General features: G+C 42.1%; 2 protein-coding genes and 1 long non-coding RNA gene across 3 annotated transcripts in view; 2 read left to right on the forward strand and 1 right to left on the reverse strand.

The window, feature by feature from the left end:
• Positions 1-5,778: 5,778 nt before the first annotated feature.
• On the reverse strand, positions 5,779-33,757 carry LOC118099656. Its single transcript, XR_004694329.1, has 4 exons — positions 33,634-33,757; positions 32,618-32,734; positions 6,098-6,164; positions 5,779-5,929 (listed from the first exon to the last, which is right to left on the reverse strand). It is a non-coding gene; the product is annotated as an uncharacterized LOC118099656 (long non-coding RNA).
• A 3,794-nt stretch (positions 33,758-37,551) lies between these two features.
• On the forward strand, positions 37,552-45,091 carry snw1 (SNW domain containing 1). The gene is made up of 14 exons (XM_035144386.2): positions 37,552-37,646; positions 38,104-38,257; positions 38,436-38,597; positions 38,949-39,044; positions 39,387-39,493; positions 39,945-40,049; positions 40,399-40,468; positions 40,609-40,674; positions 40,793-40,909; positions 41,026-41,167; positions 41,666-41,768; positions 42,625-42,742; positions 43,018-43,178; positions 44,382-45,091. Exons 1-14 carry the CDS (start codon positions 37,633-37,635, stop codon positions 44,575-44,577), a joined length of 1,611 nt encoding a protein of 536 aa, XP_035000277.1. The 5' UTR covers positions 37,552-37,632; the 3' UTR covers positions 44,578-45,091.
• Positions 45,092-54,796: 9,705 nt separating this feature from the next.
• Positions 54,797-72,089, forward strand: part of sptlc2b (serine palmitoyltransferase, long chain base subunit 2b) — an 18,363-nt gene continuing 1,070 nt past the window's right edge. Inside the window, exons 1-12 of the mRNA XM_035144229.2 lie at positions 54,797-55,067; positions 58,205-58,399; positions 58,585-58,739; positions 59,242-59,390; positions 60,148-60,272; positions 61,726-61,819; positions 62,355-62,460; positions 64,513-64,732; positions 65,594-65,720; positions 69,258-69,393; positions 69,555-69,684; positions 70,986-72,089. The exon at positions 70,986-72,089 is cut by the window's right edge and continues 1,070 nt beyond it. Of these exons, the coding sequence (XP_035000120.1) occupies positions 54,924-55,067; positions 58,205-58,399; positions 58,585-58,739; positions 59,242-59,390; positions 60,148-60,272; positions 61,726-61,819; positions 62,355-62,460; positions 64,513-64,732; positions 65,594-65,720; positions 69,258-69,393; positions 69,555-69,684; positions 70,986-71,099 (1,695 nt within the window). The 5' untranslated portion in view covers positions 54,797-54,923 and the 3' untranslated portion in view covers positions 71,100-72,089. The remainder of the gene's footprint in view (positions 55,068-58,204; positions 58,400-58,584; positions 58,740-59,241; positions 59,391-60,147; positions 60,273-61,725; positions 61,820-62,354; positions 62,461-64,512; positions 64,733-65,593; positions 65,721-69,257; positions 69,394-69,554; positions 69,685-70,985) is intronic.

Below are 72,089 nucleotides of genomic sequence, written 5' to 3' on the forward strand. Positions count from 1 at the left end.
AGCTATTGCGCGACACCAGTTGGTACATTAATGGCAGTGAATCAAGTGGAGCAGCGTCGGTCTCCGAGTGGTCTTCAAACAGAGCGTCGCTTTAATGGGATCCTAGGGGCACCACATATCAGGGCTGGGGTCGTACAGGGAAACGCCTGTTTCTCGATGAAATAATGAGGTCATTCTGTGTATAATGAGGCAACTGATGTGGCTGGCGGGGTGAGGGGCAGCAAGACACGAGGAATTTCAAGCTCTACTCAACACCAATTCGTCAAAATAGGTTTTGGATTGCAATTTTTTTCCCCTGTGTTTTGTCCCTCCTGTTCCTTTCTTCTTCCTCCTCCTCCTCCTCCTCATTTTGCTGTCTTTAACACGCTGTAATTTTGTCCCGTCATCAGTACCAGCAGGGTGTGACAACCCGCTGCTTTTAATCATTCTCAATCAGGAGGGACTGTCTCTCTCTCCCTCTCCCTCTCTCTCTCTCTCCCCGTCTCTCCATCACTCCTTTTCTCTCTCTGCAGGAGACAGACAAAATGGAGAAGAATGAAACATGTGCGTAACCTTTTCAAGGACAGCGGCGAGGATGGGCTGTCCGGCTGGAAAGCACTTTAGGAAAAGAAAACCACTGGTGCGGTTAATACAGAAAAGAAGAGAGGGAAAATAGATGAGGGGGCCTGAAAGCCGACTATGATGACTTCTATATATAGCTGCTGCAGCGCGTGTTGAAGGCCTGCTAAGACGGCATGCTCTTCCAGCTAAAGGGATTTCACAGAAAGAATATGCGTGTGTGTGTGTGTGTGTGTGTGTGTGTGTGTGTGTGTGTGTGTGTGTGTGTGTGTGTGTGTGTGTGTGTGTGTGTGTGTGTGTGTGTGTACGCATGTATCTGCATGTGAGCATGTGTTTATTAGGGCCAGAGATTACGCTGAGCACTGCTGCCGACAAGAGGAAAGGAAGAAGAGCGGAGGAGGAGGAGGAAAGAGCTGTGTAGTGTCCTTAATTACAAAGCAAACAACCTCAGGCCCTCTCCCTTGCAGGATAAATGCTTATGTATTTCTCTGAAGGGATATTATTACAAAACTTCTCCACTCAGCAATTTCTAATAATTAAATGTTACAAGCACCCATTTTTCTTGCCGGGATGGGATGGATTTATTTCAGACTATTATTCAGCAGAGAAGACGGGTTCTTTTTTTATTCCTGTGGGGCTGGTGTGAGGAAAGAAAGCGGCAAATTATCCACATAACAAATGTGAGGTGTGACAGGGAGTGGTGAGTAATGCTGTTATTCTGGACCTATGAAAAGCGTTTGGATAATAAAAACATTTTAATACGTTAGGAGGTTAATATTCACTGACAGGCAGTGTGCGACATGTTTTATTTAGATTTTATTTTTTCAAGTGGATGCAATAATCTATCATTCTCTTAAAAACTGGATTTGAATCACCACATCCAAATACACATTTTTATTAGTCTTATATGTGTGTTAAGATTAATACGTTTAATACGAGTACACTAGGAAGTTTGCATACGACCAGAACAATACTGTTATGGTGAAATAGAAATGTATATTTTGAAAAAGTCTCAGTTAAAGATTAATACAAGCGTATGGGACAGTTTAGGGGGCATTTTTTTCCCACTGTGTGGATTTTCAAAATAAAATGTTCCACTAAGTGGGCACCAGGCATGGGGAGTGCATAAAAACATAAACATAGACAGCACCAGGATCCACAAGGATGAACACAGTTCTCTAAATGCATGCCATTAGACCAACTTGAAATATGCTGTAATGGTTCCATATATAATGACGTGAAGTGAAGCATAACTATGCCAACAAATAAAACAAAGCAGCCAGCAGCCAACAACTTAAAAGTGACAACATAAATCTTACAACTGACAACCTCCACCGTACTGTCAACAGGCTCATAAAAATTAAAGTAATATTATGGGAATGTTTGAAATATTACTACAGTGTTCTCCCATTCATTTTCTATAGTCTGTGGCAGCCTGCCATATTCTTATTTGTACCAACACAGTTTCACAATTAACCCCCCAAATGTTTCACACTTCTCAAAATAACATAAGCGATATCTAACTAGGTGTTTTGCTGTACAGCTGTCAGCAGCATTATTTTCAGCCCTATTTGCCGCGCGTTGCTCGCACTATCCGTCAGAACAAACTTAGACCTCATAGTTTCAGATACAGTTGTGTGCGTACCTGCAAGTTGTAGTACTCTTTGATTTTTTTAGGGCAAGTTCACACATCAGCAAATGTAACACTGGCGAGGGGGTGAATAAAACACTTACTTCCTTTGGTGAACTTTGACCCGCGATATTTGATTACATTTATATTGAATTAATTATGTGGGAAAGACTGTACCAAATAACTTTATAAAGTAACTAAGATAAAAAAAAGAGTAAACATAGCAAGTAAAGAAAAAAGTCCATAGTACCCTTCAGACTGTTCCTGGTCTGCAAGCAATTGTGAGTGTTTTAGTGTATGCGTCAGTGTGTGTGAGTGTGTGTGCATGTGTGTGTGTGTGTGTGTGTGTGTGTGTGTGTGTGTGTGTGTGTATATGTGTGTGGTTGTGTGTGTGTGTCCATTTGTGCGAAAGTGATCATTTTGTGGAGGCCATAGCAATAACCACAATAACAGCATTTACTGAAGGCAATTACCCAGCTTACAAAGAGTTTCTCGAGCTTCCATCCAACTTTTCATTAAGTGAAAGTTGGAATTAATAGTTTTTACACACATTTAACAACAGAAATGAATTTCCACCACGGTGGAAAATGGCTGCTATTATTTATCACGCAACCAATGCAGGATATGTTATTTTCATATGCTTGCCAATGGGCACGAAACTTGGGGAGCTGGAGTATTTGGCTCCTGGGAAGCTCAAACTACTCTTGTCTCATTTTAATAGAAAAACTTCTCCATTAGCTGTGTGTGGCGATGGAGGTAAATAAAAGACTGATTGTGAAATAATGAGTGCGCCAGTTGCTGCCTGGCAGCCGGCTGCTGCTGTCAGCAGGTTTTTCGAATCACTATGAAAAGCAGTGAAACGGGGGAATAATGGGAGCTATTAAAATTGCTATAAAGATTGCCAACATGCCCACCTACCGCACACTGCGCTTGATGAAAGGAGATTGGCAGATAGGGGAGACATCCGCTTGACACATTAGTTCATTATGCTCAGAGATGATATCATTAGAGTATTAACAAGGTTGTGTTCTCCGGGCTCAAATCCACAGAGGTGAGTGGCAGGGAGAGCGCCACAGACTTTAAGAAAAGAAGCGGATTTGTCTTCATTTACATACAAAAGGACTTTGTCAAAGTTTGTATGATTTCAATTAGGCAGACTGAGGGGGAAGACTACTGAATGTGGAGTTGTTGATACAGTGCAAAAACACACACTGACACACACTCTCTCAAATCAATAACGTTCTCCCTGATGACCTGGGTTTATTGGGTTGCCATCAATACAACGTATTTACATTTTTATAGTTCAAGCAGCTTTCCCACCACAGCTCACTGTATAATGCATGACCAGTGAGAGGTTCAGAAAGCTTCAACAGGACACACGATATCAGCACCGACACCACAAGGCTACCTGAGCCTCTGAACGTTTCCGTGTATCCACCGCTGAGGAGCCATTCAACTGTCAATCATAAATGTGTAAGATAAATCAATGGCTTTACAGCAAGGGGGTGGGTCGCGCCTTTTTCCTATCAAGGCCATTTAAATTTTTATAACATCCTTCGAGGACCATACTGAATTATTGAACACGTATATCACACTAACCTCTCTGATGCAATGGCTGGAAGTCCTTGGCTTTGGCCAGGCGTCTGATGTAGATGCTAGTGATGATGATGATGATGATGTTTATGATGATGGTCGTGCTCACAGTAGTAGGTTGTCCTAAAAAGACATGTAAATTTCGTTGTAAACTACAAAAAGGACAAACATACAGATTAAAGGCTGTGTCTCCATTCGGGGACTGCATCCTTTGGAGGCCAAACCAAAATGGCAGTCTGGTCTACAGAGGATTTCCGTGATCGGCGTCACCAGCTCGTCCCACCCTTATTGCTGTCGCCTAGCAACACAGCTGAAATTGGACATGCTATGAAAGTTTTAATGCCCCCTGGTTTTTAACATGTGTACCCTCAGCTGTTAAAGCATGATACTCAAGCGTTGGACATCTCTTCGCTTGCCGGTGCCCTCTTTGAAAAAAACGGTGTGTCACTGAAGAGCAATGAATCCTGGGTAAGGTTGGGCTGGGAAGGATCCACCTGTTAGAGCCTTACTTTCTCAGTTAGTTAGTCTCAGAATTTGTGGATTTGCAGCTAAATCAGTTTGTGTTGCAGGTTGTCAAGCCCATCAATTACTCGCACATTAAACAGCTAAACACATATGTCCAGTTGATTTTGTTTACTTTTCATGTCCTGAATGAGAGAGAGAGACCTCACCAGTATATTTATGTTGCCACCAATAATCTTCAAACCATCCCATGGTCTCAAACCCAGATTCTCCAGTTTATTATTATAAATTTGTGGAATTTGGATAAGACAGCTGTCAATAAGGTTACATTTAGTTAATGTTGTCTCACAGCCTACATTACTTATGTTTATAGCAGAATTCTGTAATGTCCATACATTGACAGTAAGAGGCTCAAGGGTGATAGGAATTCCTAAAATTAGTTGTAAATTTAATGTATTTGTACAATACCACCTGGACAAGATGTTGCTATCTGTAAACTTGATTCTACAGGGATGTTGAAAATCCAAACACACACTTGTTGGCTGTAAACTTCAAAACTATCCAAATGTCACCCAAGGATGTTACTCGCTCCCTTGTGTTTCGGCCGTTTTTCCTCTTCCTGTTTGTCCCCGGTATGTCCTTGTCTTTGTGTGTGTGTGTGTGTGTGTGTGTGTGTGTGTGTGTGTGTGTGTGTGTGCGTGTGTGTTATACATATTTTCACCCTTTGTAAATCTAAGTTTAAAAATATCTGATGTGAAAAGATAAATGAGAAATAATTAAATAAAGATACAGGTCAAAAACAGAACATTATAAGATGTTGTTAAGGGCTAGTTGCAGATGAGAGGATAGAATGTTGGAGTGACTTTGACTTTGTTGGGATGACACAATTGTATAGAAGCAGTTACTTTCTCATATGACCTCAGTTGAACACATTTCTGAAGACGATTCAGCACCGACATTTGTGTGGACGACAGCAGACGGACAAGGTAAGAATACTGCAAACACACACACTCTTACAGAGTCCAGTGGAATTCAGTCAGGACATTGGGATTGAGCCTTAAGGTCAGCTTGAAACAGTAAGTTGTCCTTTTTTCATAAAAACGGTAAATGGTCTGTATTTACTTTCGTCCATTCACACTCACTCAGGAATGTATGTGCAGCACTTTCTCTATAACACCTCACTCACATAGTTCCCAAGGACACAGCACAGAGAATGGGATCAAACCGCCAACCCTCTTGTTAGTGGACATCCCGCCGGGTTCTGTTGCCAAGAGACAGATAAACTGAACGATCATCTGTGTTTCAAATCCAGATTTACCCAGAAATCCAGGATCCCGTGGAGACGATCGATCGCAGAGCCTTTATTAACCTGCTGAAGCTTCTTCTGCAGATGGACCCTGAGCTGAGGATCACTTCTGCTGAGGCTCTGCAGCACCCAAATCCAGCTTGTAGTTAGTGGCTGCGTGTTGGTACCAGCAAAGTTGGATAGATGCACAATTTGATGAATTGATGTTTATTTACTGATAGATTGAATTTTTCTTTTTTCATGTTTTGCTCAGTGTGTACGGCGCATTTAAGAAGATGATCGTCTGCAAGATGGTTGATTCCATCCTGAATGACACAGTCTCTGCCTCTCCTCTCTGCGCTGACGGCATCACTAACGTGCCTGCCTCGCCTGGAGAAATCCTACGGATAAAGAAAGACAGATCTCAGGAGAACACGAAACTTCTCCTCGCGCCTACGAAGGCAGCACAAATCTTGCCTGAGGAGCAGTAGCTGATGAAGCCGAGGGTGCTGAAGCTGTCAATCACTTGCATCAGTCTTGATCCCACTGAGGAGACGACGGTGGCTCACCTGATGTCAGAAGGAGGAAGAGCCTGTTCAATACGTTTGGCTCTTTCTTCAGCAGAACCTTTAGAACCTTGTTCAGACGGAGAAAGTCTCAGACAAGTTGTCTGACACGATGAACTGATACAACTGATGTAAATAAACAGACAATGACGTTGAACAGCTTCCTGTGTGTGTTCTGGCAATGAACAATGATTCTTCATTTACACTTATTGAACCGGTGTTAGACATGTATGTACACAGACTCAATTAATCATATTTGTTTATACTCTGCTTTACATTTGTCCCAGTGGGGTCATCTGGGAATTTTTCCTCTTCTACACAGGAAACCCACATGTTATTCCACAAAGGGTTAAAATATAGCAACCCTGATGTTAAACAGCATAAATAACACAAACATATGTATATGCTTTAAAAAAATAAATATTAATAATAGGGTAATGCAGTTTAGTTGACCAACATGAAAAAGCATATTACACAGCACAAAACAAGAGGCAGAACTAAACTGTAACAAAAACAGTAACAACAACAACAAAGTAAACGTGGTTCATTATGTTTGTATTTTATTATTTTATTCGAGTGTGTGTGTGTGAGTGTGTGTGTGTGTGTGTGTGTGTGTGTGTGTGTGTGTGTGTGTGTGTGTGTGTGTGTGTGTGTGTGTGTGCCAAATCACCGACACACCTATTTCAGATCAGCTCATGGACTCAACTAGATCCTGCAGCTACAGCCAAGCTTTGACTTTTTGTTTTCATGTCATGCTCAATATAAAAAAATCTCTAACAATACTATAGAGGATGCATGGGTAAAACCATGTCAAGTGTATACTGTATAGTTACAGGTTGATATAAGTTATTGTACATATTTCAGTGGTGAGTAAACAAACAGACAGGTAGCACATATGCAGAGGATTGTGGGATGTGAATTAAACTGTGATGCTCCAGGTTCACCTCTATCCTGCCTCAACCCTCGACCCAGACCCGGCTAAACTCCCCGCTCACCTGCCTTTCCCTCTCTGCTCTGATCCCAGCCTCAAGCCACTCTTTGTAAGTTCCACCATTTCGTTATGCTGCTCAGCTGTCTCAGTGTCTGAGTGTAGGATATTTAGTCATGAATGTTTAATGGTAAAGAAAAATACTTAGTCAAGGTCAAAATATAATTTTTAATGAAAATCTGACTACTAATTAATTTATGTGAGAATGAGGTCAACATCAGTATCAGCAGTTAAGACTTTGGCTCCCTATCAAGTGGAGAGGGTTTTAATGATCCCCGGGGTTAATGAATACTTCTGGTCAGTGAAAGTTTCTACATGTGTAGTGTTTGGCTTGTACACACTCGGTTTACATTTGAGAGTAGGCTCCGACTCGATGCTTTCATCTAGAACATGCACTTGAGTGTGTGTCAGGTCTGCGCTGTGAGTTAATGGGCGCCAGACCAGAGATACTGAGAGCGGTTAATGAGAGAGTTGGCAGAGTTATTAGCCGATCGCTGTAAGTCAGTGATCTGTGTGAGCGAGGATTAGGTTCCACACGTCTCGCACAGCCTCGGTGGAGCCAGGAGCCAAGTCTCGGGGAAGCTCATTAGATTTAAATATGGCTGCATAGAGCAAATAGCAGAGGAGATGGATGCAAACCGCTGTCAAGATGGTGGTGCAATTCAGAAGGCCAAGGGTGGATGTGTGTGCCCTGAGTGCTGGTGCGTGGCTCTGCGTGTGCCGCCGTGCATTAAGAAGAAAGAGGTAGATTTACGTTGCACTAATCGCAGCTTCGCATTCAAATTTGATTATGCGCTGCTACAAGATGTTTTTCAATGAGAGAGATAAACACAAGGTGCCAGGAGACTCATTTTGGCTGTTCAGTTCATTCCCATTCACTTTGCGGAATGAGAAATCTTCAACTTGTATCACAGGAATGTTAAAATGTTTTTTTTTTAGCCAGGGCAGCGGATATGTGAGGATGTGAGGCGTGGGGAAGAAAATCAATTCATTTAAGTGTTGAAATATAATTTTTTTGATGATTCTAGAATCCATTTATTTATTGATATAATTCAAATAAAGTCAGTTCATTTACTTGATGCTTTGATGAGGTGGAATGAAGTTAGCGCCATGAGCGAGCAGATGGCAGTGGAGCTGCTATCAAACACTGAAGTACGAACATTTTCCTGAAAATTGTCTGACTCAGTTGCTCCTGACACTTTTCTTGCAAGCCCCGAGTAAAATGTGACAATAACACGAGAAGCTGGAAGCATAAAAACATCTCAGGATGAAAATGAGGTGCCATTCACCTAGTAGACGCCGACAAAGATGTGAAACTTGAAAGACAATGAGTTTCGAGAGTTTTTGGCGATGCAAACAGAAACACTGTGCTTTCCGCAGCGGGATCCCTGCGTTATGTCCGGCCTCCTGCATGTTCTACCCAGCCGCCACCCCTTCAGAATTCGTGTCTGAAAATGGCTCACGTTAATTGGATGTTGCGTGATATCTTACGCCATCGCGCTTCAGGAAAGACAAAGCCGATGCAAGACAGCAGAAAATGGTGGTCCAATGATAAAACATGCATCCTCACATTTTAAATACAAATTTTGGAATCAGATCTTTGGGTGATTATTATTTTCTAATGGCACCAGCTTGATGACCAGGAACACAAATATAAATATAACTCAGGAAACTGAGTGACATGTGATATGCATTTTTGGAAATATAACATTATTGTCTTTAAAAGTGTGTAATTCAACTTATTTCCAATGGCAAAGTGTTAAAAAACTAATCTTAATAAATCATAATATCAAATTCCAATACATATCAGACCAGCATGTATGGTGAGAATATCAAATTAGAGATTAGCTTGTCGTCCAAGCCGATATGCACATAAAGACCAAGTTAAAGCTGCAGCACAGTTGTTGAGAAACTGAGTTTGCAGATGGAAGATGGAGGCTGGAATGTTCCACCTCTTTGAGAACATAGCAAGGACAGAAGTTTTATGACCCGGAGCTACATGCCGATTGTAACAGTTCTTCTTGTTCTGCTCTCACACTGCGGTCTGCTGCTACAATGGTCCGAAAGCAAAGCAACAATACACACAGAGAGGGACATTTCATGCAGTGTGTGGTTATTATATAAAAGCAAGGCCTTCTGCCTGGCATTATGTAACACGGCGGTGAATCAGGGAGATGATGACAAGCACACAATGCATGGGGACATCGGTCCTGCTATTAGCTGCCTCTCTCGTCCTCTTTGTAACTCTTCCTCTCTCGCTCCTTCTTGCCCTCACTTGCTCTTTCTCCCACACAACTTCCCCACTTCTTGATTTTTTTCTTCTTTCTCGCCGCTGCTCATTCTGCCCTTCTCCCTCTTAATGCCCCATTTCGTGTAGATCTCGAAACCTGACAGTGCAGAGCTGCATTTGAAAAACATTGTGCAAGGACACCTTGTCACATTTCTACTATAGGAATAGTTAAATAAAGAAATAGAGCATATTAATGAAATTCATTAATTGGGCCATTATTTTGTCTCCTGTATGGTCACAGTGACGACGCAAGGGAAGTACTTACTACTACTACTTACTATAGATGGATAGATAGATGGATAGATGGATAGATAGATAGATAGATAGATAGATAGATAGATAGATAGATAGATAAAGCAAGAACTAAGCACGTATTAGTTAGAATTACGAAGGCAAAAGTAAAAGGCTGTGGTACCAATAGTCAACAAATTGTACGTAATAAATAAAAGAATACTACTAGTGAAAAGAAAGTCAAAACCAAACATGTGATCAGAGAGACAGCCTCGTGCCCAAACGTCCATTTCACCTCCTGTGTGTGTGTGTGTGTGTGTGTGTGTGTGTGTGTGTGTGTGTGTGTGTGTGTGTGTGTGTGTGTGTGTGTGTGTGCCTGCGTGCGTGCGTGCGTGCGGACGTGCGTGCATTTCAGCAGAGACGGACATGTGACCTTCAACCAAGGACTAGCAAAGATGAGGAAAAGAGACGGGGGGGAAAGACGGCTGGCCTGAGTCTGATGAATGTAAGCTCCTCCCATCTCCATCTATCTTTTCATATTTACAAATATATACTTATACATAAAATCTATATATTGAAAGCAATGACCCATGTGTTTACCATGTGTTAAGTGTGTCATTCCCCCCATCCAAGTGAGCCAATCAAGGCAGAGTAGGATTAATGGATTACATAACTACAAGTTCTGTGTAATCATCTCCCCGTCTGCCTCCGAGCCCCTGTACGGGTACAATTAGAAAAGAGAGAGAGAGAGAGAGAGAGAGAGAGAGAGAGAGAGAGAGAGAGAGAGAGAGAGAGAGAGAGAGAGAGAGAGAGAGAGAGAGAGAGAGAGAGAGACAGAGAGAGAGACAGAGAGAGAGAGAGCAGAAGCAGGAGAGGGAGCACATTAAAATAGAGAAGAGAGCGAGGGTGGGGTGCTGAGGGTGAGGAGAGGGAACGAACAGCAAAAGCGAGCGAGAATGAGAAAATTAGACATTTGACATTTAAAATGTCTTTATTGAGTCATTTGAAGTTCACGAGGCACAGCGGAGCATCTCGACAAAAAAAAATAAAAAGTGGAGCGGAGAGTATCGCACAGCAGCAGACTATGAAACAACATGGTGTCAGTGGGTCTTTGCTTGTGTGCGTGAAGCTCCTGGAACCTGCAGTTGTTGTGATGGGTTTTAGTCAAAAGGTCACCAGCACCTGCTCAGCCTTGCATGTGGTGTGGATCGCCACTTTTGCTGGAACTAGGAGGAAATTGCTCCTTTCCCAGATAGCAGAGGGATGTGGACCACCCAAGGTAATGATGCGACACTTCTGACGTGTGGTAAATGGTGACTATGGCCAAAATGTCACAAAAACAAATTCGGGCACCTTTGGTTGCTGTAGCTTACTTGTGGCCTTAGATCCGGAGCGGACCGCCCTAAGTGCCGTCATTTCACGAGGCATGTGGCCCGGATGTAGAATATACAAAAATAAAAACCACAGGCTGTATCTGAATCTGTGTTTAAGAAAAAACAGACAGACAGGTGGGTTCAGCTCATTGGTTGAAAAGGTGGTTTCGAAAGCACTGACGTGGTCCGCACATCTTTGCTTGGACACAGCTGACTTTATATAAGAGCCTTCAAACAGCATATCCATCCCTGGGAGGCTTGAGGTGACTCTGCCACTTGATCTCAAAGTCTTGGCTGGCTGTGTTAACATTGACTGGTTTGACACAGAGGTCATGCAGAGATTTCCTCCCATTTTTTGGGAAATATTGTGTTGTTCAAGCCCTTGAAAGGGAAAAAAAAATGAGATGCTGTCCCCCGCTCTCTAAACCATAATCTGTGGAGACAGTGAGGTCAGGTAAGGTCACCTCCAGTAGCTTTTTTGGTATTGTGCAGCTGTTTGCAGAGGTCCTGCAGCCAATCAAATTCAAATCATCAAAACAGACGTTATTTATATAGAACCTTTTGTCCAAAGTTGCAAGACAAGGTGCTTCAAATGTCAGTCTAAATACAACAAGAGATTAAAATGCAAAAATACAGCAATAAAATAAAGCAGGTAGATTTAAATAATATGGGTAAAAAAGAATGCTGAGCTAAAATGGTAGGTTTTAAGATGTTAACTGCAGTGCCCTGAGCTCCTCTGTTCCAGAGGCTGGGACTACGGACACTAACAATGCCCTGTCCACACGGATCATTTGCAAAATGATAGGGTTTAAAGTGGGTCACTAAAACTGAGATTTTTACAAACGCCTTACAAAGTGCAATTTAAAAGAAACTCTGTGTACATGCAACCATTAAATGTTGGTACAGATCCATAACTGGGGGCAGATCAAGGATTTTATTTCCACATTGTGTTGAGTTTTTTTGCTACTTTTTCTCAAATAATTCATGGATCTTGATGAAATAAAACAGGCACACTGAGGAGACTCATATCTATGAGTGTGTGGAATTTGGTGAAGCCTGATTTAATTTAAGGTAATGTGCCATTCTAGTTTTTACTGTCATTGTGATAATTGCCGAGTAAACAACAGAAATATTGCATAACCTTCAACTGACAGGCCCCAACAAGTACTTTAATTTAATGTCACTCTTCAGCAGCAGTGGGATCTTTTGTCAAAATGAACCAGAGACGACTTAAAAAGAAGCAAACAATAGCAGCTAATATCATTTCCTGACGATATCCTCTTTTTTGTCTCAGAAGAGTTGCTGTATTTATCACATCAGGAAAGACACATCTAACTGCACTGGCTCACTGAGGCTATGCTCCATGATGTGAACTAGAGTGGTATTGCAAAAAAAAAGATGGAAGGGTGAAAGAAGACAAGCGAATGAAAGCAGGATGGAGTGAAAGAAAGCGTGAGATGAAGTATTAACCTGAGGACTGAAAGCCTCATCAGGCAGCAGAAAGGGGTAAAGTGAGATGGAGAAAAGGAAAGGAAATGAAAATTGTTGCCGTGAAAGGAAGAGGAAGTGTGAACGCAGAACATCATCTGAGAGGCGCAGGCTGGGTGAAGTAGGGGACGCATAAAGACGAAGACGAAGTGAAATGGAGACACATGGAGGCATCGGTCCACAGTCAGCGGAGTGTGGACAGGGTTGAATAAAAGCTGCGGATCCCGGCGGAGGCACTGGGCTGGACGGAGGAACTGGATGGACGCCGACTGGGTGACACTCGACTCTATAAGCTCGTGTGAAGGTGTCTGTGATATTGCCTCGGCTCGGACGGCAAACGCAAGAGGAGATACTCCGAATGGCAATTAACTGCTTGGTGTACAGTTTTATGTGGTGTGAAATTGGGTGTTTTCAGGTGCTATTCCTCCCCGCATTCACTATAATTTACTCAAGGACTTGTCACACAGTGCAAAGCAGCTGCCACTCTCGTAATTGGGAAAATCCAGCGGAGGATGGCGTAATATACTCGAGTGGATATACTGTATGTATTTTTATTTTTTTTATTCTTCTCTCCCCGCTGCAGCGACTCAACCAGTTAGTCAGGCACGTAGGACACAGAGCACAGATGCCATCCAATTTCCTTTTTTTCGAGGGGGAAAAAGGCACCTCGCTATCAAACATCTCTCTGAGCCTGTCAAAACAGATTGCTCTGACACAAGCAAGGGCATCCTCCGCTCCTCAGAGAGGGGTTCGGTAGGAGATACCGAGACGCCGAGTCAGACAGCGCTCATAAAACCTCCGCTCACCGACAAACCTGGTGCCCGCGTAGGAGAGGATGTTGACAAATTGACACCTGACTGAACCGTATCTGTTGGTATTCCTCATTTTTCTGATGCAATAACCCTCATACAGCGGAGATGACGGTGTGCTTTTGACACACGTGGCCTTTCGGGATGGGTAGAAGTCAGTTAGATACTTTAGGCAGACTTGCACATGCGCGCACACACACACACACACACACACACACACACACACAGGGAGACATCCTCACACACACACGCCACATTTTTGCTGATGTCATCAAATGTGGTGCTAAATTTGCACTCGGAGCAAGAATACACTCTACCTGTCACCATGGCAGCTGCGTGGGTTGATTGCAATCACACAATCAGCAGAGGCTCATGGGAAATAAGCCTGCAAGAATGAGCTCTCCGGAGAAACAAAAAGATAGTTGGAGAAAGAGAGAGAGAGGGAGAGAGGGAGGGACGAGGATGGATGGATGGAGGGAGAGGGAAGAGAGCTGGAAAGAGACGATGAAGACAGGAGAATCGTGGTCATACTTTCCATCTGCTGTGTCGTCAATAAACTGTTTGACTTTGCGTGCCTGACACTGGGAAGAGAGCGAACGCCATTTCTCCTGGCGTATAGAAAATGACATTAAAAATGTAAATAACAAGGAGAATAAATAATTTTTGTGTTCACATTTAAAGTATGAGTTTCATTGGATAGAATAAGGATTTTTTTACTGTACATCTGACAGACTCTTGATGGTCTTGGGAAAGCCCCATTCACTGCAGCTTAAAAAACTTTTGTGCCTTTAAATAAATTATTTTACAAGGCCATACCATCATTGTATTGTATTTTATTTTTATTTTATTATTTCAAACATTTCTATCTATCTTATTTGTATCATTCAACTCCTCTTTTATATATATATATGTATACATATTTTACTTATTTTGATCTCTTTATCTCTTTCATTCTTTTTAATGTCTTATTTTGCTTTCAAATATATTCTCTGTGTGTTTTTCAAAGTCCCTGTACAGCACCTTCCTCTGTGTATGAAATGTGAAATACCGGCCTTGAAACAAACCCTTTCTCACCAATATGTCCTGTGGTGTAGTTTTTTAAACAAAGTTTTTTGTATCAACCGATTTTTAGTTTTTGCAGCATTTAATGAACATCTTTTCCTGTAAGCCCTGGACAATTGCAGGTTAAAGGCTGTGGCCCGATTAAAAAAAAAAGGTGGATCGATGGTGCTGCAAAAAGCTCAGACGTGTAATACCAACAGTTTGCAGGCAGCAGAGATTACAAACACAGAGCTCAAAAAATAAGGGATAAAGAAAGTGTTGGTGAAGTTCGTGGATGAACAAATATAATGCAAGTATACCACAGATAGCTAAACGTTGACAGGAGCTACAGTACTATTATCTGTGCTAAAAAGTAATCATTGATTAAATTAAAATCACATCAAAGTCAATTAGAAGCTTGTTTCATGCACCTTGTGTGTGATGTATGTGCGTTATCTCCCACACACTGAAATGATTGTGTCAAACAAATGAGGTGAAGGTTTTAGTTGTTTCCTCATAGTTATTAATGTTTTGCTCTGGCAACTTAACATTGCCTGGTTTTGTATTATCTAGTTTTATTTGTGTGCTTTTAGTTTGAGATACTTGTTGGTGATCGTTTCAATGCACGTTAACCTCCAGCTGCTGGAGATGTGACCATGTTACAGCTAAACACCTGCACCTGGATTTAATAGACATAGTTTTTTACCAAACAGACACAAGGGTAAAGCTATAGAAACCAAATTTTGGCTGTGATGAGGGACCAGACCTCCAGGACATGGATATAAAACAAGACGGTTGATTTTGAGCCCATTATTGAGCCAATTTCTGAGACACGTGACAAATTTTAGAATCCGACCAAACTTCAGCTTAGTTGTTTGCCGTGTGGTGTGAGGAGCGATCAGAGGCTCGTTCGGATGAATGTCAGAAAGTTTGGTTAGCTGTGGTCGGGTCCTTGCACAGATGAAGCATAGTCATCGAGTTGGTTGCATCTGCACGAAATGGAACAACACAACAGTAGGAAATGTAGTTTATGGCTGGACGCAATTGCACAGCAAGACAGACAGAGTCAGAGAAATTAGTTCTTACAGTAATCACTGTGTAGCTGGTGATCAATTTACAATATGGTGGCTTTCTTTCTGCAAAATAGCTCAACCAAAATGCCCACGTCTTCGAAGCTACTTGCTTGTGCACATGCAGACCTTTTCCATTGGGACCTTTTCGGCACGCAGAATGACTCGAGATCAAGGCAGCACGTGTCTCCCTGTTCAGACGAACTTTGACCTCTTCTGGTCCAGAGGGACCCGGCGGTAACAGCGTGAGCACATAAATCACTAGATTCAGCCTCAAATCCCAGATGATTTTCTCTTACAGTGTGAGGTAGGAACATCACGGCCGCTTCAGATGTGTTCTCTCAACAATCAACAATGTTTCTGCAGAATGAGAACTTTAGCTTTTTATGCCGATAATGTCTCTGTCCCTACACCAGAAGCAGCAATAAATGTCAAAGGGATCAGCAGCAGTGAGCAGAGAATCGTTATGTTAAAAGTGCTGCTGCCCGCAGATTCACAGAGCTTTTGTACTGAGTGTGTCCAGCCCACAACTTTCCTGTTTTAGTTCACTCTCACCACTCTGATTGTGTCACCTTTGGACGCAGCAGACGGGTGCTTTTTGTGCATATCCTCTCAAAGCACACTGTGCAGCACCTGCTCAGCAGCATTTAGCAACTAAAGAAACAGATATTTAACTCAGGAGTTGGTAGAGACCAACAACACAGCTAAAAGAGAATGGATATCAGACTTGCATCCACCAGGTGGTCAGAAACATGATTCTAAAGCAGTTTCTCAGACATGAGCTTCGGAAAATGTCCGCACACTGGTGTCCAGACTTTCTCCGGTGTTTGCCTTTCGTACATGAAGAACGCAGCAGGAGATTCTCGGTGCAGGTGTTAAAAATCTCAGGGGGGGTTCAGGTGAGGGATGTCATAGCAGGACGTAATGTATAAATTCCAATGCGGAGATCAGGTATTTTGGTTTGCAGCACATCGACACTGGCAACGGTTCTTAACACCAAAAGCTCTTGAATCCTGTTGTGTTTGAGTTTTTTTTTTACTTATGCATCTTTCGCGTGTTGGAAACATCATCAACACTTCCACTCACTTGCGGTGAATCCCCTGACACGGACATTTTATGTCTGACATACTCCCCTCTGGATCCTTTCAGGAGATTATCCGGACTTCAGTGCATGTCTGAAAGCAGCTTCAATGAATGATAAGCAATTAGTTTGCCATTGACTTGTTTCCGCTGCCCTCCAGTGGGCGTTTAAGCAGGGTTTGGAATGCTTTCGCGTGAATTGTTGGATGTTTTATTTGCACTTTTACTCAAGATCGGAAAACTCCTCTCACCACAAGTAAACAAGTAAACCACAAAAGGAAAGAAAATACACAGCATTTCCAAGAAGTGGCAGGCTACACACTAATGAACGTAAAAATACTCGACTAACAAAGGAAAAGCTCTTGAGGCAGGTTTTTTAAAAGCACCTAACAGCAGCAGAATCCCCTGAGGTGAGGAGCTTCATCCTGGGGGCTCGGAGGTGCAGACTGTTGCTTGACCTGGAGACGCTGGCGGAGGACTGCAGGATAATAACCTCTCTGAGTTATCGGACAGAATGTTTTTGTGGACTGTAAAAGGTTTAAAACTCAGTCCTGGAGGAGACACACTCCCACCTGACCCAATCTTTAAAAGATCCATGATATAACACTCCTACTTCTGCCCTGGGCTTGCATCTGTCTTCTTCTCACCTCCCTCTTTTTCATCTCTCAATATCCCACCCACTCTGTCCCACTCTGCCTTTCTCGTGCACGAGTCCTGGGAATAAACTGAGTGAACCTGACTGTTTAAGTGAATCTACTGTTCAGCTCGTTCCCATTTCATATCGCTCGACATTCGCCTCATTGCAGTTCCTCTTCTCTCGCTTCCCCTCGGGGTGCCAAATTAGCCTTACCCCCTCCCTCCCCCCCTGAGCTGCTGCGAACTACGACAACACAATTCACCCCTTCACCTGCCGGGCCCATCTCCCCCTCATACCCCTCATTCCCCCTGAGCCCCGCGTTTCCCTGTGTGCACCTTTCGCAACCCCGCCCTCCACCTCTCTGTCGCGCTCTCTCTCATCCCCGGCAGCTAACCCTAAGCTGCAAGAGAAATGCCATATATAGAATAAGCCGTGGAAAAAAATGTAAAAGGCTCTGTTGGGCAATGCCATCGCTGTGCGTTAGTGGGTGAAGTTTCACGCCGGGGCCCGGGGTGCGCTTTCTCCCGGCTCCGTGGCTCAAACCGACCAGATGCTCCATAGGGGGATGAAAGAGCGAGCGTAGCAGTTTCGCAGCGCTTCTGTTTGCCTCACGCCTCACGAGAGGAGTATGCAGAGGGGGCAGGGGGGGAGGAAGGAGAGCTTGTGGCTTTAAAAGAAATGGAAAACGACAACAATGCTGTAGATCAGCAGGGCCTGAACGCAGGGAAACCGACCAACAGTACGCCTCCCTGTGGTCATAAGTCTTTATGCATCTATCCTTGTTAGAGCATCCTGGAGATCTGTAGTTGTTTTATCCCATAAAACTTAAGACGGGGGGTTTTATTTGCCAGAGGTCGCTGCTCTCTCTCTCGCTCCCTGAGATCAGCACAGGGTCATGCCTCTCCGCGCCTGACTGTCAAGCCAGGTGCTGTCAGCCGTAGCTCAGTCAATACAAGTGCAAGCAGAGTGGAAACATCATTGCTCCAGGCATGCGTTTCCTAGCCCTGCAGTACACCCAGATTATCGAGACCCAACACAAAAACCCTAAAGATAATCACTCTGAATACTGGGAAAAAACATTGAGGCAAAAAAAAATACCCCAAAAAAAGAGCCAATTCCAGAGAGTTAATTAGGATTGGGATGACTGGCTGCAGAGGGTGTGGATGAGCAATGTGCTGCTCCCAGATAAAGACGATTGGCTGTGTTTATTTTTGTTTCCTCAGCCTTTTTTCTCCCACACACCCAAAAAAAAAAAACCTTGCTCTCAGGCTTGGGCGGTTAATGATTGCTGATTGCTGATTGTTTCATTAATCCGATTACTGACCATCCGTCTGTTATCTCTGTTTGGATACAGGACATAACAAGAAGAGATGCTCGTTATCTTGCAGGGGCAATGGTAATTATACAGTAAATGTGTTGGGAATTAGTTTTCAAACTACAGAATTTTACTAGAACTAAATAATTAGAATAGTGTAACAAGGGTAATTCTTTGGGGATCTTTACAGCTTTGTAGACTCAACCTAAACACAATCAGAGGCTGCAGTGGAGGAGATGCTGTTTACTTTTCTAATACCACAATTTAAAAATACTAAAATTGCTGTATTCAAGATATTTAAAAGAATTATCAGCAAAATACATACATACATACCGAAGTGTCAAAAGTAACTAATGCAGAACTAAAAGCATCGTACTAAAGATATGAAATCTACACCTGCAAAATAACTTGCAATGTTTGAGAGATAGAAATGCAGTACAGTAAATAAAAGAGTGATAAAGAGTCTCATGACTGTATTTACTGTTGTTTTTTACCACTGAATATAAATATCTGCAAACTATGACTGATGTACTTGGTTTTGGTGCTGTCACTAAATCAGAATATTTTAAAAATTATCGGTACATTTAATTTGTTTTTATAAATAAAACCAATCAGGAATACCTTCTTACTTGAATTACTACATTTGCAAAGTTGTTCATTTCAAACTGCACCATGTAGAGTTGAGTTGGTTTCATTTAATTGAACCAGTGTATGACAAAATTTGTTTCACCATTATGGTTGAATTACACTTTTAGCATGTGTGTGGTTGCCAGGTTCTTTCTGCAGCCTAAAATGTATGACCACGACCATTTGTGACTGTACATGCAGACAAGCCTCACCATATTCCACACACCTAGATCAGTTTCCTTAAATATGACTTGTTTTTTTCATCAAGATCCTTGAATTATTACCTTAAAAAATTGGTGAAAATGTGAAAAAAAATCTCACAATGTTAAAGAGAGAAAAAAAAAATAATTCTGTGGTTGCCCCTTTCTTTAGATCCACACCAAAATGTAATGGGTTCTCTCTTGGTCTATGTTCCATCATTCCACCAAGTTTTGTAGAAATTAGGTCAGTAGTTTTTGCGTAATCCTGCTGGAAAATAAATGGACAGACGAATGTATTTCTGCAGTTTCACTTGCAAATGAAACCTACCTGTGGTCACTCCCTATTTAAGATGGCTTCTCAATGTCATAAGTTATTGGCCTGATGATTGTCTAGTACCGACAGGTCGCATAATCATTTTCTGATTGCAAGTTAGACAGTGTGCAGGAGCTCTTTCACATGAAAACACACTTTGATACGACCCCTGCTGCAGTAAAAGTCCATGTTTCCAAACGTTGAACTTCCTTCAGTTTAAGTTTTGTATGAAAATGTGCTGTAAGTGTCTAGAAATATTAGAATACTGGATATTCATAACAGAATTACAAGAGGATGTGTATCTCAGTAATTTTAGATAAACATTGTTTGTACTGCTCTTGCAAACTACGTATAAAGCTGCAGTCAACTCCCACTCACATCACACTTGTTCTTGACATTTAAATCCCCCTGCGGCTGAGAGAGAGGGGGTCCGCAGGTCTTTGTCATTGCAAGTGATGTTTCTATCGACTCTCCATTCATACTGCAACTGGCCCTGTGAGCTCTAATCAATGCACGCTAATGCCTCTATTATAATCCATGGGCTCAAATTAAGGTTGCATTGATCAACAGGCCTTGAGTCGCTACAGTGTGGAGCTGCGTGATGTACTGGAGGGACATGTCTGTGTACAGCATGGAGGAACTCAGACAGGCAGCAGGAGAGGTGACGTGAGAGCAATACAGGAGCCGAGTGTGAGATTGTGTGTTTGTGTTCCTTTTTCAAACTCTAGCTTTAATTTGTAGCCTTTCCCCGAGGTTTTTAAGTATGCATTGTTGCGATTGGTTTAGAGGGGGCAGAGAAAATGCATCATGCGTGTCGATCAAAGGTGTGTTGGATTTTAAATACCGCTGCGCTTTGGGGGGGCTCCGCTGAGAAATTGCTCCGGGTGTTTTGTCGAACAAAACAATATTGCATCGGTAAGCCAACATGCATCGTAGTTTTTGGTCAGGGGGAGATGTGGACGTACGGGTGTTACAGATCAACACGGCAGCTCTGACCTGCGGAGGTGCACTTTGCTCTCTACGTCTCTGCCCTTTAGCAAAAGTGACACGGGATCGCTGCATTACATTTCATTCCTGTCCGTTGGTTTGTTTGTCAGTAGGATTACGCAAAAAACGACAGAATGAAACACAAAAACATGGTAGAAGGATGGAAAATGGGCGAAGGAAAAATCCACTAAAGGGCAGATATAGACAAAGGGTCGGATGTGGGTTTTTTGTTTAGCTCTAATTTGCAGAGAAACGGGGCGTTTTTGACACGTGTCTCTGGAAATAATTCATGGACCTTGATTTAAAAAGTCAGGCATATTTCTGTGATTCTGTGTCATTTGATCTAATCGAATGGGACTGTTGGGCCTTGGTGGAGGTTATGCGCTCCACTAGTCACTAGCCACAGGTGCAGCCACAAAATCAAAATCAAAACCTTGCACACGAGGAGCAGATTTGTGCACAAACTGGTTTCAGTAACAGAGCACTGATGTTTTAAGACTGGAGAGTAGGTGGCTCAGGAGATAGAGCGGGTCGTCCACTAACATGAATGGATTTCTGGAAAAATGGTGGAAGGATGGAACATGGGCCAATGGGGCAGATGTGGAGAAAGGGGTGGATCTAGGATTTTTTTTCAAATCACTTTCATTAGCATTGGAATTTTTGGGACATTGTCACCAATTCCCCAAAAAATTATCCATTGATCTTAATGAAAAAAATCTGGCATATTTAGGGGATTGATAGACCTATCTGTGAGCATGTGCCATTTGGTGTAGCTTGAATTAAAGGGGCTGTCGGGCCTTGGAGCAGGTATGCACTTTCCTGAGTGTCATTTTAGTTACTACTACACTTGTGAAGCGATAAAATCTAAATCCAACTTTTTGTGTTCTCAAACTAGTTTGTGCCAGAGTTCATTAATGGACATATTGGGACATTTTTTTACATGGCTGTGTGCCATTTCTTACACATTCAACAATCCATGTATGCTTGGATGATAAATCAGACAAACAAACAGATCACTGATGTAGAGAGTATGTGCTTGAGGACGTAGAGTGGGTCTTCCACTTGCCAGGGGGTTGATGGGACAATCCCAGTCTCCCCACGCTGAAGTGTCCTTGGTCAAGATACTGAATTGCCCCTCACGGCACCGGCATTGTATGAGTGATGTGTGATAGAGAAAGTGCTGCATGTAGATGTGTTCGAAAATGCGTGTGAATAGCAAAACTGGACTGTAAAGCACTTTGAGTGGGAGGAAAAAAAACTATACAAATACAGACCATTGACCATATCTATAATTGTAGATATATAAAGCAGGAAACACAGGTAACATGGTTTTTTAAAGTAGAGATTCTAATTTGTTAGACAGAGCAGTAACTCCCACGTGTCAATATTCATCATTAGAGTTCCAGGTACCAGATAAACACAGGATCCTGTTCTCTGCTTCTTATCATGCTCTGTCAGACAGCCAGCTTGTGTCTGCTCCCCGTCTCTCTCTCTCTCTCTCTCTCTCTCCCCCCTGTCTATACTCCCAGTTCTCTCGTTCCCACTCTTTCACCTGGAGCCCGGTAATTTATACAGCCACTCTGCTTCCTCTGCATTACCAAGGCTGACCAGAGCCAACACACAGAGAAAATGAGAGCAAAAAACATGATGGGGTAGACAGAAATACGCAGCGAGATACACAGGGAGATGTCAGGAATACATTTGTGAATATTTCACTAGCAGAGAATAGAAGCCTCTGCTTCTGATGTATGTAACTGTAGAGCCTCCTTGTCGTTTTTAATGCTGCACAACTGCATATCTTATGACAAGGTGTAATGCAATGCATAAGACAGTGAAATATAATGGAATCATATGATACTTCACCGTCACAGGACATAAAATATTTGTATCCGACTCAAGCATTATTAGACCTTACATCAACATGACTCATTAAACTAAACATTGTGTAATAATCTTATCTTTTACAGTTTTTTTTAATGGAAAACATGAAACAAGCCTCACTAGATGAATTATGGATGCAGTGTTTGATGCTCTCAGCCATGGACTGTGAAAAAAGGACAATGTGTTTCCATTTCCACCCACTATCCAAATATGAAGCCAAAATATCCTGGATACAAACGTCGCTATATTGTGCTTTTAGAGCCAGAATCTGTGCAGTAGCGATCGGGGGATGGAGCTGCACAATCATTGTGATAAGAACAACAGAAAATTACAGAAACACACCTTGAAATAAATTTATTTGACGTGAATTTTTGTTGACTTTTTAAGTTTGGCACATAATCCATTATGACCTATACTCCAGGCCGCCATCAGGTGGCGATAGAGGCGCTTGGCTTCACTTTTGGGCAGCCATCATGAGCCCTCTGTCCGTACTCCGGTCTTCTGAAAGCTTTCGGAGACAGACAAAACAGATCGCAACACAGGAAGCCACGGCGATGCAATTTAGCCAATAGTTCTAGCGAGACGACCATAGCACACGAGGAAGAAATGTCAACAATGGCAGAACTTTTAAGAGTTGGTGAGAAACTACTCGTCTATATGAGGGTGTTTCACTCAGACACAGGGACAAACAGGATGTGTTTACCCCTTAAGAGGTAGATCATTACAAGAAACTGTCAGAAACTCTCAACCCTAGGCTGCCCTCTAGTGGATGTATTGTTTTGCAACCATCCCAACGTAAAGGTCGCATTGGAAGTATGTGGACACTTAGGGTTACATTGTTTTTGTACATAAAAGCCGTGTAAATAAGCCTGTAGACTGTGCTGTAGCCGTTAGTCTCAGTGTTTCTAACATGGGAAGCACAGCAGACATCTTGGCTCGTCTCAGTAGGAGGAGCGCAGGTGGAAATAATAAAATGAATAATGGTCCATTTAGCGGCTGCAGTTTCTGTTCATGCTGGCTCACTCTCGCTGTGTCGTGGCTACTGGGACACTTGTAGTGAAATAAAACAGAGCCATCTTTAATGTTATCAGTAACAGCTGCTCTCTGACTGCTATGACAAGTCAGAATACCGTCTCGTTTGTAACAGGCCTGTTAACACAAGAAACTGCCAAAGTAAGACATTTTACACAGAAGACAATTGAAAACTTAAAGGCCCCTCAGAGGCTTTGTACTTCCCACACAGGTGTGCTCACATAGCGTGCCTGGTTAAAGCTCTTCTCTGGAATAGGTGGGATCCGTCCCTCCAGGATCTCCCTGGCTTTTGGGGGGGGATTGTTGCTGCTTAAAATGCCTGATTTCATGACAGCTGATGGGCTGTGTTCAATGCACATTGCAAAGTTTTAGGCATTTCTTTTTTGCCATAAAATTTGACTCTTTTGTATAAAGCATTCACTCCATATTTAAATGTTTTATTTGAGACATTTTTCTATTCCTATACACATTCCTCACGTACACCCACACACACACACACACAGAGTGGACAGAGGAAAGCATGCCGACCATTTGAGAGCGGTCAAAATGATGCCCTGTCCACACTAATGCGGATGTTTTGCAATTTGAACTTTCTCCTCTGAGCTTGGGCCTCTTGTCCACACGCAAACATCATTTTTAGTCACTGAAACTGAGATTTTTACTTTTTCAAAGTGCAGATTTGTGCACATGCCCTTTGTTACTTTGTGTAATGAACATGCTCCGGTTTCTCTCTATGTTTGGTTAGCACATTTAAAAAGTGACCTGTTGTGTTTTCAGCGTCCACTTCTAAAACATAAAGGATAGTAAATGTCTTTCCAGTTAGGTTCTGATGTGCTAGTTATAGTAATGTGCGCTGAAATGTAGATAAAGAAATGTGTAGTCGGAAAGCTGCAGCCTCAAACTTCAAACCAGTCCCACTATCATTTACCACAGACCTTTGTTAGCGGAACAAATTGAGTGACCTTCACTCTACCTTTAACCATCTTTGGACTTTCAGCTACCTTTGTGTTCGCCACAGCTCATTTGGATATCTTTGCTGAAACTACCTCCAATTACAGGAATTTTCTCTTTAGCTACTTTAAAAAGACAGCCCCAATTCTTGTATTACCTCTATTATCTCACGGTCAAGGCACTTAGTCCAACACTAAATTACATCTTCCTCTCAGGCTTGCCAGCCACTCATTGCCGCCAGTGTCTTTCCAATTCTTTTTCTCCTTTCTGCCTCTATCTTACTCTTGCACGCTGCCTTTTCTTCACAACATTAATTACCATGAGGAGATGGCACTCATTGCTTCGGCATTACAGCAGGCATATTCAACAAATGCGCGGCCTGATGAAGTGTCCGCATCGCGCTGCACCGTGATTTATCACTCATTTCTGCCACAGTGCTCGGGCCGATAACTCTTTTTCTACACCATTAGCCGCCACGACGCAGGTCCCACACACAGACAGGGGACATGTCATTTGTATTGATGCAGGCTCAGTGTGTGACGAGTGACCTCAAATGTGATGGGAGGACCCGACCTCAGAGAAACATTATACAATCGTTTGAATTGTGAAATATTATATAGTCGGGTTATATGAGAAGCTACATTAAACGCACATGAGTGGGTACTGTATGTGCATGTGCCAGTGGGCAATAAGCATGTGCACACTGTCCAGCTGAGTTGCTCCTTAAGTTCTACACCAATGCTTTTCTCATACTTCCACCTACACTGACTCAAGGGTTTAATGCCAGCGGATCCCTTCATACAGAGTCATGACAAGGTTTCATCTGCACATGACATGTAAATCACAGGAGTAGTCAAGTGAACGTCCTTTATAGAGTGAGCGTAAAATCTCTAACAAGATATAACAGATATCACAGTCGCTGTCGTTTTTTTCCAGAGGCAGTGAAGGAAAGATTTTGGAGGAAAGCAAGACAGCTGAAATCTGAAATAGAGGCAGACAGACAACAGAAAAGGAATGTGTGAGACATATACCTGGGCTAGGACGGAGTTACATGACTCTCTACCTAATTATGTCCTGTCTAGAACACTGAGATCATCTGCAGCAAGTCTGTTAGAGGTTCACAAGTTGAGGAACAGACTGCGAGAGAAGCCTTCAGCCTTTAACTAGATCTTGCACTTGACAGCACTCCTGCGCTCTTATATTTTTTATCGTCTTCTTTCTTTTTATGCTTTTTAATTCAATTTAAATTCATGTCATTTTAACATGTTACGTTTCTTAAAATCTGTTCTCTTATTTATTTTAATGTTTTTATTTTAATCTGTATGTAAAGCACTCTGAGTGCATATATTGTATGAAAGATGCTATTCAAATTAATTTTATTATTATTATTATTATTATTATTATTATTATATATACCTCTTTTACACCAAAGTTAGCAGGAGTACCTAGATTAAATCTTTTTTAAAAAGGCGATTGACTCCTTTCGATCGGAGCTGGAGCAAATTTAAAACCTGTGGCTGACATGGGTATGAATGCCGATTGTATCCATTCCCACTGCACACAAAATCCAGATGTTAGTGTTTTTTTTCACCAGTAAGGGACCATAGATTTGAGTGAAATGAATCAAAAGGGGGTATCATGCACAAACAGGTTGAGAATGAGGTTAAAAAAAGATATTAAATGTGTCCTTTATCGGTTTAAATTAGTCTGAAGTCAGAGATGGCAGGAGTCTCTAATCCTCTCTCCCTCCGGCCCTGAATCACCTGCCATCCACAAAGTCACCGTCCATCCCACAGGAAAACACTCATTACAGGCTGCCACTACGTTTGACTGCATCTCTCTCCATAACCTTGAAACACTGTTCACTCAGCCAAAAACACTTCAATCCAGCAGGAGCGCCGGGTCAATTGAGTCAATGTCGAATGACTCCTTTCTCCCAAAGGCACCGAAATTGACATTTTCTTTTTTTCGTTTTTGGGAGAATGTTCCAAGGACAAATGTAGGTAGATCACATGGAAACATAAAGCAGCGAAGGTGTGACTATGTGTGCCTTGATCCCAGGGGAGCGAGCTGAGAGAATAAAAAACCTCAAACAAAAGCGTTGCCCGGAGAAACATCCCGCTGAGTCTGTGTCCTTGAAGACTTGCGTAAAGATGTCCTGGATACATGGATTGTACAATATGAGTATCTGTCACATACTCGCTGAAAGACACAACCAAAGATGTCAGCGCTCCAAGACACGAAAGTTTGCCGTTTCATCCCGTCTTTCCTTTCAAGTTCAATGATATTTCACTGATTTTATTTTGTTTGAAGTAGTTGTTTGAATAAGGACTTTTCAAGGCATCATTGCGCTGTTTTTTTCTCCAAATATAAACAATTTAATACTTGAAACAGACTTTTCTTTAAATTATTAATTAAAAAAACAACCTCTTGGCTACTCAAAATATATTCACCTCATGTAGCCCCGCTTACTTTACCCTTTTCAGGTTCGAACTAGATTTTGTGAAGACTTCCGCTAAAAAGCCGGTAGAACAAGGACGTGTAAACAGAGGCATATAATAAAAAATTTTACACGTTAGTTTGTGGGAAGTTCGCAGACATGGATCACGCTGTCAGTACATGGGAGCATACTTTTTCAAACCTGCGACGAACAGATCCTGTAAAAGTATCGCACCCTTCAAGGATCGTCAATAGCGACTGGGAGGGTGACATGAGAAAGTGTTCAGAAGTAACAGGGATATACTTGATTATTTTGTGCTGCACTGAAGTCTCCCATTATCTTCACAGAGGTAAGGTAAGGTGGAAGTTGGGGTGCTGAGGGGACTGCAGCACTCCCCCACTGGCAAGGGGGTGTAACTGCAAGTTAAAAAAACCAAAACCACTATTTTTCTTTTAAATATTTGGTTTCATTTTTCGAACATTCAGTACATTTTCAGTGTAGCCAATGCACAAATGTGTAGGTGTGACTTCTGATAAAGAAAAGTGTGAATTGTGGATAGCTGAAAATGGTCCTACTCTGCTTTTACATACGAGTTGGTGTTCTTGTCTCCTTTCTGTTATTGTGTAAAATGTTCGAATGTTGTTGCCCATTCAAATGAATACTAAAATCATTACTGTTGCGCTGCTGCTCTGCATTTAATATATCATGATTATACAGCTCCGACCAACTTTGAGCGTCTCTGAGAATATGTGAACTAATTTGAAATGCATCACACATTACTTTTTCTAATCTCATGCATTGGATGTGACTTTCACACTACTCCGCAGTGCTGACCCTTAATAATAAATCTGATCTGAATTTTTCTGCTGGTTCATTTGTAATGGGAAGTATAGCCAAAGAAAACACAGCACAGACCAAATTATGTCTAGGGAGACAACTCACAGAGGAGGGGAGCTGTAGCTAATTTCATGCCTTGTATTTTTCTGTCATGCATGGCTAATTCACGGTTCAGGCGGGCGCGATGAAGCACACGCCCTGTGGTCTTCCACAGCCAACCCCCTATTCGCCAAGGGCCTGGAGTGGTGGAGCCTGAGCTATCTTAATGTGAGGGAGGGTGGGGGGGCATTTGCAAATCCATACTGCAGTTTGCTTTTATACAGCACTAATTCGGAGAGAGGCCGATAAAACCAGGGGTGAGACAGTGGTGGCAGTTCCATTTGGGTTCGCTACCCTTGACTGGCTCTGAGATGTAAATGACTATCCACCCCCACCGTCCAGTGTGCCTGCTCTGGTTGCTCACCATTTGTAATTTAATACCTTTTGACAGAGTAGACTTTTTGGCTGGGAAAATATTTTCGAAAAATCCACTTCATCATGCTCTAAAATTAGATGTCTGTTTTAAGGAAATGGTTTATTTATGCACGTGTAATGTGGGAAAACCTTTTATTTACTTCCCTGGAACGTGAGAAGATTGATACCACTAGTAACTCAAGGAAAAAAATTTAATAATTTAAATACCAAATCTTTAAAAAATACTTCATCTTTATTTTCCTGTAATCATTCATCGCAGATTATCAACTGTCAGCCTACAGTTTAGAGGAATTTACTTACCATCCTCCCATCCATACTGTTGAGCTATGGGATTCACACGCCATCTAAATCTGAACCCAGGTTACTCATAATCACTCAGACCCTTCCTGGGGTCGGTTCCGCAGCAGCCTGTACCTGTTGTAGACATCTTCAAGAATCGGACAGGACCCCTTCATGTAGGAATGGAATGGCTCTCGCTCTGAAGCTATACTTACTGACATAAGAAAATATGAATGCTTTACTTTCAGGATCTCTGACTGGTCTCTGAATCTTAGACTTTCAAACAAATACAGACAGACCAAATTCATATCAAATCCTGTTTAAACAACAGGCAGGCAGACCCCATAATGTCAAAGTAAGACTATTACTTAGATAAGTGATGGTAATGCAGGCTAATTGGTGACATTTTATTTGCGTTGTTCAGAGCCAGGCTAGCTTTCCCACTTATTCCAGTCTTTATGCAGAGATACTAAGGTAACCAGCTGCTGGCAATAGCTGATTTTCTCAAAATACAGTGGAGGAAATCTCATGTTGAAGTGAACCGATTATTTTGGTTATTATATATTTCTCTTAATAATGTATCAGTTTTGGACTGATATTCCAAAGGGTTTTAGTTGCATACACAAACATTATCATTAAATACCAACTCACAAGGTGGAACAAAGCCTGAATTTCGCAGCTGTGTCTCTCTACCTCGGGAGACGTTGCCAGCTGATCTGCTACCAGGTACGTGTAGAGCACAGCTGCACATCCTACCTCCCGTCTCCTTCACCTGTCGAAAGCAGTTAGGGCGGAGTGGCCCCGTCGCACCGCACACCAACATGGAAACATGTTGTCTGGTTGCTGTGGAGAGGGCGGCTGTCTCTAGGTGAACCTCCGGGGGCACTTATTATGATAATGAGGCCCATTTTAGAACACTGGCCGCCTGTGGTGGGGTAGTTAATGCAAGAGTTGAGGGAGCACGGGTGGAGAGGGTGAACGGAAGAAGTGGAGATGGAGGGGATGTACGGAAAATTGGGGGGGTGGACCACCTCGGGGGACCTCCATGCATAAAGATGGAAGCACAGGGGCCAAAGTTGCCCCAACAAATCAATCAGACAGTGGTTGGAGGGCGCAGCTGGCCGGGCAGTTCCCCAACTGTGACAGGAATATGTCCCTCTTACAGCTGTGTGTGCTCTTGTACAGCTATCTTTGTGAGGACCAGTTTGAGTCTACAACCTACGGAGTGAGGACATTTTGGGAAAGTGAGGACCTTTTAGGCGGGCTTCACTTTGTGACCCCCCCTTTAATGGACTGGTTAAGGGTTAGGGTTAGGGATTTAGTTTGGATGGTTAGGATCAGGGGATAGGAAATGCATTATGCCAATGAGTGTCCTCACTAAGAGAGCTGTACAACGTGTGTGTGTGTGTGTGTGTGTGTGTGTGTGTGTGTGTGTGTGTGTGTGTGTGTGTGTGTGTGTGTGACCATGATATCCACTGATGCCCACAAACGAGTCATCCACCTCAACATACACACTTTAATTTACACACTAGAGTGTTATAATTTTATGATTCTTGGTTGATCGACAACCCTCAACAACAGATGTTTTGGCATAACTTATGCTTAAGCTGTTATGGGTGATGCGGGTTGGATTCCTGGATTTATAAGACGAAAATGTGACATGATGAGACTGTTGAATCGTTTGATTATGTCTGAAGACCGGGTCAATGAGAAAATGTTTCTTTGGAGTAAATTGCCCAATTCTCTCTGGGCTACAAGCTGTTTTGGAGGAAACTAAATCTCCATATATGTAGAAGGAGTTCAATATTCAACTTGAACACAATTAAAAGAAATTCACTTGCTACATTTGAAGAAAATGGTTCAGAGATATTGATTTAAAACCAAAGTTACAAACATATATTTAAATCAAGCACAGTTATGGCACTGAATCTTATGTTACAGCAAATTTATCGAGGGGTCAAAGGTGTTTAGTTGTACAGCTGAGAGCAGGAGTCCTTCCTCTGGCCCTCGACGTTGGTGGATTTAAAAACATCCCTGAGGACAACAGGCTGTCTCACACTTTCTTCTCCCTTGCCTGTATTATAAGTTGAGATTGGCTATATTAGAAGAAATGTGTGTTCAAAATCAAGAAATGTGCTGGTGCACTGATGATGACAGAATGGAACGGTTGTTTGGTTTCTTGCTTAAGTTGAGCTGAGCACATATAGTGTGCATGACACAATAATGAAAATCAATCAATCAATCTATCCATCTATCTACAGCTATTTTTGCTGTTCCAAGAGATACAATATCTATAAAAGCTTCTACAAGTTCCCAATGAGTTCGATTTAGAATATCCTCCGATTTTAAGCTCTTCATTCTGGAGCTGAATTGTATTGCCTTTGCTGAGCGTTAACCGGAGCAGGAAATGAGGCTGAACTGCAGATGCTCGTACTTGCCTTTCAAATCCTTCGAGGGATCTGTCTCAAATCTGGAGCGATACATATCTACACCACCGGAGACACTGCCGTTACTCACTATCAGCACCCTTCATCGAGCGACATGCTCCGGAGATTAACCCATATGTGCTGCGGCTCCTACCAGCGCCATCTGTATCTCGCCTTCCCCTTCTCAAGGTCAGATCGGCGTGGAGGCACAGGAGCAACCAGCGACTGGGGTTGATCACAGAGCTCTGCACGCCTGTTTATTTGAACACATGCGGCAGTGTGACTAATCGTGTAAAAAAGAGCTGAGAGCATTTTAATTAGCTGCCGTTCACCCTCTCACAAACAAGCTCTTTGCAAGTGACAAAGCAAGTTTGACTCGATTAGTAAATTATTGACTTCCTCTCCAAATTGGGAGGCCAATGATGGGACTGCTGGTGCTGATGGGAGTTCACCTCCCTCCGAGCATCCTGAATGAGATGTGTGCACATTGCAAGTTGGAGAATGTCCAAATACAGAAGGGAGAGAGGAGGGTGCAGTATCTCAGACAGCCTGCCTGCTGATGTAAAGAGGCACTGACTGGCCGATGCTGACTCTCTCTCTTTCTCTCTCTCTCTGGTAATGCTTTCTCTGGCACTCACGCAGAACTGCGCACAAGCACACGCTGAAAAAAAAAAAAAAAAGCTACAAAGATACAGCATCATCTCCCCTTTTCAACGTCTGCCTCTTTCTCATGCAAAACAGATGCAGTGTAGTAGAGCCCAGAGTCATCGAAACACCTGCAGGCGTCTCTGTTGTCACTTGTGAAAGTGTGTGTGTGTGTGTGTGTGTGTGTGTGTGTGTGTGTGTGTGTGTGTGTGTGTGTGTGTGTGTGTGTGTGTGTGTGTGTGTCCGAGGCTGACAACCCAGGTTTGAGTGGTGCTGCCATCTAGTGGTAAATATATAAACTGAAGCACACTCGCATGACATGGCTCAACATGGGTGAATATATCACATGCTCCTTCCTTCCTTCATTTGTGAATAAGGGGAACATGCTCTTATGTAATCAGGAGAAGCTTCTTACATTACAGGCTGCTGGGAAGTAGTATTTGAAGTGTAAATGTGTTCATGGCGTGTGTATCACTAAATGCACACACACTGGATCATCCATTCTGCTGCAGATTTAATCATCCAAGTGTGACCTCAGAAGGAAAATAGTTGTAATGTTGCTGCAATGCTTCATATTGAGCTGAATTACATAGCTCTTATTTTGAAAAGAACTAGTGTCTACAGATTGTGTCAATTGCTTCACTGAAATAGTTGACATGCGATGTATGAGAAATAACTGTAAAGTAGTTCATTCAAACTTATAAATCACACACGCGAGCAGTTTCATTTTATTAAAGACAATGAATATGAAATCTATACCAGGTAGGATGAACACAAAGTTCACTCTGCACCATAGACTGTTTATAAAAAAGCTCTGCACACAAGCTCCAGCACACAATCAATAAAAAGGGACAGTGTTTGAGAAGGATTCACTAATGAAAGGGAATCATTCTGAAGTCAATAGCAAACAGGTATGTTTAGAACAGGCACTGCTCTATAGTATTTTCAATAAAACAGAAGAAATATTGGTTTAAATTTCTACCTCAAAGTTCATCATGCAAATCCCCTCCTCTTCCTGCTCAGTGCTCCCCTCCCTTTAGATTTCAGGCTCCCCTGGCAGTGCCTGCAGTTTGTTTAGCCCTCATAAGCTGTGTGAGCCCTCCACTGACCTTGTTTGGCCCCATCGTTCTCTGGACTCCATCCCGGTGCCAGTGAAGAGCGACTCCAATCTGGGAGGGCCACATATAGCGCTGCCCCGCAGCTTCAACATCACTGGGTTGAGGTCACTGTTAAAGGTTAAGGAGAATTTAGCAGCCATTAAAACAACTTGCATTTTGTCTTTTAACCATTCTGTAATTCCGCACTTTCACCTCCTCTATATAGAAGATACTCCAAAATAACCAGGAAAATTGATTGTAGAGAAAGACAGTCTGTGAACAGTATGCATAAACCAGTGAGCACACACACAGCAGCTCTCCATATCTTTCTCCTGGATTTAAGGTGATAAATTGGCTTGAAATACAGGAACACACATCTATGTAATCCAAACTGATCCCTTCATCCGAACAGCTGCAGAGGGTAAGAGTATGACAAAATTCACAGTGTAACCACGTTTGACGGTTGAATGGAAATAGACGTCTCCCTGCCATCTATGATCGGGGTTGACACGCAGTAAAGAAGCCTTATGAGATTCAGGTGGAGGACTGCGGTGTAACAATGAATAAGCAAAGTGCCACGATAGCACCGCTTCACTTTGTCAAATGTGATGCGGCTCTGGCACCAAACGTCCTCTCGAGTAGCTCAGATTTTGTGTGCGGGCACGCATATTATGCATGCAGTGTGTGTGGTCCACGTATTACTCATGTTGTGGGGACCTAAATATGTTTACACAGTCACATGAAAAGGACTTGTCTTCCTTATGGGGACAAAAAGCCCCCATGATGTAAATCATTACATTTTAAGGTGAAGACATGTTTTAAGTTTATTAGGTTTAGGGTTAGGTTAAGGTAAGATTCAGGATTATAGGCAAGCCGTATTTATGCTTAAGGACAATGTGAGAAATGAATGCAAGTCATTATTATGTCCTCCTAAGGGGGGTGTGTGTGTGTGTGTGCGTGTGCGTGTGCGTGTGTGTGTGTCTACGCGTGTGTACACTAGACTGGTAACTGGCAGGCTGCTGACCCACTTTGATGATGTTTTCATTTTTCATTCACTTCCCGCGAGGAGCCACAAGGTTTTAGCTTTCTCTTCACTTCTCTCTCGTCTTCTTCTTCCCGTTCTCCACCCAGTATTTACCTGATGATAATTGTGACATGAATCATTTCCGACAGGGTGGAGCTCAGCTTTGAGAACAAACTCCCGCGACAGAAGCCTGGAAGAGGAAGGGAAACTTTCTTTTGATTCCCGCAGCTCAGGAAACTGATGAATTTCCAAGTGCTCCATGCATCTCTGTGTTTATTTTTTGAATGGGAGCATGAAATATTGCATGTGGGGAGAAGACACTCAAATAAAGATTGTGACACAAAAATGTAGGTTAATATTTCTTTCATTGTAAATGAAAACTATAGATGTGTACAAAATATATACATGGATAAACATGTATAATTAAAAGATCACAAGAAAAATAACCCACAGTACGGTAAATGCTAAATTGACTGTATTTATATGGAGCTTTTCCAGTCTTTATCGACCACTCAGAGCACTTTAAACTACAACTCGCATCCCCCCATTCACACACATTCATACGCTTTCTCTATCACAAACCATTCACACACCCAGGGGCAATTTGGGGTTCAGTATCTTGCCCAAGGACACTTCTGCACGCAGACTGGAAGAGCTGCGGATCGAACTACCAACCTTCCAGTTAATGGACTACCCACTCCACCTACTGAGCCATTTAGAGAAAAAAATATCAATATCTTGCATTTCTGACCCATTTTCACTATCACATTAGAATCTATGCTGAGGGCAATGCTTCACCTGCACTATAATATCACCATGACCAACATACATTAACGTGATGCTCCCTGTCTCTCTGGATATGTCTTTCAGGACCTCTATCTCTGAAGCTATGCAGCAATTTCACTGCTGAACGAAGATCAAGTCTCTTGATGACATTATCCTTCTTTAGTGGCCAAGGTTCCCTATTGCTCCATCCGACACAGTGAAGGCACAGGACTCAATCTTTTCAAAACGGTCAGAACTTTTTATGATTCTGTCCTCAGCTCACTGGTTTGTAGATTTGTGCCCATTGAAGGTCTTAGTGGAGTTGGTTTCAACCTTCTCCTGCAACTAACTGCCCAATTCAACTAACTTCCCAATTCTAACAAGATTATATTCAGCGTGTCTGTCGGTCCCATTTGAGAAATACTTGCAAATTGATGCAAAGTTCAGGCATTTACATTTACCTCCGCCAAGGAGATTATGTTTTCATCATTTTGTTTGTTGTTTGTCTATCTGTTAGTCAGGAGGATAATGCAAGAACTTCCAAATGGATTACGACGAAACTTGCTGGAAGGATGTGGTATGTGTCAATTTCGGGGATGATCTGGATCAGGGGGCGGAACCAGGATCTTACTCTGTGTGCCGTTAAATGTTTCATAACGTGACGGTCGGACCTTGGCAGCGGTACGTGCCCTCTGAGTGCCCTTCGATGAGTTTTTTTTTTTTTTTATGTTTTTCCACTGCATTATGTATCTATGGCTCGGGTTCTCTTTCAGCTTTACCTCCATTTGCCCTGCTCCCTCTGTGCCCTGCAGTGACATTGGAGGTGGACCGTGTTGCGGTATCACACAGCATGTGCTGCTTCCCTGTGCCTCGTGCCCTGCTACTGCTGGGAGCACTGACATAGCCTCGAGCATCATGGCTCTCTGACACAACCCCATCTCATGCAGCCCTGCTTGCAGCACGTGGATGCCCCCTCCCGAACGCCTCATGACAGAGACAATGTAAACCATTTCCATAGCGGACATTTAATCGGATCAGTTTATTGCAGTAAATGCTGATTCTCAGAGAGGACAGAGGCAGACTCTGCCTTACAGCCCTGGTCTTTGGTTTGTAAACCACACTCAAGTGACTTAAGCCACATGTTATATATTTAATTCAATTTAGCGGAGAAACAATGGCTGCTCCATCATCCGCAGCAGTACCAGGGGGGGGCAGCCAGAAGGGTCTAGAGCTCCTCAATGCCAGACATAAATGAACAGAGAGGCAACCAGATGATTAGGGTTATTAAAAAATGTCTTGTCCCGTGCCACAGCTCGGTGATTGATCTCCTTTGACGTGTCCTTTTACCCTGTGTCACATCAATAAACAACGTCTCTGCTGAGAGACTGACAGACTGCCTCCATGTCGGGGAGAAATGGAGAGGATAGGAAGAGAGCAGAGACAGAGGAGACGGAGAGATGGAAATGATGCTGACAACCAGACAAAAGCATTAGCACTGGAAGGAAGGGGGAAAGGAAGGAAGGAAGGGGGAGAGAGAGAGAGAGAGAGAGAGAGAGAGAGAGAGAGAGAGAGAGAGAGAGAGAGAGAGAGAGAGAGAGAGAGAGTCCAAATTCCGAGCAGGGCTGTGACTTTTATTGCTGATCATTACAGCAGGAGAGCCTGAGTCAAGATATTTATCAAATTCATCACAACAGAAGGGTCCGTTACATAATTCTCCTTCTCCACGAGTCGTTCTGTGATCTTTTATGTTCCTCCTCTGTTCAGTGGACTCTACTGAAACCTTAATGGTGACTGACACAAGAACAGCTTGAGGGCCTCCTCATCTATTTTACACAGAATAATATCAGCTACCCTTCCTGCTCACACTGCGTCATTGCTCTGTAGAACCAGGTAGAATCAGTTGCTGCTAAAAACAACAACAACAAACAAAAAATAGAAGAATGTGAGCCATATTCACACTGCAGGAGTAGCTCTGGTGTGGAGTTATATCAACCAAGTGCTTACATGACCTTGTCTGCAGTGTCAAAACCATCAATAGGCAGCAGTGGTGGGATAAAAGTAGATCTAAGCCTGGGTGTAAATAATATACTTCTTCTTCTTCTTCTTCTTCTTTGTTCGGTTTATTGATGGGTGGCAACCGATGTCAAGGTGCATTACCGCCATCCACTTCTACCCACTCTATTCTCCCCTTATTGCCGGGTATCTTCTGCCTAACAATAAAATTGTCCGTGGCTGGATTTAATTTAACCACGTTGCCTGCCTGAACCACTACACTTTCAGGGTCCTGGTGTTGTGAACGCTGGACCACTGCCACACAGTCATGGTGTACTGGGGCACTTGAACAGAACCGAGCCATTGTTAATGTTGTTTGTAAAACCTCTGCTTTCCCTTAAGACAAGTCAAAACGCTGTGGGGAAAAAAGGCCTGTTTGTTACTCGCTGATTTCACCCGACTGCTGTATTAACGACTCAGGGGCTATTTCACACTCTCTAAATTAAAAAAACTAAATTAAACTAAAGAGCTTTATAAGTATCTTCTTCCAGTGTTGATATGATAAGCTGAACCAATACCTCTTTTTTATTTATGTATCTATTAATTTAGGGGGTTGTTTAAAGGTTCAGTGTGTAGAATTTAGTGACATCTAGCGGTTAAGCTGCATGTTGCAGCTGAACACCCCTAACCCCTGATTGTTACTTTACACTGTATATACCGGTATAATTACATTTATATTTTCTGTATATCTGTTCTATATTTATATATACTTCTTTATATTCCTTCACCCAAGTACAGCATGCTACTTATTTGATGCCTTTCTGCTGCTGTAACATTGCAATTTCTCCATTGCGGGACTAATAAAGGACTTCTTATTCTTATTCTTATAATTTTACCTCTGAGACAGTGATCACAGATGAACACCATGCTGTCATTTCTATTCTACCACACTGAGAAAGCCCACAGTGGCCCAAGTGTTGAAGTAGGATATTGTTTGATATGATATGTATGTATTTAAACTAATATGATGCATTGTAATTGTTTGATCTCGTTAAGATAATAATAACATTTCATTAGAAAACATAGTAGATGATGGCGGCTGGTCAACGAAAACCGTAAACCTTGCGATCGTGTAAAAATAAACTAACAGGAAAAAAAAGCGAAGCAGATTCTGATTCTATCTCAAACATTAACGGTCCGTCCTGGCATCGCGCATGCGCAGGTCTCCACTGAGGAAGAAAGGAAAATGTCTCTGACGAGGTGGGTGCTGCGTCGAGGCTTTTTGTGTTTTTATTGAAGCAAATTGTGGTTGTATGCAATTTCCAGTCCGTGTTTAATGGTGTTTATACTGTGTTTAATGTTTTGATTTGATGTTACTGGTCTGCTGGTCCGTTTTCTGCTTTTAATCGATGCCAATAGCATCCGCTAACGTATAGCATACGTATCGCATACGTCTGAAGCTAAGTGTTTAGCATTAGCCAGCTAGCTTAACAGCGCATGGATATTCCCAAGTTTATCCATTGTATGTTAGCGAAGTGTCAGCCCTTCTCTTAGTTTGACTAAACTGGTGTGTAGTGACGGCAGTTAGTTAGCTAACACTTTTAACGCTTCTGAATAAAGCACCGTGTTATGTCGGCTAATGCTAGCTAGGCCTCACAGCAGCTGCGCGACTACGTGGGAAACAAAGTGACTGATATACCTGTTATTGTGTGTGCAGCTTCCTACCTTCGCCGACCCAGCTGTCCCAGGACCAGCTGGAGGCAGAGGAGAGGATCCAGGCCCAGAAGTCCTTCTCCAACGCCCTGGTTTCGTCCCTCCGAGAGCCCCCTCAATACGGACAGAGGAAGAGCTGGGTGCCGCGTGCACTCGAGGTAAATAAGTTAATCGCGGGTTACACATCTCGCTTTAAGAGCACCGTTCAAGATTGGAGGTGGTTTCTCATTTCTTTGGAGGTGGTTCTGGGGGATTTCGTATGATGTCATGACACTGAATGTAGAAATGAATGTTAACATTAATCACCTTGGCTGTAAAAAATCTGTGCTTCTGCAGGACTTTGGAGATGGAGGAGCTTTCCCAGAGATCCATGTGGCCCAGTTTCCCCAGGAGATGGGCCGGAAGAAGAAGACGTCCAATGCCCTGGCGGTGCAGGTGGATGCAGAGGGAAAGGTCAAATATGACTCCATCGCCAGACAAGGACAGAGCAAGGATAAGGTAGACCACCGGTTACTGCTTCAGCTGTCGCCTCAGTGCACATATAGAATGTATCCGTGCGTAACTTGACTTTTGAAATTATTGGACTGATCAAACTTGGTCTGAAGATGGTAGTACACAAACATTAATTGTAGAGACACTTTTCTTTCTATGAAGTTTGTATGAGTGACCTTTTAATATAATACATGCTTCGCGATGGTGTATTCCCCCTGTCATTTACAGACTACACACTTCATTATGATGCACACTGTCAAAACAATCCATGGTTATGGTGCATATCATGTTTTGATATCATTATGAAAACGATGACTTCCTCAGTCTGCTATAATTTCTTATCTTTCCTTGTTGCAGGTGATCTTCAGTAAATACACAGACCTTCTGCCAAAGGAAGTGCTAAATGAAGACACCCCAGAGCTACAGAAGCCTGACGAGGAGGCGGTGAAAGAAGTAAGACATATTGGAATTTGTTTGTATGGAAAAACTGTGACACATGCTGTTTACTTACAGAACCAGTTGATCGTGAGATTTTAAATTTGACTGCTCAAAGATCATTAACCCAGGCCAACTAATTGTATCCATTGTTTACTGGAAAGTTAAAGCTGATGATGGTGTGTGATCATATCTGTCTTCTGCTCTGTAGAGTTGAGTAAATTATGTAAATGTGACAAGTGGAATTACAATCAGAAACATAATGCTTTTGGTAGTGTTTTATTCATTTTTACCTTTACTGAGTTATGAGGCTAATGTGAAAATGTGTTAACATCTTTACATGTTCATTGTTGTGTGTAGCTTACAGATAAGACTCGGGCTGCCTTGGACAAGCAGGTGTCTCAGAAGATTGCTGCAGCTATGCCTGTAAGAGCTGCAGACAAACAGGCTCCTGCACAGTACATCAGGTATGTAGTGGAAGAATGAATCATCATAATAATAATCATACATTTTATGTATTTAGCACTTTTAACACTGCTCAAAGACATTTGACATACCATTAAAAAAGAAAACTAAAAATGTTGAATACACAACATAATCACACATTGAAATATAAAATACATGTCACATCACACATTAGAATAAAAAACGCATGTCATATTCACATTAAAAGTAATTCTAACAATTTCAACACAATTTAGAACAAAGATTTAGAAGGGACAGATGGATTGTTTTACAACTACGTTCATATATTAATGGGGGATTGAATAGTGTGATGACAAAGGTTCACAGTTATGACATCAATTGTTATGAAACACATAAGTTGGTACTATTAATTCATTTGTATTTTTGTATGTGAGGGAAGATAAAAGTTGTATCCATGTTGACCCACTTCTTCTGCTTTGTTCTCTCTTCAAGATACACCCCATCCCAGCAGGGGGTAGCTTTTAACTCTGGGGCCAAACAGAGAGTGATCCGCATGGTGGAGATGCAGAAAGACCCCATGGAGCCTCCACGTTTCAAGTAAGTCAACAACCTGTCTCAGAACAGCATGAAGTCATGTGTGACGACTGGCTTGATAGATTATTTAATATAATTAGAAGAATTACTATGTTCAGACACAGTTTGTTAAAAAAGTCTTAAAAAATAAAGCCTCATATTATGGCCAAAGGAAATCTGAAGTTCACAGTTAAATAAAGATATTTTTGTACAGATCTTCTTTTTTTTTATATATACCAGAATGTAACATAGAAAGAGTTTAAGGTCATTTGTTGTAATTGTCTTTCTTTTCAAACTGGGTAGTAATTACACACTTGAATATGTACCTCTCATTTTAAAGAAAATAATTAAGTTGTATTATTGTGTGTTTCAGGATCAACAAGAAGATTCCCAGAGGCCCCCCCTCTCCTCCTGCCCCTGTCTTGCATTCTCCAAGCAGAAAGGTACCGTTACACATTCGAGAAAAAAAATTGGCCGTGTAACACATTCTGCTTTTACTACTACACTGATGCATTTAAAATAAAGTTACTTGCATTGTACAAAAGAGAAGATCTTTGACCTAAATGTCTTCATTTTTCTTTAGATGACAGTGAAGGAACAGCAGGAGTGGAAGATTCCTCCATGCATCTCCAACTGGAAGAACGCTAAGGTAACGTGGCACCACAATTATTTTTGAACTATTTCTTCTATTTCAAAATTTCTAGAAATGATCATGTATTATCCTGTTGCCCCTTCTCTGCTAATTTCGTTCTCATAATCTCTCTCAGGGCTACACCATTCCTCTCGACAAACGTCTGGCTGCTGATGGTCGGGGGCTGCAAACGGTTCACATCAATGAAAACTTTGCCAAGTTGGCTGAGGCGCTCTACATCGCTGACAGAAAGGTACTGCACCATCCCTCTGATTGATCCGATCAACAGTTTAGGATAATGGCATTGCCTAAAATCTGCACCCTTCAACCCACATTTAAATAACAGTGAAATTCTGTTTGTGTCTTAAGGCCAGGGAGGCTGTGGAGATGAGAGCACAGGTGGAGAAGAAGATGGCCCAGAAGGAGAAGGAGAAAAAGGAGGAGAAACTGAGGGAGCTCGCCCAAATGGCTCGAGACCGCAGGGCGGGGATCAAAAGTCACGGAGACAAAGGTGAGTCAAAGATCAAGAAGTAGAAAAGTTGACTGTTAAGGACAAACGTGTGTGTGTGTGTGGATCTCTGGGCATGTTGAAACTCTGGTGTCAGCACCACCTATTTTCCAATTTTTTTATTCATGTCTTATTTTTGTTCATGCATTTTGAAAGCACTGACTCGCCTAGCAATATCTATATTGACATTATTTGTGATAAATTCTGACAATACCGTATGTCAGCTGGGATTTTGTCTAAATGTGCACTGAAGACAAACAGTTTCTCTTCGCCTTGTCTTCCCTCTCCTGCTGTGCATAACATTTTCCTTTTCTCTACTACTACATCTTCATCTACAACCCACCTCTACTTCTTCTCATCAGTTTTCTCCTTTCTTCCTCCAATTCTTTCAGTCCCGTGTTGCTTTTCACATCCTATTTCGGCTGTAATATTCCACGTCATATGTCCTCATGTGGTTTCCTTTCTGTTTTCAAAATTTCCTTTTTGTGTTTAACGTGGCAGGTGGCGAAGACGGCGAGGCCAGGGAACGTGACGAGATCCGCCATGACAGACGGAAAGAGAGACAACACGACAGGAACATTTTGAGGGCAGCTCCTGATAAGAGGTGATGGACACGCACTATAAAACACACCGCATGTGAACTCACCCACCCCTCTTTTCAATACCCACAGATACAGATGTACTGCTCACTGCTGAATCATTCATGCATCTGGCAGAAATATTGAACTAAGCATGTGTGATCAGTGTGTGTTTGTGTGTTAGGTCTGTGTGCGCAGTGGCAGGTTGTCGATTGATTGAATTGTGGTTCCCTGGTTGAGTGGAGGGAAGTGAAATTCAGATGAGAGCTCATTACAGACACAATTCCAGCTGTCTGACGGCACAAACCTTGTTATCTTAAAATTGCCTTTCACTTAACTTTGAGATGGCTGTTTGCTGAAAGACAGTCCCCAGTTATTTAATGAAAAACTCAAACACTTTTTTTAATCATAAATTGAAGCCCCAATGACATAATCTTTTAAATAATCTTAAATAAACCTATAGGCGTATAAAAATAGATTATTACCTCTGCCAAGTCAAATTTGTTTTTCACCCCTGTCCATTTGTTTGTAAGCAAGATTACACAAGAACTCGTTAAATTTAAAGTGGATGAAGAGCAACGGGTGGATCCCGGAATTTCCACTGTTTAAACAGGGAACAATCCATGGATCTTGATGGGGAAAAATTTGGCACCTTTAGGAAACTGATCTTTTCAGTGTGTAACATTTGGTGCAGCTTGATTGAATTTGATGGGGACTGTTGGGCCTTGGCGGAGGTATACATTCTACTGAGTGACATTCCAGTTAAAATCATGTTAACTACTCTTTAAGTTCATTCACTCAGTTATTTTTTATTTTCTTTTGTGTGTCAATTGCTTTTGTTGCGAATCGTTGCTTCATCTCAGACTCTCTTCCTTGTCCCAGGTCCAAGCTGCAGAGAGACCAGGAGAGGGACGTCAGTGAACTGATCGCTCTGGGGATGCCCAACCCTCGCTCCTCCTCCGAAGCTCAGTACGACCAGAGACTCTTCAATCAAAGCAAGGTTAGAAAGTTTCATACCTACTACAATGTACGTTAACATCAGCTTAGATTATTTGTGTTGATTGGAGAGAAAATCTCTTGTGTACAAGGCTGAATACTGAGCTCCACAATACAAGGAAACATTTGCAAGTTTCCTAGTGTGGACAGCATTTATCCCTTCTTGGGTACTAGAGGAAGCACAGCAAAACTGAAGAAGAATTTATACAGCAGCCATTTCATTGTTGTGCACTGTTCTGTCTCTTATTTTAGTGGCTTACCTTTTCTCTGTCTTTTCAGGGTATGGACAGTGGCTTCGCTGGTGGTGAGGACGAGACGTACAACGTCTACGACCAGCCGTTCCGCGGCAACAAAGACATGGCTTCACACATCTACAGGCCCAGCAAAAATATTGACAAGGACGCCTACACAGATGACCTTGAGTCACTCATGCAAAACAAGTACTTATATTCTTCTTATATTTTTTTATGACTTAATACAGTTATTTGACTTTGTATTCGTATAGTAATATAATTCAATATTGGTTTTTATAGTCATAAACGCAACTAATGATATGGACCAAATGAATGAAATGAAGCTTCTTCTCTTTCAAAAACTTAAATTATTTCTTAAATGGCTAGTTCCATGGCCAGTTTAAAAAACAGTTAATCTTTCATTTGATTTTGATTCATTTGATTTGACTTAATATTTGTCAGACTACTAACAGGACGGCCTACGTTTTAACCTTCTCTAAGATAATTAGAGAAAATAACAAAAGCCCGAATATGTTTAGTCACCAGCTTGTCATTGTCGTCTTTGAATGTTTGGCGGTAACCGGGCGATACACCATTGAGCAAAACATGCTCAAAGGAAATGTTTGCATTATATACATATGTCGCGCAAAAAAAACAACAGCCTGCCAGCATTTAGCTCGTGGCTTCAATCCTATGGGTCCTTTCAGTTTGAGAGCAGGACTTAATGAGTTCACGTTCCTATTTTTTTTAATGCTCGCACTCCAATATCTCCTGCTTGCCCTTAGACTTCCTGTGCTCCAGCTTCAGCTCTTCTCCTCACACTGTGTTGACAAATGAAATTGCTCCACCTTCGTTTTGATAACTTTTTCTGTTGGTGCCGTTCTGATAAAATACAGGTGGGGGAGAAACAGGACAAATACTCTTTTGTTTTTATAGTTGTTAGCAACCGTGTTCCCATTACCTAAAAAAAACTTGATCCTTGATTTTGCTCATTTGCTGGTGTAAACTGGAGGGCAGCGGTGCATGAACCTGGTTAAAGTAAGCGCCTGTATGGTACACTCAAACACATGACGCTAACACCCACAACAAGGGCGGGACTGTTTCACTAGTCAACATTACAAATGGCTTGTTGACATGTTGCACAAAAACTCCAAGCGCAGGTAATCTAAGCACAAGCAGGGTATATTTTAGTGCGGGCACAGGGTTTTGACTGAGATTATTACGAATCCTGAACGTGAAATCCTTAAGTCCTGCTCTCAGACTCTCCTGAATAAAGATGAGAAAACCCTGTACAATTGCTCTGTACTTGCACGAAGATTGCAGAAGGGTGCAGTGAAATTATCCTTTAGTTGCGAGAGAAAACATCCATTTTTGCAGCATATTCTAATATGTTTCGTTTCTTTCCTCCAGCCGGTTTGCTCCTGGCAAAGAATTCTCCGGCGCCGACCACGCGCAGAGGCGGGACGGACCAGTCCAGTTTGAAGAGGATCCCTTCGGTTTGGACAAGTTCTTGGAGGAAGCCAAGCAGCACGGTGGCTCTAAGAGGCCCTCAACCAGCAGCCGCTCGAAGGACGACTACCACGACAAGAAGCGCAGGAAGGAGTGATAGTCTGTTCAGGACGGCTGTAAGAGGCATGGTGGAGGATGTGGCGCCCTTTCCTTTTTTATTTTTTTGTTTTTATTTGTTGCTTATTCAGCTACATTCAGAACATGTTGAACATCCTTACTTAACAGAACATGAATTAACACGTTAAGTTAAGCTAAAGCGATGGATACAGATATATAACAGATCTGCCTCCGTGTCTGACAGTGTCTATGCATAGGTGATATTTGGGCCCAGGAAGTCTGTAGACTTTAGTCGTATGTTTTTTTTTTGTTTTGTTTTTTAAATACATGTATACAGACCCAACATAAAAATCTTCAGGAGTTTATATTTTCCTTTGTCTAATTTGTTCCCAACATTTCCCCCTTTTTTGAGTTGTCCACTTACGTATTTGTGAGCCGTTAAAGCCCATATTTGATGTACAGAGATAAAAAGTAATTCTGTAAGGTGTAAAGCAAACCAGCTGTATAATTCTTGTACATTACCACCAATAAAATTAATTTCATATTGTGTGTAATTGCTAATCTCTCTGTATTTATTATGAAGTATAGTGTTTTGTTGGGCGCCTACAAATCGGTCAACATTTTTCACTAGTTTAGAGCAGCTTAATTCAAACTTTTACAACATAGTGGGAAGTCCATTGGTTATATAATTGATATAGTTTCCTTTTATAATAGTTTTTCCCTATGTTAATAATTTGACTCATAATGCAGCCTATTAACGTCGATGATTGTAAGCCCAAAATGTATTCGGAGAAACCATCAATTACGAAGTGTGAATAGTGAAAAAAAAATGTTTCCCTTCCAGGAATGGGCTCTATGATATTAGATGATGAGAGCAAAATTGTTTCCATTAATTACAATTAATTATGATTTATGCAGTCTGACAGTGTTATTTTCCCGGGGTGCGGAAATATAATCAATGTGGCATTACAGAGCCCAGCAGACTCAAATCTGCACGGTGCCATATTTTACTCGTACATGAACAGGCGGTCAGACAGTTGTTATATGCACATGATAAATGCTTTTTTCAATGGGCCTGGTTTGTAGTCATGGCTTCCTGTATTAGTGCAGTGCCCCAGACCTTTATTGCTGGTCTTTTAGTGCCCATCAGAAAGAAAATATATAATAGCCTTAGAACTGTGAAACAACACTGAGCTAGGAGCTTCAAACCAGGAAGAATCCAAGACAATTGAGGTAAAGATGCTTATGTTCATTGCACTTTTCAAACTTGTCAGCCAACCACAGGTAGCAGCACGAATCTCTGCCTCTCTCAGTGGATGTCTGCACACCACCTGAAAATCAACCTTGACAGACCGAACAAATTTTCCTTCCAGGGAAAGGCTCTCCCACCCATGACCTGACTATTACCTTTGACAACCCCGTGTTAGCCCCCACCCAGACAGCTAGGAACCTGGGTCGTCCACTCGACAGTCAACTCTCCCTTACTGCCAACATTACTGCAACAACCCATTCCTGTAGATACATGCTGCACAACATCAGGAGAATACATCCCCTTCTCAATCAGAAGACGGTGCAGGTTCTGGTCCAGGCTCTGGTCATCTCACGCCTAGACTATTGCAACTCCCTCCTGGCTGGTCTGCCTGCTAGTGCCATCCGACCTCTGCAGCTCATCCAGAATGCAGCAGCTCGACTGGTCTTTAACCTAAATTCACTCACACTACTAACCCCGTCCGTTTCAAAACACTAGTACTTGCGTACCGTGCTGCGAACGGATCGGTCCCAGCCTACATCCAGGACATGGTCAAACCTTACACCCCAGCCCGTCCACTACACTCTGCATCTGCCAATCGGCTTGCTGCTCCCTCACTGCGAGCTAACCACTCAACGAAACAACGACTCTTTGCTGTCCTGGCTCCTAAATGGTGGAACGAGCTCCCCAATGACATCAGGACAGCAGAAAGTCGACACATCTTACGCCGCAGGCTAAAGACACATCTCTTCCGACTATACCTTGAATACAAAAAATCATTATGTATTTAGTAGCACTTATATGGCACTTACATAAAGCACTTTGTAGTTTGGCTTTCCTGAAGAAAATTGTACTTGCTTGATTCTTGTTGTTCTGGGTTTGTACCCTCATGGTTGAATGCACTTATTGTTAGTCGCTTTGGATAAAAAGCGTCAGCTAAATGAAATGTCATGTAAAGTAATATACAGTTTATCCGTCGAGGGTCGCGGTTGGGCTGGAGCAAATCCCAGCAGACATGGGGCGAGAGGCGGGGTCCACTCTCGACAGGCGCCAGCGAATCACAGGATCGACATTAATACTTTTCGCAAAGGATGTTATGTTTTCATTTCATATTTATCTGTTAACAAGAAAAACAATGTGCCAATTTTCTTAAAACCTGTGGCAACGTTGTTTTTTTTGCCACTTTAACATTGTGAGAAGCAGTGGCGGATTTAGGATTTTTTCTAAATCGGTGTAATAAAATGGCCCCAATTTAAACAGAGGGGCCAGTTATATTCATGATTCAGTAAGGTGCACATAGTCACTCCTTGTTTTCTGTTAGCTCTATAGCTTTGATTCAAAGCCACACATCATTGAATATATTTTGAAATAATTGTTCCTTGTTCAAGCTCAGTGCACTTCAAAAAGGTAAGAAAATAAATGATTATATATGAACAAATTTGTCATATTTAATGTTATCGACAGGACATGGGCACTTCCGGGACCAATTTGATTTCAGCTGGGGCCAGTGCCCCCTGGCCAGTGCCCGTGGATTTGCCCCTGGTGTGACGTGGTGTTTTTTGACATTTCTGTGAATTTCTCAAGAAATAATGCAGAGATCCTGATGACGGCATACTTATGGGATTGATATCTATTGGTATGTGCAATTTGGTGCAGCCTATAAGCACATATAGCCTATAACATATATAGCTTTGAATGTGTTTTTCTCAAGGCTTCTCCCGGCCTCTCCCATGTGCAAGCGATGAATGTGGCCAAAACAACATTAATCCATCACTCAATTACAGCAAAGTGGCTCTGATGTGATTTAACATTGTGTTCTCGGGAAAGGAGCTGACGTGTTCAGAAGTCGTTCAATTCCTCACGACCTGAGGGGGGGAAAGGCGGCGGTGGTTTGTCCCCGTCTCTCCCCTCCACACCTGGGGAAACAGGTTGAACGACACAGAAGCAGGACTCTGTGTTGGGAGAGGGGCTCTGATGTAATTCAACACTCGCCTTTATCTTGTTGAGTGGTGTATCTGTTACCAGAGCTTCCCCCCACTGTCCTCTGATTCTTGTTGGGATAATTCCATCATGTGTACACTCCTTACTCTTGATCATTCCCATACTGTACCCCTACAGTGCTGGATTTACTTTATCTGCTCTGGAACATGCTCCTGCCATGTTTATCCTAACCCGGTGTATGAATAAATGATGTGGTGGATGGACAGATAGAGAAGTCCGCCTGCTGCTGCCTGTGTGAGGTGGTTTAAGGACCTGGGTATGAGAGTCGGTGTGTGGAAATCAATCTGACATGTACCAGCTTAGGGTAACTGAATCACGGGTGGCTCGATCGTTGCAGGGTTTCGGAAGGGGGTGAGGAAAAACCCCTTCCAACAGACTGAATGAGGGAAAAAAAGGTTTTTGAATCCAGCAGGGCCTCTGTCTCCAAACAGCAGCAGGGACGTGTGCTCTCCCTTCAGCCTGCATTCGTGTTACAGACAGCTCGATAATGGGTCTCCTCTCGTCTCTTGTCCGCCTTTATGAATGCGCGCAGAGGAAGATGAATGAGATTCTTATTCATGAAGGTAAGAGGAAATTGGTTCCTTGGCATCGCCTTTGTGTGCTGTTGTGTGTAAACGGTGAACATATTGTGTGGGGCCATAATGGAATCCTCAGCCCGCAGACAGCAGCCATGATGGATACCTCCTTATCTGTGCACCGCAACGAAAAGCCAACGCAGAAATAATAAACAACATTGAGTTGTTGCACTGCATCTTTGCCACTCTTCTGACCTGAAGGAGGACAGCTCAGGTTACGTGTGTGTTCTTGTTGATGCCTTTTTGTGATATTTCTCGCCCCATTCGCCGACAGCCAAGCAATAATTTTGGTGATGAATGCACCCCCGCCCACTGCTGCCGTTGACCTGTCGAAGAGAGACATCTTATCTCACACTGTGAGATTTGTTCTCCTCTTCCAGTGCTGAAAGCTGCCGCTGTAACAAAGGATGTCTTTTTATCGCTGGGATGAAGAAACACACCCACATCCATGGATAACAATGGGGCTGTTTCCTCTCTGCCGGGGACACTGCTCTTCTGGAGAAATGAGTCATTTTACTTAAGGAAAAAACAGCTGAAGTGTTGCACTGGAGACCTCAGCCTATATAGTGATGTCACAGCTGTTTGACATAAACTGTCTCCACAACATTTCTACTACAACAGCTCTGATTGACATGCGATCGTTACACTGGGCGATTGACATTTGATAGCAAGTAATGTAAGCTTGACTTTAAGCACTCACCAAAATTAAACAAAATGTTATGAGCAACAATTGATGAGATGGAAACATCTAAGGTGGAAAGTGCCCCACAGAGAATTATCATGTGACTGTGCAGCAGGAGCGTTTCGAGGGACATTGGGGCAAAGGGGGACCAAGGGGGGTCTTCATCGAACCAAACCTCTAAAATGATACCTCTTTTACAGTAAAATTAGTTTGCCGTTTTGTTTTCCTCTGGTGCGTCATGTTCGACATCACAAACAAGTGAGGCGCTCTCTCTCGTGATGCCAAATCAGCTTGTTCACTCCAAAGCCGGTGATAACACTTTAGGGGGTTCTCACAATGTTGTCATTGCTGTGGATCACCAAAGCTATACAGGTAGCATGTTATCCAGTTGTTTTGTTTTTACAGCTTTCAGATGTATTGATTTCTTGAGTCTCATCAGTGTGAAGCCTTCTCCAGTGGCAAAAAACAGAGGTAAAATCAGAATGGCACTCACACTTCTGCAAAGGTCCAACAGTCCCCTTACATCCAATCAAACAGCACCAACTTTCACACACTCACAGAAATCAGTCTGATAAATGTCCCTATTTTTTTCATCCAGGAATTATTCTCTGTGAAATTGTGGAACATGTCACAATCTTGCAACAAAAAAATGGATTTGCCTCTTTGTTTGGATCCACTCTAACAGATTATTACTTTGGCCATGTCTCATCTTTCCAACAAGTTTCATGGAACTCCGTTCAGAATTTCTTTTTCTGAATCCCGCTGACAAACAAACCAACAGACGAGGCGAAAACAGGGAGATAATCATCACCGGACTGTGCAGCTCCCCTCAGCTCTGGGGAGCATGTTATCCTGTTGTTTTGGTTTTTACGGTTTGCATATATTGATTTCCTCACACTCATCACTATGAATCCTTTTCCTGTCCTAGCAGTGGCGACAAAAATCTGGTCAACCCGCTGAAAGCTAACTAATAGGCAACAAACCACTTAAGTATTTGATTCTTGAGGTTGGCCAGAAACACAACTCCAAGTAAATGAATATGTCTGCAAGGTGTTTGCAGCTGTTCACTGCCCTTTTAGCCATTAAATATAAAATGTGAAAATATGTCAATGCCGTGTTTGCCTGTTTCTGTAGCACACAAAATGTTCATGCTCCAAATGCGTAACACGCATTTGTATATAATATTCATGTAGTATTTAATTGCCAGAAAAAGTCATGTACATGCTGAATATTCAGGATTTATAATGATGGCCTCCATTGTGCTCCAGCTTCAAATCAAAGTAGATTCCTCGAGGGCCTACTTGTATTCATGCAGCTCTTCCTATGTGCTCTGTCACTCTAATTCATAGTGCAGCTCTATAGTCTGAATACTGTGCACAGAGCCACAAAGTCCATAGATTTCATTTGTCAGACTGACATTCACCTCCAGCAGCACACACCTGAGCAGCCTGCCTTTCCTCTGTCACTCATTCACTCTCTTATCATTAGTTCCTCATCTGTGCATATTTAGGCTGGGATTCACTCTTCATTATACCCGCAGTCTAGAGTCGGACAGAGTCTACTGCTCTGCTGGAAAATGGCCCGCCTGTCAATCCGTCTGTCCGTCCCGGCTGCCTCACCTGAATCCCGGAGAGCAGACCCAGTCCTCTCCTCTGTGACTCACTCTGGGGATAATCTATAATGGAGGGAGGGTTTAGACAGGCGTAACAATCTCTAATGGTTGTGTCAGTCAGAGAGCGGTCTGCCCGCTGCACTGGGCAGCGACCCGCCCGACCGTGGTGGGAGTGCACATGGACCGCTCTGGGATTTGCTATGACAAGAAGTGATTGACACTTGGGCTAATGTCTTCATCTGAAGAAAGAGCTGAGCCAGGCGATGGTAGAGTGGGGATATGTTGCTCTTATTGCTCATATATCGATAGGAAATATCCGGCACCACTGGAATGGATTGGGATGTGACTTGCACATGCTCTCTTTGTGCATGAGCATAATTCCTGGCAATGAGCACACTCATTTATTACTTGTGTACTATTGCGATTTCATCATTTGTTATCTACCACCTTTAGACTCCACTGATGTATGAAAACAGGCCGCACGCCTCGACTTCCTCTCTGGCAGCGCTGGCTCTTTATAAGCTGCAGAGGGAAGAGGATGAGGGAGTGATTCTCCTGAGGATTTCATTAGATGACATCAAAGCAGGGAAATTGCAACGGAGAGTTGGAACACGTCTTCGGTGCATAGGAAATCATCTGTTATTTGAATGGATCTGTATGAACATCAGCAGTGACGTAACCTTGTCAGTGGAAACGCAGTATTTATGATGTTTTTCTCAAAGGGAGATTATTCTGGGGCATCATATTTGGCCAAATAGCCACATTTATAGATACTCAATATTGAGTTTATGATGAAAAGAGGTTTATAGTAGATCTTCACACAATGGAAGAATATATTATGTATCTAAAATAGGTGGATCGTTTTTACAGTTGTGTGAATACTCAGAATAAGATGCTGAGGCGCTAGGAGGGGCGAAAGCCACCTCACAACTTTGCTTAGTCCCAGTTAAGCCCCCTCAAGTATTTTCTATATAGTACTTTTTATTTTCGAATAAATGAATAAATACACAATAAAAAGTCAACAAAGCAGCTTCCCTGTTCCTAATCTGATCCCTGACTGGGTGTGTGCTGCCACAGCACATCCCTTTAATGACCTGTGTGTCTCTGCGTGGTGTGGGCTGGTGCCTCTCATGCATCACACATGAACTTGTTGTGAAGTGTTTCAGCTTTGTCATTGCCTTGTACTCAGTTGAAGGCTTATGGTTTTATTGTTGAATATTCTCTTGCCCAAATCAATTGAAATACATTTACATTTAAAACACAATATCTCCCAAACAGTTATTTCTTCATTGATGTAAACCATCTCAAATTAAACCTGAGACTTGGCACTGTAATGCAGTGTGCATTATTTCATTTGAAACCACACATGCTGAGACACAGAGCCTGAAGAGATTATGTGTAATTGTCCACATACTTCCAGTCTAGGTGTATGTAGCAGGGGAAATGAGAAATTACATAATTACATAAATGCTTACATTGGTAATAGGTGAAATGTCCTCAACGCTGTATCTACGGAGTTCATTAGTTATTTGCATTTAACTCTTTGTGTTTTCTTTAAAGATCACATCTAGAACACATAATTCAATATTAATTTTGTCAGTGTGTTTTTACTGTGTCCTTAAAGCTCCTTGCAAAGCCTGTATCAATACGAGCAGATCCACTTTCCTTTTAACCCTGCCTCTGATCCTATTAAAGCTGGATACTTATCACCACTATCAGGTTTGGAATGGACGGGAGCTTAACTGCCTTTGTGCGCATTGGCAAGATCGGACCAGACTGATGTGTCATTATTCTGCGCTCAAGGTTACAACCTTGAGAGGAAACAAACGAGGGGAAAAAAACCTGATTAGGTAATAAAATCATCAGATGTTATCAGGGGTGTCTTAATCAAAGATGTCACACCTCAGAAACAATGGGCAGCACACCGATACCACCACACTGAACTATAACCTGAAGAAACATCAGCATAACCTCAGATTGTGGGACCGCAGGCCTCAACCTTTGTGTGGCCCAACACTGCCATCTAGGAGGGTGAGAGCAGGAGTGGGTTTACTGGACTTTTAAGAGTCTGCACAGCAGTTATATTATCTTAGAATTGAAATACTCCTCCCGCACACAAGTAAATAAATGCAAACAGTGACAGAATGAATTGCATGGTTATAAATTTCGATTACACCTTATCTGAGACACATGCAGACATAGCAGGGCCTCCACCGACTGGGGCGTTTCATCAGGACATAATTGTCCAACAAGAAGAGGACATGAAGTACAAACCTGGAGGTCTGGTGTCAAATACCGACTCTTTCTGGAAACTCTTATTGTTGCTGTATATTGTTGCTTCTTCTTCTTCTTCTGTCTTTTCGAGTCTTGATGACCACTCAAGGCACTTTACAGTACGGTATTGCCACTCACCCATTCACACACATGCAGAGCACTTTCTGTATCACACATCACTCAAACACTGCCAGCACAGCCATCAGGGGCAATTTGGGGTTCAGTATCTTGCCCAAGGGACACTTCAAGAATGCGGGGGGACTGGGATTGAACCACCAACCTTCTGGTTAGTTGTGGACCTGCTCTACTGAGGCACATATTCATACAATATAATAAACTTTATTTCAATAGCACAAGTTAAGTAGTTGGCGAGTTGCCAGAACAGTGCAATACTGTGTGTTATGAATTCAAATCATTTTATGATGCAGGCTTCTCTCTTGTATAAGTCTGACAGATGTTTGAGCTCCTCTTCTCTGTCATGAGACAGAAGATAGAGTTGTTTACGCAGCCTGATGTGGGTCAGATAAAGTGTCTTGTGTCACACATTACCATTTAACACCAGGGCTATAGGATCATCACTGACATTTTGTGATTGTTTAGTTTAGTTGACAGTTAAAATTGCCACAAATTCCTCTCCAATACCTTCCCGAAACCTCACAGTGGACTTTAAACCATCTGAAATAGTCAGCTCATTGTTTGTTCAGTCTTGGCACACCCCACAGCCCTACCTTTTTTCCCCTGTGGGATTCATCTCGGAGATAACCTTGACCCGTGTTTAGGATCCTCTCAGCTCAGGTGAGAAACAAACGTCACTGGAGTGGAAATACAGCTGACGCCCACAGCAAGCAAAGGTTATGATGAGTAATATCCATGGGTTGGGTTTAGGAGGTCCCACCTTGGAGAGAGAGGGACGCCCAGCAGAGAGGGTGGAAAGAAGGAGATCTCACTCTGCTCCAATATTATCATGCCACAAAATCAGCTCCTGTGAACTCATGTTGTTATTGAATATAATAGTAAAAAAATACAAGGTAATAAACCTAAGTTCCCCTAATGCACCATTAGCCAACTAAGAAAAGTTTGACCTGTCATTAAAAAGAAAATGGAAATTGTTCGATTTTCTTAACCCTCCGATGCACAACATGGGTCAAAAATGACACGGCTCTTTTATTTTCTTAATATTTGCAAGTGAATGAATTTTATCATTCAGTATTTCAGGTATTCCCCAATTAACTTGTTTTTGATCCTCACAAATCCCTATTTAAATGTTTTCTTTTGTTACTATCTGAATAAAAATCATTTTTGTATCACTACCCTTCTAATGCGCAACATGGGTCAAAAATGACCCGTATACATTTCCTGTGTTATTTAATGCACGAGTGTTTCTTTGCTATATGTTTTAAATAAATGTATTTTATCATTAGTGTTTAAGTTTAGATGTTTAAGTATACATCTTGTTTTTGATAACCAGACATTTATTGGATACATTTATTTTTACCTTTATAAACAAACGATCATTTTGTATTTCTACATCACATTTACACACATGGGTCAAATGCCCCCAAACAGTGTATTCACTACGGAACACCTACCAAGGCTCCTATGATGACATAACGGACTGATCTTATATGTCATCAAAGGAGCCTTCTCTTAAAAATGAATACGGAAGAATAAGCTATAAAAGAATAAAGCAAAGAAACACCAAGCCTTGCGTGAAATAACTTCAGGAAATGAATAACATTTTCCTGAAGATTTTTTGTCAACAATCCTGGTCGGAGTCGGGAGTTGGCCATACACATAGACGATCTTCGTTTGGTAGTGACGTGCCCGGCCAATGAGGAGCGCGCTCGGGCGGGTGTTTCCGGCAGGAGGCTAGTGAGCCCGCAAGCTCGGAGTGGGCGTCGCAGCGTCTCCCCCCCCTCGGCGGCGCGTACCCGAGTTCACCGTGAACGACGCCCGCTCCAGTCGTGACATTTTTCCACGCTTCGATTTGAACATGACGGAAGGCTCCGCGAGCAAGACGTTCAACGGGGACGCCTGTCACCGGACGTCGAACGGCAAAACCGGCGGCAAGAATGGCTACGTCAAGAACCACTGCTTGTTCCGACAGCCGCAGAAGTACCGCCGCCCCAGGGAGAAGGTAAAGAGGCCCAACCGTCCTCCGCCGGCAGGCAGGCAGGCAGGGAGGGAGGGCTGTAAACAAGCGGTGCTGTGTGGGACTCCGTGCTCAACTAGTTTGACTGAGGGGACAAGACCTAGCTCGGATGCTACCATTCATTCCTACTGCAGATATGAATGAGGGACTTTCATTAGCAGGGAGAGTGTCCGCTATGAGGACAGCAATAACGTCACCTCTCATGTGAACCCGAATACCACTAGTTAGCCTCGTTTAGCTTATTTATTTATGTAGCCGGTGTCCTAGCAATAGTGGTATGTCTCTATGCTACATGTTTCCCGGCTAACGGTTGCCAACAGCAACACGGAATTTCATCTTGAACGCTTTAGTTGCTTATCACGTGCTCTTTGGAACACTTCCTGTTATCAGCTTCACGGTTTAAAGCACGAGAGCAGCTTGTTGTTCAGAGGAACCTGCCACCTGATCCGGGAGGGATGTAGTGACTTTTTTTTAGTAACCTGACACCCTGTTGTCTCTGCGCCTCCTGTGTGTGTGTGTGTGTGTGTGTGTGTGTGTGTGTGTGTGTGTGTGTGTGTGTGTGTGTGTGTGTGTGTGTGGTGTGTGTGTGTGTGTGTGTGTGTGTGTGTCAGAGAAAGAAGAGGTGAAGTTGGACTGGTTTCTGTTTACACTGTCTCTAGTATGAAGAGGACCAGGGCTCTGTTGTGTGCTTACAAGAGAGGCTGTGTTTGTGTGTGTGTGTGTGTGTGTGTGTGTGTGTGTGTGTGTGTGTGTGTGTGTGTGTGTGTGTTGTGAGAGGAGAGGTGGCCTGCTTCCACATGACCCTTTAGCAGGAGGAGAGGAATGTCTTGAGTCTATGAAGGGTGTGGTCCCTCCTGTCGTTGACTGAGAAGCACACACACATAAAAAAACAAAACAAGACTACAACACTGTGTGTAGTGGTGGTCGGTGGGGGTAAACACACACTCCTTTGTTTTTTCTTAAGTTGTATAAGATCAACACATAGGAGCGATGTTACAAAACAAACGCCTCACACTTGCTGGAGGTAAGGCTCCTGTGTTTGACAACATCACATTCCTGCTGACTTCCAACACATGCTGGATTCATACAACTAGCTCCAGATGCTGTGACTGTCATAGTAATTAGATTCGTGTGCATATAAGCACTTACTTCTCATCCTGCAAGAAGTTAAGAAAGCTGCACTTTATATCGCTGCTGGTAACCATCAGATATCGGCCTAATAGGGAATAGATAGGTACTAAAGTTCAGTATTCCAAGACTTAACAAATTGAAATCCCATGACGATTTTGATGTCTCTCAGGTGAACTACACTATGGTGGCTGTTTTTATTCCTCGATTTCAAACAGTGTTATTAGCCTAACATGCAGGATATAATGCACAGTATTTATCAATATGTAAACACTGCATTGGGAATGCCATTATTGATGTTAAGAAGTCCATGACCTCATGTCATCCTGTTGACGTTTGCTCTGCAGGTCTTTGATAAGGCAACTGACCTTCGATGCACAGGTCTGTGTTTGCAGCAGTAAATAGGCTGCGGGAAACTCTCTCTACCTCCAGTTTTCCTGTTAACCTCTCACAAATACCGCCTTTAGACAATTTAGCAGTAAGCCCCTGTGTCAGTCACCGACCAATAATAGTCCTTCGCTAAAAATCCCTATCATGAAAATGTGGAATTAGTCAATTAGGAATAAATTATCTCACTAACTGCTCTAATCTGTGATGATAGTGTCAATAAATATTAAGTGAGAACGAGCGATGTGTTGAATAGACAGTTTTCGGATGTGAGAGGACTTACTCCCGTATTTACTCTGTTTTAGGCCTAATGTGAAACCTCCACCATCTGCAGACCTTTATTGTTGTGTATGCAATGTAATATGATCACCATCTCTTTTGCCAAAGAGCAAGCATGTGAAAAGAGCAGGTATCTCAGAGGAGTGTGTTGGTTGGATTCTCTTCTGGGGATAATAGCTTTGCTCTCCAGCAATAAAGGAAGGGCACAGGCCTCTGTTTGTCCACCGGCATAAAATATTAAGCAAACATGACGTCAGGAAAATTGGATTTTGCTGCTGTTGTTGGCATCAGTGGGCAACAGACTGTGAGCGGTGTGCTTCGATATGCTGTGTGTGTTTTTTTTCTATAGAGGCAGTTCACGACCATAGTTGCTAGACTTAAAGACTTATTAAACTCGTGAGAGGGACCTGTTTGACTGGCTTCAAAAACACACACACACACACACACACACACACACACACACACACACACACACACACACACACACACACACACACACACACACACACACACACACACACACACACACACAGCAGTGCACTCCTGTTCCCTGGCTCTGAGTTATTTCAGGGAGAAGCATGACTGGTCACATGGGATATGGTTGCTAAGCTGCGGGGCAGAGTCGGTAATGAGTGATCACCCTCATTTGTTTAGTGTTGGTTTTGTAGACAGCCTGACCACAGTCAAACATGAAATGATGCTAGTATTTATTTTTTTATGTGGCACTTCTTAAGCATGTGACCATGTTTGCACAGGCCCATTATTCAGGATCAATATTGCTATTCATAAAACTCAATGAATTAGAACCGTGGCTTGATGCTCATTGTATTGCTCGTTGGTCTATGGGGGCCTTGGGTGTGGTAGAGCCTCCATTTATAAATGTGCTTATGGAGCCATTATTTGGTTTCTAAATCTCTTTCCAAGAAAAACACAATTTGAACAAATTAGCCCTGCTGTCATGTAGTGTGTGGCCAGCCTTTACTGAAATACCCTGGTCTGCTTTTTCTCACAGTTTATTCGGCGGCCTAGTGTGGCAGATTTAATGAGTTAATAGACTTGAAGCATAGATAAACAGTAACCTTTTAAAGGAGAAGCTACCAGCTGTTGCAATGGCCTGTTGGAACAAAAAGTGTTCTGAGTTACGCAACATTTATTTTATACTCCTTAAAGCATGATTTAGTTTCTGAATTCCTTAGTCTCCGGTTTGTTTGTAAAAATGTGGTCTTCCTATGATAAAAGCTGTGCGAAATTCCTAGAAAACACATTTAATCAGAACTTGTAGAGACTTGAAATGTAAATACAGCCTCTCCTACTTTATTTTCCCACAGAACCGAAATGTTCCTCATAACTCCAGCCTGTACAAGACGCCCTTCATGGAGTCATTTGAGGAGACGCCTCTACTGGTGGCCGTGCTCACCTACATGGGTTACGGCATCCTCACTATCTTCGGCTACCTCAGAGACTTCCTCCGGCATTGGAACGTTGAGAAGTGCAACGTGGCCCGGGAGAGAGAGGAGCAGAAGGTAGATAAGTATTTACATTAAAATCCTTCTGAATGCAAAGGATGATTTAAAAACAAAATACATTTTAAGCAATTCCTGACCAATTTAGTGGAACCCTACTTGTCATACTAATACTAAGTTTTCCTCCTTAAAACTGTAAAAACTATCGTCTATCTACCTCTGTTTCTTTCATCTTTCCTCTGCAGGATTTTGTCCCACTCTATCAGGACTTTGAGAACTTTTACACGAGGAACTTATACATGAGGATCCGAGACAACTGGAACCGACCCATCTGTAGCGTCCCGGGTGCCAAGATGGACCTGGTGGAGAGAGTTTCCCACGACTACAATTGGACCTTTGAGTAAGTGGCTGCCTTGTGGTTTTGAGTATGTTTTGTTGAGTTGGAGTGTGTACATGTGCAAGGCGTGGTCTGCGGAGGTTATTACTTCCCTCACAGGTGTGTGCTTTTGATCCCTAGTTCAACAGGAAACTCATCTCTTCTCCATTGTATTTTTTGGAGGGGTAGCGCATGACCCAATAAGGAAACCATTACATTTCTTCTTTCTTAAAGATGGCAAAATAGGCTGTTCTGTCTTGAGAAGTCAATGTTGTTTTATACCTTTCATATTCATCTCATTTGTATAATATGCAAAGCTTTTGATCCATGTTTGACTCTGCTTGCTCAAGTCGCTTGGGACAATAAACTATAGTATGTTATCACGGTGCATGATAACCGTGGCAGTTAAAGGATAACACTGAGCTGGAAATGAATGTCAAGCAACCAGCATAGACAAGGTCACAGTGTTGAACTATAAAGTAAAGTCCTGGTACCTGTTCTCTGTCTAACTCTCTGTCTCTTTTAGGCACACGGGCAAAGTGGTGAAAAACGTCATCAACATGGGCTCATACAATTACCTCGGCTTCGCTGAAAACAATGGTGCTTGCGCCGATGCTGCTATTGAAGCCACACACAAGTACGGAGTTGGAGTGAGCAGCACTCGCTGTGAAATGGGTAAGGGTCAAAATAAATCTTTTGAAAAGCACAAGATTTGGTTTCTAAGCAGATATGTCATATTATGTCCTCATCTGAGCCTGCTTTCATTCTAAAAATGAAACTCTTACGCCATTATGAATCAAGTGGACTTCCTAATAAACCTCAGCTGGTACCTCAACAGCCATCCCGCTTTTCTTTGTTGCTCTTTCAGAGTAAAGGCTCAAGTGGATTTGAAGATTGAAAGATTGAGTATGAAATATAATCACATATTGTGAAAGCATTGAATTCCTTATTAGTTTGCAAGCAGCTATGGATTTGTTTGACACATTCAGTTGTTTTGTCTTTAGCAAAAGGAAAGCTGGGGTTAATATTATATTTCAGTTAAAAGAAAGTAGACTGTCTTTAAAGTTCTCTAAAAAAAGAAAGAAAAAACAACTGGTGTCTGTGGCCCTCACGTGACTGTAATGAGCTCACCAATCATTTCATTAACCAACCTGCCAGTCTGCACCTTACCCGTGCTCTTGCTTTAGATGAATGAAGTCTTCACAAGGCAGGGAGGCAAAGAGACATACTGTACCACACTAAAGCAGAGACGATAGCCAGAAGTTAGGGATGGGGTAGGTGGTAGGATGTATCAGTTGCATATTTTCAACGTGCAGCCCTCTCTTCTGACTTTTCCAGTGTTACAAACTCTAGCTTTAAACATTTGCACGCAACTCTGTGAGTTGCAGTACGCTACTTTGGAGACGTTAAACTGAGATAATGTTGTTTCCAGGGACCCTGGACATCCATGAGGAGCTGGAGCAGTTGGTTGCCAGGTTCCTGGGTGTTGAGTCGTCCGTGGCGTTTGGTATGGGCTTTGCAACCAACTCCATGAACATTCCTGCTCTCACTGGGAAGGTAAGGAATTTCATCCACTTTTTGTTCTGCCGGGAACATGCCACTCCTCTTGAATTGATTTTGAAATTTTCTTTGTGTCTTTTTAGTCACTATGACCCTTGTACCTGTACAGAAACTGTAAGCAAGTGACTTTATCAGTTTTACTGTTCAGGAAAATCCAGTTTCCTGTGTAAAGTGAAAACAAGCTACATTTTCAAATGTACGGCCAAGCTCGAAGGGTTCAGACTGTTCCACAACACACTCGTTTCCGCCCCAGGTTTTCCAAACACTCAGATTACAGTTGCTTGAACAGGAAGTAAAAAGCCGAGCTGACAGGCATGTGTACCTTGTGAGTCAAACAACACATTTCCTGACAGCAACATGAGTGGAAAACACAAAAATGTCAGTGGAAAGAGGGAAACTTTCTGTGCGACAGTAAACGTCTGATTCACAGTTCATTAATTCATTACTGTGCTTGTCACTTTCCTGCTAACTCACATCCTTATGTCAAGGCATATTTGTGTGTTGTGTAACAAGCTCATTTGTTCATTGACCAGAGGAAGGGACGTGACCTGTGTGATTGTGTGGGCTTATTTATGATGCACTGAAAAAAAATGTCTCATCCTGTTATTATATTTGCTTGCTTTTGAATAAAGCATGTGGATATGCATCAGAATCCTGTTTTTACGGGAAGCTTAAAAAAAAAAATCATGTTTGTTTTTATAACTATTTACATCGCTTTTAATTTTATTACCATTTAGCAAGGTTGTAATTAGTTAAAATCCTACCTGCGTCGTTGGTCGCCCATAAAGATTTTCTTTGGCATCCAGGCAAGATGCAAAATATACTCCGGAGAAACCGCTTTTGCTGTGCAAGTTTACACAAGAAGCAGACAGTTTCGTTCCCCACCCCCGCCCTAACTAATAATCTTCAATAGTTCATGATACACACCCATGTAATATTCTCACCAAGAAAATATCTCTGTTTCTGAGTTATTTTGCTAGCACACAGACATAGACAGGGCTGAAAACAATACTGTGCTGCGTGCAAGGTAATAGAATCTGAATGAGAACCGTTCAGAGTCAACAAACAAATTATAAGAATTGATCTAGTCACAGCAGTAATCTACAGACATTGCATAATAACGACAAAATATGATGACTAACTTAAACTGACAATTTAAGGGTCTGTTGTCTCCAGTTTTGAGACCATCCGTCCCTTGTAAAAGTAACACATCGCCTTCTGGCCATACTGCTTATATATTCCTGAGACTTCAGTTGAATCTCCTGCTAAGAACTAAAGTCATTGCTCAACACTAAAACGTTTGTGTGCTTCTGATGTGTGTTACAATTTTGCAATTTGTGGTCTGACTTTGGCTAATTGGGGATTGCAACTCTTGCATCAGAATCCCAATACCAGTTAATACAACTTCAAGACATTTCACACACTGAACCTTTTTTTTGTCTTGTTTTAGGGTTGTCTTATCCTGAGCGACGAGCTGAATCATGCGTCGCTGGTGCTGGGAGCCCGTCTGTCTGGTTCTACAATTCGGGTCTTCAAACACAACAGTGAGTGATCGCCAATGTTTGGCATCTTTCATGAGAGCAGCTAGATAGAACTGTGACCTGGGGCACGCCCATAGCCTGCAGTAACACAGATGTATAGGATTAAATGGATTTTTCGATAGTATGAGAGAGTAATTAGCTTAATCTGCTTTACTCAGCAGGAAAGTAAATAGGTGTGTGCATCTTTCAGCAATTTGCCTGACTCAATGCAAATTGTCTTTACTGCAGATATTCACATACTTAACTCCTCTGCTTCTGCAATTCTACATTAATTCACCACAAAACACACACACACACACACACACACACACACACACACATCCTGACATATCCAAACTAACTGTCAGGAAGCAGTCAATGCTTCAAAGGGTGGCAATCATAAAATATTGACTCTCATCCATTTATTTACAAAAGATCTCATGTTACCGTAGAGGAATTATATCTATACTTAGCTGACAACTTATTCTCTAGTCTTTCATGAGTAACTTAAAGCCTGTGTGAAAACGCCTTTTATTCAGACATGTCTCTCATATTGTAGACATGCAAAGCCTGGAGAAGCTGCTGAGAGACGCCATCGTACACGGGCAGGCGAGAACCCACCGACCATGGAAGAAAATCCTCATTTTGGTGGAGGGCATATACAGGTATAAATCATTTTTGTGTGTGTGCGTCTCACACTTCTGTAGTCGTACCCACCCGCACTCTTACACACAATAACATTCAGTCTTAAATTGCCCAAGCTGGAAAATTTACTACCATAAAACCTACTGTAACTCAGCTAATTAAGTTTTATTTCTACTTTATTTCACTGTGAATATCATTATGTCACATCTGGGTCACACTACACTTGTGTTCACTGCCAGTTACTTGACACCCACAGCTTTTAGGGTGAAGACTCATTTATCTTTATTTAGCTTGGCTGGTTCATTTACTCAACAGTAGTGTATAGTATTCACCCATGATGCATACAAATAGCAGAATTGTGACTTATTTAAAGCATTATGCTGTCAAGTCCCCCATAGGTTCAAAGGCTTCTATTTATGACGTGAACTTGACTCCATCTACACTGCAGCAGCCGTAAAACATTGGAGGGCATTTATAAGTGAAGAATTATTTCAGCAGATGAGAGTTTAGTGGAAGAACAAATGTCTACATTGATTGCTCTTGATGTTACACTCAATTGCGGCCTAAAAACATACTATACAAAGACATTTTTGCAAAACATAAATAGTACCAATGCTGTTTTCAGACAGAAAATTGGGTCTGGACATTTTTCAGCCTTTTTCCTTTCACATATGAAGAATGCAGTAAGAATCTGTGTCAAACCCTTTTACAACAACAGGAAAATGCCCAGAACATTAAAGTCAAGTGTTTTTGTTCACAGCACATCGACAATGGCATCGGCCCTTATCACAAAGGGCCTCAAATCTCATTGTCTTTCCAAGTTGACATTTTTCACTGGCATCTTCCACTTGTTTGACACCTTTTTCTTTTATGCTAAGATATTTGAATTCTTCCACTATTGCGCCTGTTGCATGGTAGAAATGTCATCAACATGCCCACTCACTTGTGAGTTTTCCAGACATTTTCCTGCTTGGGGGCTGGAAGGAACATTTCAATAAAATGTCAGAAGCCACTTACATTTGTGTTCTGGAAGCGTGTTCGCTCTCCTTTTTACGATAATGTATTCCATGTTCTTTGAAGAGTACTTACTATAAAGGCAATCAATTGTGTCGATCAATACAGTCCTCAGCGAAGCTGCCTGACATAATCAATGCCCTTTACTAATGCTTTGTTAATGGAGTTTCATTTCCACTGGGATTTTCTAAGCAATTGGTACAACTGCGATAGTAGACAATGTTTGGAAACACATTGACAGCCCCACATGCACAGCCAAGCAGATGTCTATAGGGTCAGCTGCTGGCATGCTCTCTCAGTTACACTGCAGCTGTGTGATGTTTGGGGTAGATTGTAGATACAAGTCTAAGAGTACTGTATTGTAGAGGGAAAGGTAATAACACATTCAGAAACATTTTTTTACAGTGGCTTCAGAAAGTATTCAGGTCCCTTTACTTTTTATTCCTTAATTGTCGGTTTAATTATAAATGGATAAAATTGATCTACAATCATGAACCCACAGTGAGAAAGTGGAATATTTCATTTACAGACTCAGACCCATAGATTCATATTTTGTAGAAGCTGCTTTGGTAACAGTGAGAACTTTGTGCCTGTTTGGACACTTTATATATTTATATATACACTATAGATGTGTGGCTTTTATAAACTATATATGTTCAGTTCTTTTTGCCACAGGTGGACTACAATCAGGTTCTAGAGACATCTCAAGGATAAAAAAATAAGCAAACAGGATCCACCATAATTTATTTTGTCATCACAAAGCTTTTGAATACCGTAAAAAAAATTAGATAATGAAGTTTTAGTTTTTTGATAATTTTGTAGTAAATATGTCTTAACAAATTTAAAGAAATTCATGTTATTTTTATTTAAAATAAATGCAATTTTTCATGTTTGTTGATTGATGGAGAAAAAAACAATCTTCTTTTTAAATGCATAATTAAATCTACACCAAAAAGTGCAAAAAACCAAGGGGATTGAATACTATACCTAAAGTGACTTATGGAGCTTTTTATAATTTGTTGACTTTGTCTTTTCTTGTTTGTGTTTTTATCCTGAAGTATGGAGGGGTCCATAGTGCGTCTGCCAGAGGTCATTGCTCTGAAGAAGCGCTACAAGGCCTATCTGTACCTGGATGAGGCCCACAGCATTGGGGCCCTGGGGCCTAACGGCAGGGGGGTGGTGGACTACTTTGGCCTGGATCCCAAAGACGTGGACATCATGATGGGAACATTCACTAAGAGCTTTGGCGCTGCCGGTGGATACATCGGAGGCAAAAAGGTGAGTGAACACCTAAGACTTCAAAGCCTATCAGTGGAACATGAAGCCTCCTCTGTCGTAAGGGAAGAAATAATAGCCGGAGCAATTAGTGATCCTGTTTTGTGACGTGAGCAATTTTCCAGACTGATGAAACCCAACACATGGTGTGTCATTCAGTTTTGGTGTTGGTCAACACTGTTTACCAGCAATGGGACATTTAGCTTCCTCATTTCTGAAAAGAATTTGACAGTATAAAGTCTCAGAGTGAAACTGCAAACACGTCTGTAACCATGTGCTGCTTCAGTTGAACTAAGTTTAAAAAAATACACCCACAAAGCAAAAATACACTAGATTGAACTCCACCTTATGCAACACTCCAAAAACAGATACATAAGTACACAGTCTTATAAGACCAGGGATATTCACCATCTTGTCCTATATTCAAAACTGTATATAACACAAAAAACTCCATTTAAAAACATGGTTCTACTTACCATCACAAACAAGTAGCCTTAATGACTTTGTATTACTTTCTTACATGGAAAGATTCTGTCTTTACAGAAACGATACTTTATCTTTTTGTTTTCCTTTAGTATTGTTATATTTCAAATAATATTTGTCCTACCTGTACTTATGATTTAAGGCATTATATAAAGACATTATCGTTTTTTAACATTCTTGAATCACACTGTTGTATCCATCAAAATTGTATTAAAATGATACCTACTAATTTTATCCATCAGCGCGGCTGACCACTGATCTCCTCGCTTCATTTGTTTGTGTCCTGTATCATGCAGCTGCCCTCCATGTTGGCATATTATCCAAATCAAATGTTTGCTGTCGCTGTTGTCACTTGCCAACAATGTCGTTATTCTCTGATAGGAGCTTATCGACTACCTGCGGCGCCATTCTCACAGCGCCCTGTATGCCACCTCCATGTCCTCCCCTGTGGTCCAGCAAATAATCACTTCTATGAAGATCATCATGGGAGAGGACGGGACCTCACTAGGTAGGTCTGGAACAGTTATTCTATTCTTATGAGAAACGTTTTAATTGATTAAAATGATTAAGACCCACTTCTTCTCAGTGGTTGTCAATTTGAGTTGAGATGGATATCATTTGCAGGTAGTTTGCAGAGACCCTTAGTTTGTCATTCTACACTGAACATACCACAGAAATGTAAATCTAATGTTCGGTTCAGCACATGATGCCAAACCAAAGCTCACATTGTCTTGTGATTACTACATGTTGGACTGATGAAGTTCCTCTTGGTGAGGCTACTTCCTTGTTTGTTTTTCTCTTGCAGTTGCAGCAGCAATTAAATGTTTCAGGGTCACTGAGTTTGGGATTCAACTGTGTTTATAGACATGACCACAAGATGGCAGTGTAGATCTGTCAGACATTTGTTATTGTGGTAATCTTGTGTTTGTACTTTGACTCCTTCATTCTGAATACTTGTTAACCTTTAAAATATTTTATTTCCATCTGTGTGATAAAGGCCACTATCAGTGGCAAACTGGCAATTATTCACCAGTAAATACAGCTTTGATACACAGCCTTATCAAGCTGTATAGCCTGTGTAAACACACTGATTTCCCTGCTAAAGGGTTGAGAATTTAAAGTGCGATGCAAAGTTCATCTCTCACCACTTCCTGTTTTATCACATGATCTTATTTTTCAAGATTGGCTGCAGTGACAGTTGGTATTGTCTCCAATTTACTGTTTTAATTAGAAAAAATATTGCTTAATATATTGAGATTTTTAGTATCAGTAAAGTATATTATTAGTGCAATAAAGATTCATTTCTAGAGCATGGTTTTGCATATTATGACGTCTCTCTGCACTTGTCCACAGCAAACTCCTCCTGTCTTTATCTCTCAGGATGTGAAGCTTTTAGTAGCTGATAGGTGGACGGCAGGGACGCTGGAAGTCAGTCAGAGTTGGGGTGTTGCTGAGAGAAAGTTTAAATAATGCCAATTTAAAGTGAATAATTAAATGCGGTGCAGCAGAGCAATAATACATATATTAAATAATATTAAATATTAAACAGTAAACATCAACTTTTTTGTCCAACATTTTGTTCAACATTCACTGACTGAAGTAAACTTTTTCCCCCTTGTAGTAAAAACCCTTTGCCAGTAGGGGGTGCTGCTGCTCCCTCAGCACCCCATGCTTGCAGCATACTTGTTGAACGGTTTCTGATTCAGGCCAGTCTGGTGAAAGGTCTTGAACCGGCTGCACGCTGACTCCTCTACCATTTCCCTTTATGCCTTTCAGATGTGTGATTCTCTGTTTATCTGCGCTTCTATGCCTTCATGCTGGGGACAAAGCAGCATGGTGCTCAGGGCCAGAGATCTGTACAGAACAAACGCTGTGGACTCATGTCCTACACACACAAACAGATCTCCGGGGCTTGTTTTTCTTGCAGGGCGGCACCTCTTTTACAGGGCTTGATTGATTCCCTTAACATGCTAATATAAGATCAGATTACATTGCTCTCCCAGTCATTCAGCCATGAGGAACAGGAATACACCTGGGGTGTTCTTTTCAGTTACAGCCTTCCCACAGTAACATCAACTCTCTCTCCAGACTGGCTGACCTTGCAGCGTATCCCAGCTTGACATGTTTTCCTTGTAGAAGACTAACAATGGTAGTGTGATTGGTTGCAGCCCAGTCACTGTTTGAAATTCAAGCCTTTTGAAGACGCAGACACTGACATGAAGTCAAAGTGACAGCTGAGATACGGTTTGTTGCTGCATTGGAGTTGCTGCTCGTGGTTCCTGGCACCGGCCTGCATTAAAATGGACATTTAGTTGTTTGAAGCTCACATCAATCAGATATGTGGATGGGGCATGAGGGCACAAGACAAGTTTTTTCATAACGAAAAGAATGCTAAAGCATTTTGAAAGCAAACTGTCTGAATATCCGACTCTCCAGGTTTTTGCCAACTTATCACTCAGTACTGAGAATAGCTTTGGATTCTTTGTGAACAAAAAAATGTCTGGATAAATATAATGTCAGACTTTGTTGTGTCTCGGCCGCTCTTTGAAGCTGTGATGGTTCTGCTATGTTATTCAGCCCAGCCAGGCAGATGTGTGTTGCTGTTGGCGTTTCGTGCACTATGGTTATTTGTTAGGTTTAGAAGCTGTCTGTGGAGGCTTGGCCTGAGGGATTCAGTGAGTGAATCCACAATATTCGTCAGACTGACATGTGAGGATTGATACCTGTTTAGTTTCAGCCCCTAGACCTCAGACTTTAAGAATCCAGGTTGTTTTAAAAGGCGAATGATGTCGTGCCGTCTCCAAATATACATATAACATGACAGAGTTTCCTGGAGTTCCCTGCACTTTCTTTTCAACTAACTTTGGCTCGTGCTGTCAGAAGTTCATTTTCATTTTCTGCAGTTTAAAAGCCAACTGAATGGAGGAATCCAGAAAACATCAATGTTGGAAATGACTGCAAAAGTACATTGTTGTTTCCTTCAACTTGGCCTCCGAACAAGAGCTGATAATGAAATTTTATGAAGCTTGCGAGTAGAAAAATAGTTGCTGCAGTTTAATGGATCTGCCCACAGGTGTTTTCACTCTGTTTAGACCTCTGTACAGGTTGCCTGAAACTGCGTGAGGAACCAAATAGGAATCATAAGAGTGTATGTCGGGTAAAGCAAAATGAATAGAGCGAGGAAAATGTTGATCACATGTAGTCTGTACGTGTACACACAGAATCGATGAGATCAAATCGAGAAAATTAAGTGAAAACGCACTTTGTTTTTTTTGTTTTGTTTTCTACTTGCAACAGAAAATTGGGAAATAAATATAATAAATAAATGTTTTAAGTATTGAACCACTGAACAGTCTTCAGTCTTCACACATGATGTTGAGCTACATCGAAGCCCTGTCCACACTCATGTGGATATTTTGCTAAACTAACCTGTCAAATGCAAAAGGCGATTTAAGTCGCCAAAACAGATTTTTACAATCGCCTTCCAAAGTGCAGAGTTTTAAAAACTTCAGTTTCTGTGTATCCATGTGTGCATGTAAAACGGGAACATTTGGTAAACAGTGAGGTCACAGCTTACTTTGCGCATGCCCACTGTTGCGCAGTGAAATGAGCATGCACCAGAACAACAACAACAATTTGCGGCTATTTGCTGGTTTTCCTTACGTTTGGTTAGCACTGCTGGATCTAATTACAAGTTTACAGCTAAATTTGGCATCATTGCACCACATCACCAGCATTACCAGGCATCTGCCTCGCCCAATATTATTTGACGGATCGTTGATGTAAACTTTATTACCATCTACTGGCCCGGCATGCTTTTTGAGTTTTTGTATTCGTTTCGGGGGGGGGGGATCTGTTCAAAAACAAATCTGCAGTAGTGTAGAAAAAACCTGACAGTACAAACCTTAATCCTAATAAACTTAGTAATGAATAACTGTATAATTTCAGATAACTTCCCAGCAGACTGGTTTTAACTTTCCCAGTTGCCTGTGTTGTTAAATCCAGCTCTAAAACACCACTTTATGTGTGTTTCTGTCTTTTCCAGGTGCTGATCGCCTCCGACAGCTCTCACAGAACACCACCTACTTCCGCAGGAAACTCCGCGACATCGGCTTCATCATCTACGGCAACGATGACTCGCCGGTCGTACCCATGATGCTATACATGCCTGCCAAAATCGGGTATGCTGCCTTACACGTCATGCTATCTGTTCTGTACTCCTCAACATAAAAGACAATAATGGTGGCAGAATTTGACTTCATGATTTCAGTTCACACTTTTAAATAGAAGATCTTCATTTTGGACTGTGTTGCCCTCGTCTAATGTCGCCATTGGTTTGCAGGGCATTTGGTCGGGAGATGTTGAAGAGGAACATCGGCACAGTGGTGGTCGGATTCCCAGCAACACCCATCATCGAGTCGAGGGCCCGTTTCTGCGTTTCAGCTGCTCATACCAGAGAGATGCTCGACACAGTAAGTCCTCCAATGAATCACTGTCAGAAACACTAAATAAATAGAAAATATGAGCATGTCCATATTTATTTTAAGTGTTGCATAAAGGTCAATAACCAGTAGCACCTTTACATTTTCTTGCCATTTTGCCTTTCATTCTCTGTCAACAGAGGTCTTTCTTAGATGTTTTGGCAATAAAAGACGCTCTTTACTCTAAACTGGTTTGGATACTTTCCAGTAGCAGGAGAAACAGAACAGCTTTTATAGACGTGGAAACAACACTGGCTTGAAAATGTAATTTAACATGTTAGTTACCTTCTTAAATGAATGTATCTTTATATCAGAACATGCAGAAAAACACAAAATAAGATTTCTTTGACAATCTGGGCTATTACATTTTTTGTTGAACGTGCCACGTGCAGTAAACAACAGCCACTTTGTCTTCAGTTCTCCTCCAGGATGCAAATAGAAAGATACATCTGTTGTTGGTCTTCACCACTGGATCCAGTTTATTGCTGAAGACTTCATTTTATCCTCCGTATGATATAGGAGTTTGTTTTGGACCCGTGGGTGTTTGTGGATCCAAGCGTGCAGTAGGCTTCTCTCAGCTTTTAATCAACCAGATCTGCGTGTGTGGCTGCTGACTGTCAGTGTGTGTCTGTGTGTGTCTGTTTGTATTTGTTGAATATTAAAGGCCCCCAATATGTCCTTTATTACGAGGGAACGTGCAAGGCCAGGCTGTCTCTAAGCATTACAGTGTGGCTCAGTCAGAGACTTTAATTCGAGCTGTTCTGTCTCTCCAGAGACACTTCATTCATCTTACTGCAGAGAATGTCAACACTGTTTGTAATAGTCCATTTAAAGGGCATCAGCCCTTCTTTGTAGAGCGCTGCAAGGAGCCGCTCCCCCCCCCGTCTTTGGAAAAGCCAGCCCTCGCTATTTCTCAAACCACGGAATCAGAAAAAAGGTCAGGAAGGTAAATTGTTTCCAGGTGTCCTGCAGTGTTGCAGCACTGATACAGTCTCCTGTGGAAAGAGGTGGAGGAGTTGGTTCTTAGTTGTGGTTCAGGCCGGGAGCCTTCTGTTCACCTTTGCTTTTCGAAGCCCACCTCTCCTCCGCCTCTCTGACAAGTTGGATGGTTTAAAATCCAAGTGCGATTAAGGTTAATCACTTAATTTATCACCTATGAAAGAAATCCCCTTTATGAAGATGTAAGGTTTTTAATTATCTGTTGTATAACTTGCTATCTCTACTAATGGAATAGATGTAAATGATGTCTCTTTTGATTTTGATTAATAATGTTCTTCTTCTTCCTGTCCCAGGCGTTGGAGGCCATCAGTGAAGTGGGCGACCTGCTGCAGATCAAGTACTCCAGACGAGAGCAGCCCCTTCCCTCCCTGGGCTGGATGTCTGAGGAGAGCCTACTGCAGGATTGAGTCCCCAAATTCTCCCCCCTTCCCTTCCCTTACTTTACCTTTTCTTTCCTCTGAGCCACGCTCTCCACCCCGCGTCTCCACATCTCTTCTGACTCTCGAGGACTCACCAGAACCAAAGTCTCCACTCTGCTGCAGCCCGTTTTTCAAGCCTGCATATGGGCATCCCTGGTGTACCTGCCCAGCTTCCTCACCCTTAACAGAGGACAACCGATATCACCCGTATCTTTCTGTGTCCGTTGTTACAAAGTTTGTTCTAACTTATTGCGACTGCATCGGTCTAACATAAGTCTTATTCCTGTTTGCACATTGAATGTGTTTCTTAATTGTGCAATAATCACCACAACCTCGAGCAAAAACACCATGAAGTCCTATCCGTGCACTCTAAATCTGATCATAGCCATTTCTATGATGCACTCAAAAGTAAAAACAAATATATGTGTAAATATTATTTATCCCGAAGTTGGTCTAGCTGCTTCAGGTTAGCTTCCCTCAAAGAGAGATACGTCATTTCACAGGAGTTCTTATTATGTATTTATCTGATGGCTTTTTCCTAATCACTTTTACTTGAATGGAAAGTAGAGGTTTTGGGTTCTTTCCCTCACCAAAGGATAGATATAGATATAGATATATGTATATATCTATAGGTATGTATGTATAGATATATTTTCTACCCTTTCTCTTAAAATGCAAAGCAAATGTTCCAAAAGAATAGGGAAAGAATCCCATGGAGCAAGACTAAGAGATATTTTTACTGCTTATTTTCTTAAAATACTTTTAGGCCTTATTTACTGTTTACACCTGCACTCAAAAAAAAACTTGAGCCCTGTGTCTTTAACATTTCTATAAGCTAATGAGCTACTCGTGTGATTGTTATTTTATTGTTTTTCGTTCAATCATCCTCACTCAAGTGCATTCGTGCGTTTCAGCGTCGACACCCGTCACGGTGACACGCTGTAACCAAGATCTGTGTGTATGAAGATGCGATGCCCA

The sequence above is a fragment of the Hippoglossus stenolepis genome, chromosome 20, assembly GCF_022539355.2.
Source record: "Hippoglossus stenolepis isolate QCI-W04-F060 chromosome 20, HSTE1.2, whole genome shotgun sequence".
In the NCBI taxonomy this organism is placed as follows: domain Eukaryota; kingdom Metazoa; phylum Chordata; class Actinopteri; order Pleuronectiformes; family Pleuronectidae; genus Hippoglossus; species Hippoglossus stenolepis.

Bases quoted from the DNA above. Each gene is read 5' to 3' on its own strand.
- snw1 (XM_035144386.2), top strand. The intron at 38,598-38,948 runs GTAGACCACCGG...TCCTTGTTGCAG, and splicing joins AAGGACAGAGCAAGGATAAG to GTGATCTTCAGTAAATACAC. The intron at 41,168-41,665 runs GTGAGTCAAAGA...TTAACGTGGCAG, and splicing joins CAAAAGTCACGGAGACAAAG to GTGGCGAAGACGGCGAGGCC.